The following is a 72,089-nucleotide window of genomic DNA, read 5'->3' as shown; positions in this document are numbered from 1 at the left end:
GAGCCACACTCAAGGGGCCAAAGAGCCGCACGTGGCTTGCGAGCCACAGTTTGCCGACCACGGTGCTAGACCAAATTAAAAAAGAGAAAAAAAATATTTGGGAGAGACAGATGTATATTGTAAATAAGGCTGGTATTTCATGGAAAGTTCTGGAAATAGAAAACCTGACTAGGAATCCTCCTTTTATGACTTACTGGATGTGTGATGGGATTAAAGATTTAAATGTTTACTTACAAAATGGAATTGTGTTGCACAACTTACAAGTATATTTAAGCTCAGATATAAACAACTTATGAGGAAAGTAATTTATGAAGTTACTGCTAATAGTGCTTTAGTGTGGGTATCAGCTACAGCATTGGAAAACTAGAGTAACATGTTTTCTTCTCATGTTCCCTCCACAATTTCAGACATAAACAAAAAGGAAGCAAAACCTTTAATAGATTTCAAGTCTAGCAAGGTGGCTTAGATTATTTGAAGCTCTAGAGAAATATGGATCTTTTTGAGAATCTGGTGTCTTTCAGTCTAGAATAAGAGGGAGTAGAGTGACAATTTTATCTTGATTCTTTTTATTTTTCTGCAATTCTGTTTACTCGTTCTGACTTGCTCTTGTTATTTTTCTACAACTCTAGCCCTTGCATATGGTCTTAGAAAAAAATACAGTGTGAAAATGGCTGCTAAGGCTTTCCAGTACAGAAGGAGAAAAAGAAAACAAAACTGTTCACATTTATTTTTGGTGTTGCAAAATCTTTTATTTGGCTAGAGGGTGGAATTAGGAAAACATAAAACCCCAGAAAATTGTCACACAGATGATAGATTATCTGATTATGTTTGTTTGCCCTGTGTAAAATAGCACTTAAATCTTCACCTATGAGGAAGTGAAGCAAGTCTACCTAAGCACCTTCCCACTGAACCTACTTTCCATGGAAAATGTATCAATTAAGCTAAACCCCTATGCATATTATATTTATATTCATTTTTAAAGCTCGTAAGGACAGTGGAATTACAAATTAGTTTGCATATTAGAGGTTTTCTTGATTTAAAAATTACAGTTTAGTTTGTGCAGCTAAAAAGCAAAAGGTGTCTCGACTCGACTTTATTGCATCAGAAGTAGACATTTCATTTTCAGTGAATTTGGAAAATATCTTTAGTGTCATCTTTGATAGATGCTGTGATTTCAAGGATGAATACTACACTTCTTTGTGCTCATAAAGTTGAAGTAAATGAAAAAAGACACAGAGCAGACTGTTGTTACATCATTTGTTGCACTGTGCAAGGTGCCTGGAGAACATGCCAGCCCTTGATTCACTCTGCAACTCTTACTCACCTGGCACATCTCTCTACTACAGCCTGTGTCTCATTACAAATGAGTGACATTGTTCTTACCCTCAGGACCTAACATTTCTTGCTCTGGATCTATTCTCTTCTGCTTCCTAAGATCTAGACCAAGCTACTTAGCCTCTCTGAGGATTATACTCTTTAATATGTAACATATAGATAATACTGGCCAACTGAAAGGTTCATTGAAGAAATCAATATGCTTCTAGTGACTGAATTAGGGCAGGTGTACATCATTTAGTGATGATAATTTGTTGACCTTTCATTTCAAGCTCTTCATCACATTCAGAATGTTATTCCTTCATTTATCCCCCTTCTACCATCTGTCTTGACTAATGGATTCCTCTTCCTTCATCATAAAAAAATATACAAACCCAAATTGGGGAGATAAATATTTGTTATATAATTAGCATTCTAATTCTCACTTCCTTTTATAACCAGAATTCTATATAATAAAGAAATAATATGCAAATTGACCATCACTCCAACACACAAGATGGCCACTCCCATGTGGACATAAGATGGCTGCCACAAGATGGCCAGCAGGGGAGAGCAGTTGGGGGGGGCAGGCCTGCAGGGGAGGGCAATTGGGGGGGACCCAGGCCTGCAGGGGAGGGCAGTTGATGGGGACTGAGGCCTGCAGGGGAGGGCAGTTAGGGGGAACCAGGCCTGCAGGGGAGGGCAGTTGGGGGTGACCAGGCCAGCAGGGGAGGGCAGTTGGTGGGGACCAAGGCCTGCAGGGGAGGGCAGTTAGGGGTGACTGGGCTGACAGAAGAGGGCAGTTGCCGGGAACCAGGCCTACAGAGGAGGGCAGTTGGGGGGGACCTAGGCCTGCAGGGGAGGGCAGTTGGGGGCAATCAGGTCTGCAGGGGAGGGCAGTTGGGGGGGATCAGGCCTGCAGGGAAGGGCAGTTAGGGGTGACCAGGCTGGCAGGGGAGGGCAGTTAGGGGCAACGAGGCCAGCAGGGGAGGACAGTTAGGGATGATCAGACTGGCAGGGGAGGGCAGTTAGGGACAATCAGGCTGGCAGGGGAGCAGTTAGAGGGTGGTTAGGCAGAAACGGTTAGGGGCAATCAGGCAGGCAGGCAGGCGAGCATTGGGAGCCAGCAGTCCAGGATTGTGAGAGGGATGTCCCAGATTGGAGAGTGTGCAGGCTGGGCTGAGGGACACACACACACACTCCCGCACCCCCCCCCCTCCCATGCACCAATTTTGTGCACCGAGCCCCTGGTTCTCAAATAATTGATGTCCACTTGTTGAGTTTATTTCCACAGTTTATTATCTGTTTTCCACTTTAACTCATCTATAGAAATTACACTCTTGAAGGTTGCTTGTGACTTTCTACTCATAAAATTCAGAGACTTTTATTCTACTTTAGTTCTTTAATTACAAATTAGCAATTTAGCTATCATTCAAACTCTCCACTCTATGATACTCTTCTGTCTTTATTTTCTTTGTCTGTACTCTTATATAATCATTTTAAATTTTAAATTATTTTGCTCCATTACTGTGAACATTTTCCAAGGTTCTGCTCTCAGAACTTGTACTTTTCTTTCTACTGCTTTTCCTTCAAGGACATAGCTCTATTGTAGAGATTATTATAAACTCTATATACCGTGTTTCCCTGAAAATAAGACATCCTCCGAAAATAAGACCTACTTACAGGTTTCCTTCTGAGTGAAATATAAGGCATCCCCCGAAAATAAGGCCCCCAGGCTCTGTCTCAGAATGAAAATTAATTTACCGTAAACTGGTCGCTAGGGCCGCCCCAACTGGCGTCTAGCAACCAGTGAAATTACGCGGAGTCCTGACGTCACTGCTGTGTGGAGGCAGAGCGGAGGTCGGAGTGAGCCGTGAGTGCAGGGCAGGAGAGAGGAGGAGACTTTCGCAGATGCGTGTAGAAGAACAGGAGGATTAGAGCGGACGGGACGCGGCGAAGGTGGTGAGTGCTGGTCTGTCTCTGGTGACACTACCTGATGCTCGCGGCCGCCTTCATGATGACTGAAGGTTCTCAGTCAGTGGTAGACCCTGCTCCAGCCCAGATCCAGGCCCCAGCAAGCCCAGTGACAGTCCCCAGGCAGGCCCCAGGGGGTAAATGTCTGATAAAGGGGTAGGGGGGATACTGGTGAAGGTGTTCAGTGGCACAGGGGTGGGGGGAGGGGGATCACTTAAAATGACACAGGAGGATCAGAGGGGGCAATCAAAATGACACAGGAGGATCAGAGGGGACAATCAAAATGACACAGGAGGATCAGAGGGGACAATCAAAATGACACAGGAGGATCAAAAGGGGTTACTAAAATGGTAATCCCCCCTCTGATTCTCCTGTGCCATTTTGATTCCCCCCTCTGATCCCCCCTGTGTCATTTTGAGTGATCCCCCTCCCCCAACCTTGATACCCCAATTCCTTGTTTTTTACCCCTAGAAATGAGTGCAAAAAGAAAAAGCTACTCCGTGGAGTACAAGAAAGGAATCGTGGAAGACTCTTGGGGCCAAAATCTTACTGCTTTCTGCAAAGAGAAGATGTTGCGTATCCGATTGGTCCGAAAATGGCGAGCAGAGTATGGTAACCTCATTGAACAAGTGGACAAGGGAAATGCTAAAAAGCGCAAGTGTGGATCAGGTCGGCAACCATTATTTTCCAAGCTGGAAGACCTGATCTGTGAATGGGTTGTTGACAGGAGAGCAAAGGCTTTGGTTGTGAATAGGGCTCAGATTCAAGAATTTGCCCTTGCAGTGGCACCACAGTTTGACATAGCCCCCGAAGACTTCAAAGCATCACAACACTGGCTGGATAATTTCCTTCAGCGAAGTGAACTGTCTTTAAGAAGATCTACAACATTGTTTAGGTTGGCAGATACTCAAGTTATTAAGCGAGCACTTGCATTCAAGTCCTTTATTGATGATGCTGACTTCTCTAAATACAATCTTTCCAACATGATTGCTATGGATGAAACTGCAGTGTTTATGGGCCAATCATCTCAAACAACAATTGAACAGCGGGTTGCCTCCTTAGCATACATTCCCTCCACTGCTTATGAAAGTGCACGTGTTTCCTGTATTTTGGCAATTCATCTGGATGGCATTAAAATCCCACCTTTAATCATTTCTAAGGGCAAGAAGGAAAAGATTGAACGTGTTCTGGCGTTTTTATTCTTGAAACTGAAAAAGCCTGGGCCACACAAGCAGTTATAAGGAAGTGGGTCGATTTAATGCTGCCGCTTATTATGCGAGGGAGCCAAAGAGGTCTGCTAGTCTGGGATGCAGCCAGCACTCACCGCACTAAAGACATGAAGACATTTCTTCACGAAAGAAAAATAGATCAGATAATGATTCCCGCAGCAATGACAGCCTATCTCCAGACTCTTGACATTGCAATCAACAAGCCATTCAAAGACAAGTTGCACATGGAAATTAATGACTACATTGAAAATAGAATGGAGAGAAATCAGTGTGGAAACTTTGTGAAACCTAAACTGCAAGAAGTTGTGACTTGGGTGAAGAATTCATGGGAGAAAATCACTGACAGTTGCATTGCAAATGCACTGCGAGCAGGCTACCTTGACAAGAAGTACTCATTTGAAGACAGTGCTATTGCTAAACATGAGAGATTTGGTCCACTGATTCTGAAAGAAATGGAGTCACAAGAAATTCACCAGGAAATTCAGGAATTAGATTGTTATGATGATGTTCCAGAAGATGATGACATGATTGTCATTGAATAAATGAGTAAATTCTTGATACTGTAGGATTCACAGTTTGTCTGGTTTGTATTGACAACTACTGTATTACTGTACCATATACAGGTAATAAATTTCCTTTATTTTCATTTAACAATAAATGTGTACCGTATTCTTCTTCATGGAAAAATAAGACATCCCCTGAAAATAAGACCTAGCGTGTCTTTTGGGGCAAAAATTAATATAAGACACTGTCTTATTTTCGGGGAAACACGGTAGTTCACTCTCAATTCCACCTTTATCTCCTAGACTTCTCTCCATAAGTCCAGATGCTATCTTCAACAGCTTAATGAATGTTTCCTAAATACTTCACCATCAACTCAACTCATCTCTCCACAACTGAACTTTCTTCTGACTCCTTTATTTCTATCAAAAACTAAAATTCTGCCACTCTCCCAAGGCATCATGTTTAATTGTTCCCCTGTGTCAGTATTCCACAGAATAAATCATTGTCTTTCAGTGTTTTATTACAGATCTCCCACCTCTCCCTTAGTCTTTATTCACACTGCTAATATACTAACACATGCCTTATCTCACCTCCCATAATTTGCAGCAACTTCCTTTTGAATTTGAATAACTTCAAACCAGCCTATACTCTTCCACCAGACTAACTATTCTAAAATAAAAAAATTAATCATACCTCTTATATACACAAACATCTCTTGTAATGTCTAACTGCTTATAGAATTAAGTACATCCTGGACAGGAGAGTGTCCAAAGACTCATTAATTAAATCCTGCTTCTTGTCTTTTATTATATTGATTATAGCATTTATTGTCATGTGTGTGTCGTAGAGCAAAGTATTCTATTATAATGTCCTGCAAATACTTAAATACTACTCAGCCATTATAAAGAAGGAAATCTTACCCTTTGTGACAGCACGTATGGACCTGGAGAGAATTATGCTAAGTGAAATAAGCCAGTCAGAGAAAGACAAGCACCATATGATTTCATTCATATGTGGAATCTAATGAACAAAATAAACAAACAAACAAAATAGAAACAGACTCATAGAGAGCAGGCTGACAGCTGGAAGAGGGGAGTAATGGAGAAACAGATTGAGAAAAAAAGAAAAAAGAGAGAAAAAACTCATGGACACAGACAACAATATGGCGATTGTCAGGGGTGGTGGGAAGAGAGGTAAGGGGAAATATAAGGGGACTAAAAGGTAATGGATGGAGACTTGACTTGGGGTGGTGAGCACACAATACAATGTACAGAAGATGTGTTATCAAATTGTGCACCTGAAACCTGTATAACTTTATTATCCAATGTCACCCCAATAAATTCAATGAAAAGGAAAAAATACTTAAATACCTTTCACTGATATGTTAGCTAATTATTTTAACTCATCAAAGAGTGTACTTATAAAATTCACCACCCTGATTTTAAAATAATTTAAATTTATAGAATTGATATCCAAATATTTCTGCTTTGTACAATCACCGAGTCCGTTCTTGGGCACCTGGTAGATTAATAAAATAGAAATAGCATCTTAGTTTATTCCTTTTATGCTAAGATAGTCCACTTTATAAATTTTTAGAGTAATTATTCTAAAAGGGATTTTTATAATATAAAATACCTGTCCTTATTTTGACCTTGGAAATAAAGCATGTAAGAGTAGAAAAATGAAACCCTTACAAATGGGGGAGGGATGAGGAATGACCTTGAAATTATAAGGAAAACCAGGTATGAAGTATGAATAGCAAAACCAACTCTTCATTGTTAAAATATAACCTTTGGTGACTCTAGCTAAAAGCACCTCCATGTTCCTTCTCCCATTGTCCAGTTATTAATATTTACAGCAAGTAGAACCAAAATGACCTCTTTCCATGACAGAGAAATTGAAACAAAAAATGTTTTCATCTTCTTAATATAACACATTTTATATAACTCTATACAACTAACTTGAAAGTTCAACTTTAGTCAGTTATAATTTTTGGTTTAAATAAAGAAAATCTGTTCATTTAGCCTTAAACCTATTTGACCTTCTGTATTGGGGTCTTAACAGTTTTGGCTGGGACAAGTTCTGAATACAGAGGCAGAACACAGTCTGCAAATGTTTCTATCATGCTGGTCAGAACAACTCAGAGCCATGCATTTTTTTTCATTTTTAAATATATGTTTTATTGTTGATAGTATCACAGATACCTCCCATTTTCCCGTCTTACCCCCCTTCCCAGTCCCTACCACCACTCCCAGGTCTTCACTACCCTATTGCCCATGTCCATGGTCTAGGCATATAAGTATATAAGTTCTTTGATTTATCTTTTCTCATCCCCCCAACCCCTCTGCCTTTATGTCACAGAACTGTCCATGGAAATGGCACTGTCATGTAGAGAGAGATTTCTCTGACCTGTAACTGAAGAGTGGGTTGATGTAGACACTGAGTGCATCCATCATGAGCATCATCCTAATGTATGGAATAGACAACCCAGGCCCTTTGGGTGATATATCGAAGATGGATTTGACATCCTAAAAGATTAATTACTTTTTTCTCTTTGGGCCCAGGTTAATTTCTTCTAGCCTGATTTTGTTACCCGAATCTTCATTTCATTGAATCCAATTTTTTATACTCAGTTTCTCAAATTTGTGCAACTTAATAGTCACATATGGTGGCACGTTTTATTATGTGAATTCTCACCTTCTTTATATTTCTTGAACCTTATAAGCTGAGACTACAATATTCTTTTGGAGTAAAATTCCCTCAGTCTGGCAAGTGTCCACAGTGCAATTCCTACAGCCAGTTCTAGAGGAACCAACCCAGGGATGAGAGTTAGACCTACCCTAGCACCAGTTCACTCTCTGAGTGCCAAAGGTCTTTGAATAAGCCATTAATTGCCTTACATATTAATTTATCTGCTATTAAAAGGAAAATCATAATATTGTGAGGACCAAACCCTTCAGAAGTAATTGAGACAGGATGTTTTAAAGCAATTGCTAACTTATCGTTTCTTGTCTGGAAATGTAATCTTCTTACCTAATAAAAGAGAAACATGCAAATTAACCATCACTCCGCTACGCCCACAGCCAATCAGCATGAGTATGCAAATTAACCCAACAAAGATGGAGGTTAATTTGCATATGCAGGCACGGAGCAGCCGGGAGGGGCGTGATGCCTGCTATGAGGGGAACAGGGGCAGCAGAGGGAACTACTGGAGCCGTGCTCCGGACAGAAGTGAGGACTTGCCGGCTCCCCCGGACTTGCCGGCTCCGGGCGGGCTGGGAGCGGGGACATGCTGGCTCCTTGGCAGCCTGGGGAGCGGGGACTTGCTGGCTCCTGGGCGGCCGGGGAGCTGGGACTTGCCGGATCCCGGGCGGTGCCGGGAGCGGGGACATGCCAGCTCCCGGGTGGCTGGGAGTGAAGCCAGGGGAAAGAAGGCCTATTCTTGCACGAATATCATGCAATGGGCCTCTAGTATATTAATATTCCTGCCACCTGCCAGTCAATATAATATCTAACTAAAGATTATTATACTTCTGAGGTAGTGTCTTCTAAGAGTAGAAAACTATGTGTCAGTACTAAACATCAGAGAAGCTTGTTTAAAAAAAATTATATCCAAGCCTAAAACTTCTGCAAAGCAGAATTATTTTACTACATTTGCTACAATACTTAGAATGAGAATATTTCACAAATCATGTTCAGTATCCCTGATCCAAAGTCCCTAACAAGTCAAATCATTTCCATTTCTGTCCCTTCTAAAGCCACACTCTCACATACTGTTGATGCCTTTTAAATGCTAATCTGCTTCAGTCTAAGAGTTATGTTACTCTAAAGGTGCTCCACTCCAGGAAAGTGATGGACCATATAGAATACTTATCCCAAATTCCTTGGGCTCCAAGGCTCATAGATCACCAGGGACTGATTGCAAATGTGAGGGACACTGCTGGGAGGAAGTTGACAAGAGTGCCAAAAATAGCTCACACACAGACCTAAGAAACTCTGGCAGCAGTTGCATTGGCAATATAGGACTGATAGTCTCCTAGGAGCCTCATGTGTTAACAATACTAATTACTGCAACCACTCCCAATTCACAAGGGCAGAGCCACCATGCTGTCCTTATTCTCCCAGTAGAAGGCTATTCTCCTCTGCCTCTAATATCTTCATTATAGCCTTAGGTCACCTATAAAGTCAGAGAAGCCAGCTTTCTAAAGTTTTTGGATGTTCTCCATTAGTCCAAACCAAACTTTAGCCTTCAATCACCCGATCTAGGGAGCTGTGACTGGGGCTGCTTCTAAATTTGGTCTAAAGACCATTCTGTCCTTTTGGCTCCACCTGCTTTACTTCTCCTTGTAGAGATGGGAGAGACACACTTTGGTGCCCCAACATATGTGCAAAGATTGTAACGGGATTCTGTGAGAAGTGCAAGTATGATGGTACATTTCTCAGTGTATAGTTAAGCTCCAAAAATAACAACATCACATGCTTTTGCTGCATCACAGAGACAGATGCAGCAAAAGCATTTGACAAAATCCATCATCCATTTATGAAAAAAAATATCAGCAAAGTGGAAATAGAGAGAACATACCTCAACATAAGATAGGCCATATATGACAAGCACACAACTAACATTATACTCAATGGGGAAAACTAATAGCATTTTTCTTAAAATCAGAAACAAAACCTTGGATATCCACTTTCACTCAACGTAGTATTAAAAGTTCTAGCCACAACAATCAAACAAGAAAAAGAAATAACAGGCATCCAAATTGGAAAGAAACAAGAAAAACTATGATTTTTTTTTAAGATGACATGATACTATATAGAGAGAACTTTGAAGATTCCACCAAAAAACTACTAGAACTGGCAAGTGAATTCAGTAAAGTTGCAGGATACAAAATAAATATTCAGAAACTAATTGTATTTTTACATGCCAATAATGAACTATCAGAAAAAATAAATTAAGAAAACAATCTCATTTATAATTACATCAACAAAAACAACAAAATACCTAAGAATAAATTTAACCAAGGAAGTAAAAGATCTGAACTTGGGAAGTTATAAGACATTGAGGAAAGAAATTGAAGAAGATAAAAATAAATGGAAGTATATTCCATGCTAATAGATAGAAAGAATTAATACTGTTATAATGTCCATACTACCCAAAGCAATATTGATGAAATCCTTATCAAAATACCAATGGCATTTTTTCATAGAACTAGAACAAATAATCCAACATTTACATAGAACTTCAAAAGACCCTGAATAGCCATAGCAATCTTAGGAAAGAAGAACAAAGTTGGAGGTATCATTCTATCTGATATCAAGCTATACTAAAGGTTATACTAATCAATACAGCATGGTACTGGCATAAAAACAGGCACATAGATCAATGGAACAGAATAGAGAGTCCAAAAATAAACCCATGCCTATATGGTCAATTAATCTATCCTATCTAATAAAGAGGAAATATGCTAATTGACTCTCACACCATCTCAAAGATGGTGGCACCCACAGCCAATAAGGAGGGATATGCTAATTGACTGCCCCATCCTCAAAGATGGCGGCACCCACAGCTAATAAGGAGGGAATATGCTAATTGACTGCCATGCCCTCAAGGATGGCAGTTCCCACAACCACAAGATGGCGCACCCAGTCCCCTCAGCCCCACCGGGGCAGCAGGCATGGGGCAAGGCCAGGCCCACCTCGCACACCTGCCTCCAGAATCCCCCAGTCCTCTCAGGCCCCCAGCCGCCCAGGGCCAGCCTGAGGTGCAGGCAAGCCTCGGATGGTGGCTGCCCAACCAATGCCCAAGGCACAGGCAAGCCTCAGATGTTGGCTTCCCAGCCCCCCAGGGCCGCCCGAGGCTCAGGTAACCAGGGCTGGCTGAGGCTTGCGCTGCCAGCAGTGGCAGCAGCAGAGGTGTGATGGGGGCATCGCCTTCCTCTGATCGCTGGGTCACCTCCCGCCCCTGAGGGCTCCCAGACTGTGAGAGGGGGCAGGCTGGGCTGAGGGACCCCCTCCTCTAGTCCATGAATTTTCATGCACCGGGCCTCTAGTCTACACTAATAAAAGAGTAAGATGCAAATTGACTGTACCTTCGCAACACCCACCAGCCAATCAGGAGTGAGTACGCAAATTAACCCAACAAAGATGGCGGGTTAATTTGCATACTCAGGCACCGAGCGGCCGGGGGCAGGGCAGGACGTTTGCATTCTGCACCGCCCCAGCCGCTCTGGGCCTCTGGGCAGCGTGGGAAGGCAGAAAGGCAGCTCCAGCCAGAGCGAAGGTGGTAGCGGCAGCCAGGGGAAGGAAGGCCCATTCTTGCATGAATCTTCGTGCATCAGGCCTCTAGTATATATATAAAAGCCTAAGCGACCAGATGACTGGCTGGTAGCTTTGACATGCACTGACCACCACCAGGGGGCAGATGCTCATGCAGGAGCTGCCCTTTGGTGATCAGTGCACTCCCACAGCAGGAGCACCGCTCAGCTGAACAGATGGGCACCAGACACTGGGCTGGTGAGCGCAACTGGGACGGCATGAGCCTCTCCTGGAGACACTCCCCCTGGGCGCCAGAGTGGTGGTGGCGGCAGGCGCAGCGGGGCCGGGATGAGCGGGAGTGGCGTGGACAGTGGGCTGGAGCCCGACGAGCTGGCGGGTAAGGCCGGGCTGCAGCAGTGCGGAAGTCCACTGATCCCCATGTGCCAGGCCGAGGGACCCCACCGGTGCACGAATCCGTGCATATATGATAAAGGAGGAAAAATCATATAGTGGGGTAAAGACAGTCTATTCAATAAATAGTATTAGGAAAATTAGACAAATAACGCAAAAAATGCAATTGGACTACCTTCTTACACTCTATACAAGAATTAACTCAAGATAGATTAAATACTTAAATTTAAGACTTTAAACCACACCCATGACTAGTTCTTTTCATTCCTAGAAGGCAGCTCCACTTTTTAGATTGTACTTTTTAAGGCAGCTCCACTTTTTAGATTGTACTTTTTAATTTATTGTAATGGGGAGAGGGGACATCCTACTTTTCCTTTATGCTTCTTTACCCAATAGCCCTTAGTGATCATTTTCAAGAACAAATAGAAACTGGCAACTTCCAGCTGTGCAGAATGTCTCTGATAGCACTTCAGTGAGAGAGAGAGAGAGAAAAAAAAAGCACATTTTAACAAAACTAAAAAAAAAAATTAAACAATTTTACAATTTCTTTTCACTCAACTCTATGAATTTCCCAAGCCTTTGAGCCCCACAAACTATATCTTAAATCTCATTGAATCAGCCTCCACAGCAACTCCAGTCCCTCAGGCCCTCCAGTGAAGCCCAAAAGGAAGAAAGATTTCTATGGACAATAATTCTCCTTTTCACTCTCTTTTCCTACTTTTTAAACTTCCAAACTTTATCTCCTCATCACTTCTCTAAAGAGAAATCTAAGCACATTCTGAGCTGAAATGGTAGCACAAACTAGGGAGTTTTACCTCTAAGACTTTCTGGAACATGGCATCAAGATGAGGGGGCAGATGGACAGACAGATCCTGGGGTGGGGTGGGGAGTGAAGCAATCATAAAGGTGCATGTAGTTGGAATGGCAGGTCTTTGTGAACGTGTGAAACAGGTGGGTATATGAGTTAGAGACTGGTCCCAAAGGTGGCAAAACTTTTCTTGGTGATCATCTGTTTCTGTTTTACTCCATTAATGTTACTCTCATGCCTTACTTCCCATCTCTGAATTTCACAGTCCTGATATATTCCTTTTTATTTTTCTGGATATCCACATGACACTAGGAATTAATGACAGAGCACAGGCAGAATTCCCCAAGTTTTCTGATACACAAGCCCAGGAGCTGAGCACACTCACCCACTGGTTATACAAGCGGGATGACAGGAGATGGGGACCTACCACCTAGCACTCATACACATGGCCCCCAGACCTGGGTGCAGGCTCCACTCAAGATGGCAGGCGTGGGCACACTTTTCCTCTCCTGTCTACCTTTGTTATCCCACCTACCCCCACTCTCCCATCAACTCCTGCTCCTCTTGAAAATTAAAATTTCATTTTATACTTAATTTCCCAACAACCTGACATATCAAATGAATAGTCCAATGAAAATTCCAAATGAATAACCCAGGGGGCTGTATTAGTCAAGGTTCTCCAGAGAAAAGAACCAATAAGGTAGTTAGATAGATGGATAGACAGATAGACATTTATTATAACAAATTGGCTCACACAATTATGGAAGCTGGCAAGTCTCAAACCCTGCAGGGTATGAAAATCAATAAAGAAAGCTTCATTTAAGATGGGTTCCGGAAGCTCTGAATGGGGAACTCTGGCGTTACTGCTCACCCACCTCACAGACTCCTCTGACAGGAAGAAGCTTACTTTACTACTCCAGCAACAGGAAGGAAGGTTTTTCTCCTTGCCCAGCAACAGGCCCAGACAATGAGAAACTGCCAATGGGAAGCCACTACACCTCTACCTCCTATTTTCCTCCAATACCCATTTTATTAATAACAGATCCTGATAACGCTCCCTTTTTTCTCTATAAAGTAACTTTCCAGTCCTCTGTTCTCTGGACTTGCCTATGGTTTGCCATAGCTTGCATGTCCTGAATTGCAATTCCTCTGTCATTCCCTAATAAACCCATTTTGCTGGTAAAATAACTAGCTGGTTTTTGTTTGTTTGTTTGTTTGTTTGTTTGTTTGTTTTTATGGCTGAAAAGGTGAGTTAGCAAGCTGGATACTCAGGAGAGCTGATGGTGTAAACCCATTCTGAAGGCCAACAGGCTAAAGACTGAGGAAGAACTGAGGGCAATGTCCCAGTTCAAAGAATGCTCTCTTACTGACCCAGAGGATCAGCTTTTTTGTTCACAGGCACAACCACTGCTCTTTCTCCCTTACCTCCTTTACTCTCAAAATCTGCAATGGTTTGTCCTTCACTTACTTCCCTGCCAAAGTCTAATCTCCCTCAGAACCCACCTGCAAGGCCTGGCCTGATATTGGAGGGCAGACATGGGGTGTATTTTTCAGAGATTTCTAGAAATGAGCAACCCAGCCTCCCAGGCACAGAGGGGTAGTTTCTGACTGCAATTCATTTGAGGGTGAAAGGCAAAGCCAGTATCTGGGCATGTTTGTGCAACTGAGTGGGGTATCTCAGGGAACCTGGGGAAACACATGGGGTTTTAGGGATTGCAGATTGAGTGTTCCTAAAAGTTTGGGGATCCTTGGCATTGAGCTTTTTCTCCTTCTCATTCTCTCTGCCAAAACAGCTGCTTTTCTCTCCCGCTATATTCCTCCTCCTCTCAGAAACTGACAGTGAGCAAGGACACATGCCTGCCTGCTCCCACTCTCTGCTAGACACACCCCCAGAGCCTACCATTTTTAGTTGGTGGTGTTTCTCTGCGTATTTGGTCACAGTTTAGAGCTAAAACATATCATCCAATCTCCTCCTTTATTTAAAAAAATGTATCTTGAAATGCAGGCAGCAGAAAGTGTTAGCACATGTAGTGATGAGCATGACCTTGACATTCAGAGGCCCACTTAAGGCTCCAGTGCTTTCAGTAAAAAATCCATGTGACCAAAATGCTGCTAGTCCTCTAGACTTTGCTGTGTGTGTGTGTGTGTGTGTGTGTGTGTGTGTGTGTGTGTGTGTTGGGGGCTGGAAGGAGACAGAGCCAATAAAGACTGCCACCTCCTCCACCCTGCAAGCTCACACAAACTACAGACCCCAGCCAGCAAATCACTGTGGATGGGGCCAGGCTGTTTTGCTCAGTGCTTCTTCCCCAGATGCTTCCTCTTACCCTAGGCCCCTCACCCCTCCTCCTCTGATGTCACTGACAGGCTCTTTGTGGACTGGCTCTGGAACTAGCCAAGAAAGTTTAGCCTGGGTGAGGGCCTAGAGAGGAAGGAGGAGAGAGTGAAGCCCACGCGGACTGGGAACTTAGTGCTGACAGCCTCTGAGAGTTTAGAATGTCTTTTCTCGCATATTGGTTCATGTATTTCAACAACTCTGAAAAGCATCTGCAGTAAGAGGACAACACAAGTGTTCTGTTGATCAGGTGTTCCACTCGCTACACTTTCTAGCTGTAAAGAACTAAATTATCTGGGGGATGAAGATGAACAATGCAGAAGACAGAAGATGGAACAGAAAGACCTAATGGAAATGAGGATAAAAGGGAAAGTGGGATTTAGAATTGAGGGAGGCCTATTGGATCCAGGACAAAAAGGTAACCAACAGGTCAAACTTGCTCAGAAATAACTGAAAGAGGAGAAGCAGAGAAAGAGACATGACAACAGAAGCAGAGGGACACGTGATGAGATTGCTGGCTTTGATGATTGATGAGATTGCTGGCCTGAAGCAAGGTCCCAAGACAAAGAATTTGGGCAGCCTTAAGCTGGAAAAGGCAAGGAAATCTATTCTTCCCTACAACCTTCAGAATGAACATAGCCCTGCCTACACCTTGATGCTAGCCAGTGAGATGCTGGCTGGACTTCTGACCTACAGAACTGTATGATAATAAAGATAATAAATGTGTTGTTTCAAGCCACTAAGTGTGTGGTCATTTGTTACCAGTCATAAGAAACACATGCACTGCCCAGCTGGTAAGTAAAGGATGTCACAGTGGCTTCAAAGTCCAAGCTTTTACCAGCCATACCTTTTCTCTCCCTCTTGTCCAATCTGTCACCTATTTATTGGTTAGTATAAATTTAACCCCTTCCTGTTTTATTTAATCCATAAAACAATACATATGATATCTTTAAAACAATTCAGTGGTTATGAAGTATCAATAGTCAATTCTTCACTCTTAGCCTTGCCCTTATATAAGCAATGCATGATCTTTTTATTAAGACTGTAATCATACGCTCCATTTTAATACAATTTGATTCTTTTCATTAAAAATCTATCTAGAACCCAGATTTTTAATTTGTCCTTGGCAATAATTGTGTATTATATAAATATAGTATTATTGTTATTGTTGTTGTTATTATTATTATTTAGCAACCGCTCACTTGTTCATAAATAGTCTCACGGATTTATTTGTCTTGCTGCACTTTCAGGGCAGGCGCAAGTGTCTTCATCCTGGATTTGGGGCCCCATCTTTGAGCTGAAATTGACACAAAGCCAGCCCTCTGCAGTCCGAAGGTATCCGGCCAGGCTCCGCCCCCGCCCTGGAGGCCGCCAATCAGTTCCCAGAACGACCCCCCTCCTCGCCCTCTTCCCCCCCACCCAACATTCCACCTCCCAGGCCTTGTCCGCTTGCTCAATCCTTTCTCTGCTGAGAAGTTCTTTTCCTTGGGAACTGCCGCTGCCCTCTCTTACCCAGTCTTCTCTACCCCCTACCCCGCGCTGCAGGGTTCAGCGGGACAAACGGTGAGTGGTGGTCAGAGATAAATTATGGACCAGGAGAGGCCTGGAGGTGTCACAGGCCACCCCGAGCGCAGGTGGTCGGCGGGAGAAGAGAGATGTGAAAGCCCTGGGAGGCTATCTGTGTGCTTGTGGGGGTCAGGGGAGTTAGTGGGGCCTCTGCATGTCCCAGATGGGAGGGTGGCAGAGGTGTTTCACGCAGGATTCCTTGCTGTTATCTCTGGGATCCTTCTCTGGTGTCTCCCTGTAGCTCGGCCTCTATTTCCTTCTTGCCACATCGTTATTCACCCTTGCTCATCTGGAGGCGTTGACCCACTATTTTCTTGTGATTTTTTTCTTGTGCTCCACAGGAGCCATTGTGATTTGAGCTAAAAAGTACCATGGATTGAGGCGATGTCACCTCCTGTGGCTTGTTCTTGAATTATTAAAGTATAGCGTGCCTCTTCATAATTCCCCTCCTCCCAAGGTTAAAGTCCTCACCTATTCAAGGACAGTATGTGGGGCCCCAGAGTGTTGTGGTGGGGGAGGGATGTGCAAGGTAAGGAGGGCTGGTGGTGAGAGTGGGTGCAGGGAATCCTGTGGAATATTTAGTCTGGAATGCATTTGGCCTTCAGGTAAGTGCTGAATTATACAGTTACCAGATAAACAGCCCTTGAGCTGCAATATGGGCCTCTGTATAAAAACTTGCTGAGTTGACTCAACCTGCAATGGAGGGAGAAGTCCTTAAAGGAGGGAGAAAATGATTTACCAATGGGACAGTCATGGAAAGTATTGGAAGAAATGAAGATTTAACTAGACACAAAGGACAGAATATCTGTCTAGCTGACCATCCATCCTTTTTTACTCCAAACTATTTACTTGTCAATTAATTTCATTTCAATACAGTAGTCCCTATCTTCCATTCTGTGGTTTCCATTACCTGTGGTTAAACCAGGATCTGAACAGAAAACCACGATCTATTAAATAGAAAATTCCAGAAATAAACAATTTTAAATTGCATACTGTTCTGAGTATCATGATGAAATTTGGCACTATCCCTAGCCTTCTCAACCGAGATGCCTTGACCAAAACATCACTGTCAGGTATCATGGTACTTGTGTTCAAGTAACCCTTATTTTACACATCAATTCTTTGCAATATGGGCCTCTGTATAAGAACTTGCTTCCCCCTGAGTAAAAGCAGAGAGAGAACATGAAAGCCAGATTTTTTTGTAACCTAATCTCAAAAGTGACATCCCATCAGTTTGCTATCTGTTCATTAGAAGTGAATCACTAGTTTCAGTTCACACTCAAGGGGAGAGGGTTATACAGGAGCATGAATACTCAGAGCAGGGTTTAATGGGGGCCATATTAAAGGCTGCCTACTACAGGGCATATTAATGGGTAATGTCTTCTAACATTCTCTTACATGACTTCTGGTTCACATGGGCAGGAGTTTCCACCAAGGCATTGAATTACTGAGTTATATAAGATTTGTGTATGTTCAACATTATTAGGTTACTAGAGGCCCGGTGCACGAAATTCATGCACGGGGGTGTGTCCCTCAGCCCAGCCTGAACCCTCTCCAATCTGGGACCCCTCGAGGAATGTCCGACTGCCCGTTTAGGCCCAATCCCGCTAGGATTGGGCCTAAACGGGCAGTCGGACATTCCTCTCACAATCCAGGACTGCTGGCTCCCAACCGCTCGCCTGCCTGCCTTCCTGATTGCCCCTAACCGCTTCTGCCTGCCAGCCTGATCACCCCCTAACCACTCCCCTGCCAGCCTGATTGATGCCTAACTGTTCCCCTGCCAGCCTGTTTGCCCCTAACTGCCCTCCCCTGCAGGCCCAGTCACCCCTAACTGCCCTCCCCTGCAGGCCTGGGTCCCCCACAACTGCCCTTCCCTGCAGGCCCAGTCGCCCCCAACTTCCCTCCTCTGCCGGCCTGGTCACCCCTAACTGCCCTCCCCTGCAGGCTTGATCGCCCCCAACTGCCCTCCTTTGTAGACCTGGTCCTTCCGAACTGCCCTCCCCTGCTGGCCATCTTGTGGTGGCCATCTTGTGTCCACATGGGGGCAGCCATCTTTGACCACATGGGGGCAGCCATCTTGTGTGTTGGAGTGATAGTCAATTTGCATATTACTCTTTTATTAGATAGGATTTCCAAACTATTTTCAAATGTTGAGCCGGTCTGCACCCCTTTCAACAATAGATGAGAGTCCCTGTTGTTCTACATACTTGTCATAACTTGGTATTATGAAATTTCATTTTTAGCCAGTCTGGCAGGAGTGAAATAGCATTCCCTTGTGATTTCCATTAGCATATCTCTGATAAGTAATGAAGTTGACCATCTTTCCATACATATGTTGATAAGCTGTGGTGCTTTCTCTCTGTGATAATTCTGGGCTTTGTGTGTGTGTATTTTCTCATTTTCATATTGGGTTGTTTGTCTTCTTCTTATTGAGTCATTGGAATATTTTCTTTTAGTATATGTGCTGCCCAAGCAAGCACTGGAATGCTTTCATTATATAAACTGAATGCTAATTAATCCATTGTAAGCAATATATGCTGGAAATATCTGCTTTAAATTTGGTGCTTAGCTTTTCTTTCTCTGTAAGTCTGTCTCTCTCAATGAACTAATTTTTGAATTTTTATTTTAAGTGACCAGTACTTTCTTTTATAATTTTTCTTGAGAAAAATGATTTCTCAAGGTAGTAAATTAATTTTACTATATTTTCCTCTAAAAGATTTTATAATTTTGCATTTGGCAATTAGTCTTATTCCACCTGGAAATTGATTTTTATATTTTCTATTCCATATGGGTAATTAATTATCCCATCACCAGTGAGTGATCGGCATGAATCAAGTTTTTCATATATGCATGAATTTGTTTCAAGCTCCTTACTCTCTTTCATTATTTGTTTAACTGCACCAACACTAATATTAGTTTTAACAACTATAGTTTTGTAATTCTTGAAAGATTTTCCCACCTCTTTCTGACGTTTTAACAATTCTTGGATCTTTGATCCTCCATATAAATATTTAAATAACAAAACAAGAAACAAGCAAACAGACAAACCTGCTAGAATTTTGATTGGTATTGAATTAATTCTATATATCAATTTGAGGAGAAATGGCCTCTTTAAGATGTTGAATGTTTCCACCTATGAACTTGGTATATACTGCTATTTATTTAGCTCACCTTTAATGTTTTTTAAGGCTTTGTAATATTTTTCATTGCTTTCCTTTTTCTCATTTTTGTTAAACTTATTTATACATACATTATTTTTATTGCTATTGTAAATTATTTATTTTATAAAAATTATATTTTGTACCTTATTATTGCTGGTGTGTAGAAATCTAATTGCTTTTTATATATTGACTAGTTCCCAGTGCACGGATTTGTGCACATTGAAAGGAAATTAATTAGAAGAAACATTTTAATATTGCTATTCACCCTTTCTCTATAATAGAAGTATAACCAAATTCATGATCGACAATGACAGATCAAAACACATACATACAATTGGCGCCAGCAAGAGCTTTATATGTATCGCACATGTGCTAGTCAACTTAGCCTTTTATATATAGAGAATAAAGTTGCTTAATTAGACCTGCTTTTTGATGTAGCTAAACTTTTTCCAGCCCAGTGAAGCACCCCAACTTCTCTTTCAGGTAATTGTCAGCAACAAAGCAGTAAATATCAACACAAAGCAGATCATTATTGTAGATCATGCAGGGAGAACAAAGGGTAAAATATTTAACTGTAGCAGTGTTTGACTCTATTCTGTGCAGTGAGAAAACCTGAAGTCATTTTCAATTTCCACCATTTCTTTCTTCTTTTCAGTTGAGTCAAGTTTCTAAACTTTCTAAATCTCCATTTTCTGGCTAATGAAAAGAAAATAGGATTCTACCGAATCTCCTATCTACTTACTCCAGGACTTCTGTGAGGATCAAATGAGATGAGGCACATGTAAACACTTCACAAACATTTGGTTAAATTGTAAAATGTTTGCACCTGGCTATAAAGCAAGTCAGGTTCTTAGGCTGAAGAAACTCCAAGGAGGCTAGTCGCTAGGGAGAGGAAGCCGGGCATTGCTACATGACATCATTACCCGGCACCCACAGCGACTGTTTCCAGGTTGGGCTGGCCTGTGTTGGCTGTGATTTGGTGGGATGTCGCTTCGGGGTGGTGGTGGGTCCTGTGTCCCACTTGGGGGAAGCTGAGTGTTGCTTGTTGGCACCAGGTCCATGGTGCCTTTTATTTTTAAATGGCCAATGTGTGACATGGCAGCTCCTGTGATAAGTGTCTGCCCCCTGGTGGTCAGTGCACATCATAGCTACCGGTTGGACGGATGGAGAGTTAGCCTTTTATATATATAGATTATATGTCAAACTTGATAAACTCCATTAATAATTCTAAAATTACCTATAGAGTTTTTTTAGATTTGCTACACAAGTGGTCATATCATCTAAAAGTAATAATAGTTTATTTCTTCCTTTCCAATCTTTATAACTTTAATTTTTTTTCTCTTATTGTCTTAGTGCATTGGCTAGTACATCCAATATAATGTTGAACAAAATAGGGACAGGCATCTTGTTTTATGCATAAGATAATAAAGATTTCACCCTATCAACTTTAAATATTGCATTCAATATGGTTATTTTGTAACTGGATCATGTCCAGAAATTTTATTGCCCAGACCAATGTCAAGAAATTTTTCCCTATATTTTCTTCTAGTAGGTTTACAGTTTCAGGTCAAATGTTTAAGTCTTTAATGAATTTGAGTTAATTTTCATATGGTGAAGTAAGAGTCCAATTTCATTTTTCTTCATGTGGGTATTGAAGAAACTATCCTTTCCCCAATGTGTGCTCTTTGCACCTTTGTTAAAGATCAGCTGAATATGAATATGTGGGTTTAGTTAGGGGCTCTCTTCTGTTCCACTGGTCTATAAAACTGGTTTTTATGCAAGTACCATACTGTTTTGATTACCATAGCTTTGTAATATTGAAATCAGGCTCTGTGATGCCTCAATTATTCTTACTTAAGTTTTCCTAGGCTATTTGAACTCTTTTGTGGTTCCATATGAATTTTAGGATTTTTTTTTAATTTCTGGGGACAATGCCATTGGAGTTTTGATAGGGTTTGCATTGATCTGCAGATAGTTTTGGCTAGCATAGACATTTTAACATTATTAATTCAAAAAAATCTATGAACATAGAATATTCTTTATTTATTTGTGTCTTCAGTTTCTTTCATCATTGTTTTATAGTTTTCAGTGTAAATCTTTTACCTCCTTGGTTAAATTGGTTTCTAACTATCCTATATAATAAAAGAGTAATATGCAAATTGCCCCTAATGGTGGAATGACCGGTCACTATGATGCGCACTGACCACAAGCCGGGCTGACAGCTGTGAGCACAGTGGTGGTAGTGGGAGCCTCTTTCACCTCCTTGGCAGCACTAAGGATGTCTGACTGTGGCTTGGGGAGTGGGCCTAAGCCACAGTTGGACAGCCCCTAAGGGCTCCTGGGCTGCCAGAGGGATGTCTGACTGCCAGCTTAGACTCTATCCCCTGGGGAGTGGGCCTAAGTCAGCAGGTGGACATCCCCCGAGGGGTGCCAGATGGCGAGAGGGTGCAGGCCGGCCTGAGGGACCCCCCCCCCACCCAAGTGCACGAATTTTCGTGCACTGGGCCTCTAGTTCCATTATAAATAGGATTATTTTCTTAATTTTCCTTTTAAATATTTTGTCTTTGATGTATGGAAATCCAACTGATTTTTTTATATTAATTTTGTATTCTGCAACCATATTGAATTTGCTCATTAGTTCTTACAGGTTTTTTGGTAGAGTCTTCAGTGTTTTCAATATACAAGATCATGTCATCTGCAAACAGAGATGATTTAACTTCTTCCTTTTCATATGGATGCTTTTTATTTCTTTTTCTTACCCAATTGCTCAGGGTAAAATTTCCATTACAATGTTGAAAAGTAGTAGTAAGAGTGGGACTTCTTGTTTTGTCCCTGATCTTTAAGGAAAAGGTTTCAGCTTTTCACCTTTGAGTATGACGTTAACTGTGGGCTTGTAATATATGGCCTTTATTATATTGAGGTACATTTCTTGTATATCCAATTTGTTTAGAGTTTTTGTCATAAACAGATGTTGTATTTTGTCAAATTCTTTTTCTGTATCTACTGAAATGATTACTATATGATTTTATCCTTCATTCTGTTGATGTAGTATGCACATTTGTTGATTTGCAGTTGTTGAAGCTTCCTTGCATTTCTGGAATAAATCCCACTTGATTGTGATCTATGGTTCTTTTAGTGTACTGTTGAATTCAGTTTGGTAATATTTGCGCAGGATTTTTACTTCTATGTTCATCGGGGATGTTGGCCTATAATTTTTATCTTGTAATGTCCTTTGTTTGTCTTTGGTATCAGGGTAAGAGTAAGGCTCAAACAATGCAATAACTTTAAAAACAGTTTATCTTTATTAACCCTCATCTTGCAGCTGTGCTGTTATATATTTATTTTATTTTTGTATGATTTTATATCTCACAAGCTATTATATTTATTTAAACTGTTAATTTTAACACATTTGCCCATGTATTTACTCTTTCCAGCATTCTCTATTCTTTCATATAGTTTTTGGCTCCTACCTGGGATAACTTTCCTTAATTCCAAGGAACTCCTTTTTGTAGTTCTTATACTGTATTGCCAACAAATTCTTTCAGCTTCTGTTTATCTAAATTGTCTTTATTGTGCCTTTATTTTTGCTGTGCATAGAATTTTAGATTGTTGGATTTTATCTTTCTTTTTTTTTTTTTTTAACAATTCCATTATGTTTTAGTTCCATCATTTCTTTTGAAATGCCCACTGTATTATTGTTCATTTGAAAGGAAAGTATCCTTTATGTCTGGCTGGTTTTCAATTTCCTCTCTGAATTTGGTTTTTAGCAGTCTGACTATGATGTAGCTATAGTTTTCTTTGTATTTATTCTACTTAGAGAATGTAGAGTTTTTTCCATTTGAGTTTTGATGGGTTTTTTTTTATCCCTTCTGGGACTCTAATTACACATAATTCATAACTTTTTACCATATCTCATACTTCTATTATGCCCTTTCTATATCATTCCATCTCTTTGTGCATCATCCTTTCTTTCTGTGTTATTTTTGGATAAATTTTATTAAACTTTGTTACTGTTCACCAATTCTCTGGTCATTTGTATCTAATATGCTATTAAAGCCAACTATAGAATTCCTGATTTCAATTATTATGTTTTTATTTTAAAGTTTCCATTTTACTCTTTTCTGAGTTTTAAATCTATACTGAAGTTCTCCAGCCTTTTTTCTGTTATATGTGAACATACTATTCACAGTTAATAGAAAGTCAGTTCCTGTCTAAGAACCACCTGTGAGTCTGTTTCTATTATCTGTTGTTTTCCTGAGTTCTTGGCAATTGATCCTAATTTTTAGTCTCCCTCTAAATTTTCAGTTGGATGTAGTATGTCATGAATAAAAATTATAAAGTTCTGGTTGATGTTATTTTTCAAACAGAATTTTTTCAGGGGTAGGGGCAAGATAAAGTACCAGTAGATTAATTTCACACTATCAAGGGCTAGTTTTACACTTTCGTAGAACTGGTCCACTTTAGTTTTTTCCTTTATCCAAGAGCATAGTCATTATTCCTAAGGTGTCATTCTTATTCATATGTTGTGGAAATTCTCATATCTCACTGAAAGCAGAGTGTGTTGATAAGTATCATTTACTTCGGTGGAAGTTGACCTCCACTGCTTTATTCCCAGAACAGTGCAACTACTGAAATGACTGTTCAATTGTTTTAGCATTTTAGCCACTCTTTTCTGCAATTGGGGTGAAGGATAGGGAAAGAGGTTGGGGGGAAAGCCTTCCTGTGCATGCCTAGCTTTGGAGTCAGCCAGTGATTTAAGAAGAATGTATATTAGATTTTTAGATTCACTTCTCTGAGATTTCTTCTTCTGTAAAGTTTTGTGCTTTGAGTTCCAGTGGTTTGGTAATCTGAAGCCAGTCAGACTGACACTTTCCACTTGGCCTCAGTTACCCTGCAGTGTGAACTGGAAAATGCCCGAAAGGAAAAAGCCATAGTGAATGTGGAGCTAATGTCCTATTTTCCTTCCCTCAAGATCAGAACTTTTCAAATCCTATTTGTTTTGTTGGCTCTTCAGAATCTTCCATTGTTTCCTATATTGTGTTCAACTTTCATTGCTATTTTCAGCAGGAGGGTTTTTCCAAACAAGGTATTCTCTCAGTGTCAGCATTGGAAGTCTCTCACTGTTTTATCTCACATCTCAGATTATCAAAGATTATTTTATTTCTTCTTGAGCTACATCCTTTAGAATTTCTTCAAAACAGACCTTTTATAATAACACTTCAGTATTTGTTGGTCTGAAAATAAAATTTTAAGAATCTTGCAATAGAAGACATGCCAGGGTGCCCTATCAGTGAGAAAGCAGGAAGGGTAGCACTTGGGTAGCTTCTGGTTTTAGACTATATGGCTGGTGCTACTTTGAACACTGTAGTACATGTCTTTTGGTGGCATGTGTGTGCATTTCTATTGGGTATATAAATAAGAGTGAATAGCCATGTTTGTTTGTTTTTCAAAATTATTTTTGTAACATTTTAAAAATATGAAATGTCTAAAGAAAAAAATTACTGGTCTATCCTCCCAACTTCCTAAAGTCACTAAATATGTCCTTATTTTTCTGTTAGGTAGACATAAACATAAAAAACAGAATCAGCTCTGGCCTGTGTGGCTCAGTTGGTTGGGCATTGTCCCATGCATCAAAAGGTTGCCAGTTTGATTCCCCATCAGGGCATATGCCGCGTGTAGCAGGCTCGATCCCCAGTAGGGGGAGTGGATTGATGTTTCACTCTCACATCCATTTTTCTCTCTCCCTCTCCCTCTCCCTCTCCCTCTCCCTCTCCCTCTCCCTCTCCCTCTCCCTCTCTCTCTCTCTCTCTCTCTCAAAAAAAAAATGAATTAAACAAATAAAATCATAGTTTTTCACTGAAAATATAGATTGAAAGAATTCCTCAAGCTCATCCTTTTTAAGAACCACATAATATTTTGTAGTATGATTTTTAATAAAGTGTTCATTCATTCCTATGTTGCTGAGTATTTATACAACTTAATATTTTAAAAGTTATTTCAATACTTTAAAGATTTCATGGTAGTCTCTATTACTCAGGGCAGAAACTGGAAAGGAAAACAGAAACTCTAGAGGAATTATAAACAGGGAATGATATAAGATTTAAAACTGAGTTATTAATGTTAAGTCTGAAACAGAGAAAGAGAGAAAAGAACCCACTGAAATTTGGGGAGCTATAGAAAGAAAAGGTTTAAAGGAGGAAATTAAAGGAGCACAAAGAAGAGGAGGAAACTTTCAATACAGGAAATTTGTAATTAATAAGTTTTCTACATCAAGTTGCTATTTGGTTTTTTTCTTTTTTTAAAATATATTTTTATTGATTTCAGAGAATAAGGGAGAGGGAGAGAGAGAAAAATAGAAACATCAATGATGAGAGAGAATTATTGATCAGCTACCTCCTGCATGCCCCCTCCTGAGGATCAAACCTGCATCCTGGGCATGTGCCCTAACTGGGAATGGAACTGTGACCTCCTGGTTCATAGGTCAATGCTCAACCACTAAGCCACACCATCCAGGTTGTTTGGTTGGGGTTTTTCATTTGTTTGTTTTTAGGAGTGATCCTAGGATTGCCTTCCTCAGCACATCCATCTATTTTGTCCATCATTCCATCAAGTGGACATTACACAGTACCTGTTCATGGCTACATTAAGTGGAGAATCAAAAGAAGGAAAAAACACAGTTCTTGGCTTACGCTTACTCTAGTTTGAGGATTGTAATGAAATCCTGAAGTAATTACAGGATGTGGTACTCTATCCCCTTTACCACTAAATCCACATTCCCGTGCAAGGTCCAGCCTGGACACTGTTTTGTGGTTGGGAGAAAGTTTTTTAATGATTTCTTCATATGGTCAGTTAGGAGCTCTGAGAACAGAGGCCAGAGAGATGATTGGTGAGGGGTAGGGAAACAGGAGAATTTCCAGAGTCCACACAAATCTTTCAGGGCTTTGGGACCAACCATAAAAAGGGACAAATGGTTTTTCCCCAGGATCTATACTTGAGCTCACAAAGCTAGATGGGGAGACACTGGTTCAAGGCAGGACCTGGTCAGGCATAAAGCCTGGTCCTGGCTCAAACATCAAGTGCTGGATTCAACTCTTACTTGATTAAAATGAGTCAGGACTAGGAACAAAGTTCAAGAAACCCACACAGAGGGAGAAATCATATTTATAATGAGTGGACACTACCAGCTGTTTGAGCAAGGATATTTTACCTATTTTTAGTTGATTAAATTTATCTATTTTTCTCACAAAATAATACATACTAATACTAAAACTTTAATGAGGTGTACAAAGAAAAATACTTATAAACTACTCTTTCCTGTCTGAATTACTGATTCTAATAGTTTGATGTAGGTTTTCATATAATTTCTATGTTTATGTAAGTATATAAAATATTTTTAAAGTTTTTTGTACAAAAATGCAAACTCTTCATTTTATTTATACGTTAAATGTTTATTTAAATTGAGTATAAATATAGCCCAACAGCTGGCAAATATATAGAGATATAACTCATCCTTGCAAATAGCTGTGTTTTATATAAAGATTTATCATAATTTATTACCCACTCCCTTGTTAGTAAATAGTCTCACAGATTTATTTTTCAACGAATTACCCTCCCACACTCCCGGTGCAGGCGCCAGTGTCTCCATTCTAGATTTGGGGCTGCATTTTGATGCAGAAACTTACACAAAGCGGGGCCACTGCAGTCTGGAGAGGTGGGGGCGACCAGGCTCCGCCCCCACCGCCAGAGCTGCCAATCAGTTCCCAGGAAGGCCCCCTCTTCGCCCCACTCTGCACCACAGACCACCTCCCCCCACAAGGCTCGCAGCGCCGCCGCCACCAATATTCTAATCCGCAGGCTGTCTGTCCCCTCCCTCGTCACATCTCTGCAGAGGAGTCCCTTCCCCCTCCTAAGAAGCCCGGTGTGGAAATTTCTGGACAACCGGTGAGTCTTGTTCAGTAATCGTTTCTGGAACCGGAGCAGGCCCGGGCGCACTGACCGAGTCCAGTGGTCCAGGGTGGAAGAGGGAGGGTCGGGCTGGGGCCTGGGGAGCACTTGGGAGCGGGTGCCTGACGGGCCGCGGAGGTGAGAGGGTTTGGGGCCTGAGACCGCTTGGGCCAAAGGAAGCAGATGTTTTTCAAAGAATACCTGCGTTTCCCCCTTGTCAGTTTCTGCGTTTTTCTACCGCGCTGCTTCTTAATTATTGCGTGCTGTATTCTCCTCCAGGAACCTAACTATCAGGAATCTGATATATCCCTGTATCAGAGGCTGACATTTTATCACCTTTGCTTCAGCTGTGGTGTGTGTGTGTGTGTGTGTGTGTGTGTGTGTGTGTGTGTGTGTTCCTTTCTAAGAAACAAAATCTAACAAGTAAGATCTTTCCCCCACCAAATCTCATGTCCCCTTCCTCAGAGGTAAGTCAGGTGCTATCCTTCCCATGTATATACGCGTTTTTTGTTGTGTTGTTTTTTTTTTCCTCTAAAACTCAGTATTTTGGGGTTCTACCTTGTGGTGCTATTAGTCCTAGCATTTCAGACCTGAAAGGGATTTAGCAAGCAAGTGGCCAGTCCGCCTTGTTTATCTGAGAACCCTTGGCCCTGGAGAATATCAAGGACCTGCTCACTGTCAATCAGATGGTCCTGGACTGATCGGGATCTTGAATTCGGGGTCTCTTGATTTCTCTTTCTGGTGTTTTCTCTATGTAAACCCTGCCACTGAGCTCACCTACCCACATTCCCCTTTGATTATTGTTTATATAAGTCAATTTGGGAAAAAGAGGTTGAAGGGAGATGGGGAAAGGCAATATGACTTTGATTGGAACCAAAACCCTCGTCAGGATTAAAAAGATATGCATTTTCCTGAACATGAAATATTGATTGTTAGGATGACCTGAAGAGTTGTTTTACTTAACAATCATACAGTCTTACTATCTGCCAGATAGTGATTGAAGAAATTTACAAATCCACTCACCTAATTTAAACCTTACAATAAATATGTAATATAGGTACTCATTTCATCCTCCCCATTTTATAGGTAATAACACTGAGGCATAAAGGAATTAAGTAAATTGCTCAAAGTCACTCAGCCCATAAAATGCAGCCCTGAGGTCTGAATCCTGGCCATCTGGTGACAGTCTGGGCTTCTTACCACTATACTACCCTGACTTCACAGGCTAGAAGTAGCACCTGAGCCAGGTGAAGTCACCACACTAAGTAGGAACTTGCAATTTATAGAAGGGAGGAGCATCTGTCAACGGATCATTAGAGAACGGGGAAAGAAATAGGGTTTGAAATGTACACTGAAGAATAAATTTTAGCTATCTGTTGTTTGAAATACATTATTTTTGATTTACAAAAGTAACATATAACAATGCAAACAATGTAGTGCTATATAAAAGTTGCCCTTCCCTGTTCCTCTGGTTAAATAGTATTATCACATAGAGACGTATCCTTCCCTTCTCCCACCATGATACAAATATGCACAGGGCTGTTTTTATTATAAAAATGAAAGCATACCAAATAATTTCTACAATTTTTATTTTTCTTTTGGCAATACTTCAAGTACATTCCTCCAAATGGATGGAGATCTGAGCTCTTCATAAGAATTGAATAATACCCATAGAATGTGCCCTATAGTTTGTTCAGCTTTTCCGTATCAGTGGCCAGAGAAGTTTATGTCTTGAATAAAACGGCCGGCCCCACTGCCACCCGAATGGGGGCCGCCGCCGCAGTGTCCAGCTGACAGGACCAGGACACAAAGAAGAGCTGTCCCCTGCCAAGCACCGCCCCTCGCTCGGTCCCGCCCTGGAGGAAGTGGGGAGGAGGAGACTGCTTGGGAACCCCTCCTCTGCTCCCGCTCCATCTCCTCCGCGCTCTGCGCTCCTCGCCTCGGCTCTGCTTGCAGAGAAGACCCCTCCCCGCCACACCGCGCGTGCCCTCTGCACCCAGCGCTGCCCTCCTTCTTCCCCCCACCCCGCCCCGCCCCGCCGCCCGGTTGTAAATTGCAGGGCGACCAGGTGAGTGGCCTCTTCGAATGCCAGCAGGCCCGAGGAGGGCCGGTAGCGGCGGATCGGCCTGGGTCTGGGGGAGGACGGTGCGGGCGGCCGAGGAGGCTGCTGGCGGACCTGCGTGAGCCCAAACCCGGGACAGATCTCTCACTGTTTGTGTCGCAGTCCTGTTCGCGATTGTTGTCTGCTCACGGGCTCTGCGTCGCGCCTGCCGCAGTGCTCCTCAGGGCGCTGATGTATGATGTTTATCTACCTGCTTTGTGTCGCTGAGTTATGCACAAGCCTGACGTAGAGGAACAGCATCTAATTCGAAGCTTTAGGGGATGAGAATACCGTGGCCCAGGAAGAAGGATGGGCTGGCTCAGAGTCACACAGGTGGCTGGTGACAGAGCATCACTCCTGCCCTACTGCCCTTTGATCTTTACCAACACCTTGCCTGGGACCAAGATCCCTCACCCACTAGCACAGGTCCCCTGGAGCCTGGAATGTGTGGTAGAGGGGCTACTGGTCCCTCCCAAACCTCAGCGCCAGCGGGCCTCCAGAATTCCCTGCCAACCCCAGCTTTTCCTCTCTGCGCCACTCCTCCCCTACCTAAGGCCCCCTCCACTCCTCTGACGTCACCGACTTGCTCTTTGTGGACTGGCTCTGGGCCTGGGAAGGACAATCTCGCCTGGGTGAGGGCCTGCAGAGGAAGTGAGGGAGAGGGATCACATACCAGAGCTTAGTAGTGACAGCCCCTGGGACTGTAGACCGCCTCTGTCCAGCACTGTGCATTTGGTAGGACACCCTCTGAGACAGTCTGATCGACAGCTAATAAGAGGCAGCACCAGAATTTTTAAAAATACAAAACAGGCCTTCTCCGCCTGGGCTAGTGGTCCTCCATTTTGCTGTTCGGCTGGGAGTCTGGCAGTGAGATAAGTGAGCAAATATGAGTGAGAAAGAGCCCCAGGGGAACTCGGGAATCCAGAAGGGAGTGTAGTAAGATCAAAACAAGGGAATAGAAAAAGTAAAGTTTTGAATGGTGCTTTTATGGGAATGGGGGAGGGAATGATTCCAGCGAGCTACAGGCAGACCTTCAGAGATAACAGGAATGGTCTGTTTTTTAAGCTGAGTAGTGGTATATGAGAGTCTGTTTAAGTTTTTAAATTATTTTATTATTATTTTACCATCTATATCCTTCCACATGTATTACATATTCTTTTACATTATGAATTAAACCATTTTTAAGTGAAAATCATTGAAATAAGATTGAGCTGGGAATATTTCAGACAGAATACAAAAGAGGTTGGACCCACCCTAATTCTGGCTTAAGAAAAATTCATGGACATTTTAAAACATATAAGGAAAAAGAAAAAGGTTTCATGGAAGAAAACGGCATGAAAAAGAGATCTATCAAATTGGATGTTTCTGACATGCATCATTTTTCAAGGCCAGGGTAGCTGTTTGCTAAAGAAGTCATCCTAGGTTGACCCTTATACCCACACCTTATATCCATCATTCATTCAATCCCATCTACAGAGTATCTATTCATTATCCTAAGAAATCCAAAGAATCTGACCTCACACTTGCCCTCCTTTTGGGATTTGAAATGAAATTATAATGTAGGATATGGTACAATAAGCAAGACAGGCCCACTGCCCTCCTTCCTATCTATACTTATGTACTTCCTTAAGGGAAACCCTATTTAGGTACCATGGGATCACTTTGTGGCAGGGGTAGGGGATCTGTGAAGCTCTCTCCTTGAGTTATAAGTTGTGCCTGGGGTACACTCTGTTTTAGAGGTGACTTGGGTTGCAGAAAGTTGGTGGGCCTGAAAGAGAGGATCCATGGAAGTAGAAGCAACGATGAAGAACTTCAGGGGAGAAGTAAAAGGGGTTTCTCCAGGCTGTGTCTATCTGAGCTCACCATGCTTGGAGGACAAACAATGACACAGACATAGAGAGGAGGCATTTGGTTCAAAAGTCAAGTATCAGAGTTACCCATAGCTGGTTAAAGTGGGAACAGAACCAGCTGCAAAGCTCAAGGAACCCCCACAGAGAAAAATCAAATTTATTGGTGGACAAAGGCACAACTTGTTGGGAAGTGAAGAAGATATTTTGGGACAAGTAAGATAGGATCAGTTGGTCAATCTAATTTATATAGTAAATTAGTGTGTATTTACTAGGTTCATTGAATTTATATTACCTGTGCTATTTTTAATTGTAACAGTAATACAGAAAACAATTGAAAGGATGCAGACTTGTATAAAGAGAAAGAATACTGTTTGCCTCTTCCCTTCCTAATGTTAGTATGTTGAAATGTAGCTTCATAGATTTTCTACCTATATAAGAAACAGGGACTTAACAGGCTTATCTGTTGCTGGTATGTAAAAATGTGGACTCCAGAACTAGATTTCCTGTGTTTGAAGGCTGGTTCCACCACCACCTGTGTTACTTAAGCAAGTAACAGATTCTCTGGAGGGCAGGTTTTCATTTTCTTTGTGGTTTTGCCCATATATAAATAGGGAAAGTGACAATACATACCTCATCAGGATTAAACAATTTATGTAAAGCACTTATAAGAATGCTGGGAACCTGGTTAGCACTGTCTTGTCATTACTACTACAAAAATTATTAGTTCTACTACTATTATTATTTACATCCATACCAAAATGGGTTTGTGTCCTCTATATTATGATGATTTGAAAATTTCACTTAAAATATACCTAGGGCATTCTTCTAGGTAGGTACAAAATAGATGTAACTCATTCTTTGTAATAGCTATACGATACTCTAACATGCATATTATCATGCTTGACTCAAGCATTCTCCCTCTCAAACGCTGTCTTGCCATGTACACAGCATTGGTGTCAGACTAGGGCTGACCCTGCAGCCTCACTCTCCGGGAAACAGGCAAAGAGAAAGGGAGCCCAGGCATACCCCACTCACCTTGGGTCAGCAGTCCAGCCCAGAATGGTAGAAGGAGGAGACCCATCAGGAAAAACCCTCCTCTTTTCCCTAGTCCCCTGCTTTTCAGATCTCCAAGCCACCTGCCTATCCCTTGTCACTTCACAGATATTTCTTCTGGGAACTAGCTCAGAGGACAATCAGACAAAAATGTGAGTTCCCTGTTCTGGATGTTTGCTGAATAGCAACACCAGAAACAACATAGTCCCAGAGAGAAGAGGTCTAAGAGTTGCTTTCCATGGGGAGTGTATGGGTGGCTGGTGGGGGCTATGCCCCAGGGTCGTATGTTGCAGCACAGTGGGCTATGGGGGCAGGATATGTGGATAATAAGGATATGTGGTTTTGGGTTAGAGATCCTGTCTATACCCACAGGAGTCAAAACTAGTTCCAAGAAACATTCCTTGTCATTTATCTATCTCCATTTTTAGGTCAGTTTTTGTGAAGACGAGCATCCTTGTATATATACTTTAATAGAGCTACTCTTATTTCTAAGAAAGGTTAGTAGAAGAGGGGTCACTGGTCTAAGGATAGGTACACCTTTGAAACTGATTGCCACTGTTAGATGGTTGTCAGTTTTTCAGCCCTTTCAGCAGATGTGACATCCCCAAAGCCTTTTGGACATTAGACATTATTAGCTGCCTTTGTCTTATTCACTTTCTTCTCTGTCTTCACCACCTCCTTTTTTGACAATATGGGTAACATACATTATATTTTCCTTTGCCTGACCAGTGACATTGAGTATATTTTCATAGATTAACTGGCCATATAAATTCCCTCTTCCGTGAATATCTTCTCTTAGAAGGATAAGATTTCAACAGGTAGAAAGACGTGGGAGAGGGAGCAGGATGAGACAGAATGGGAAGAGAATCTAAAGTGAAAGCGGGGCATGTCCAGGGATGCCCTGTGTTCTGGAAGCTGTGGAGAGACTGTGGCAGGAGATACAGCTGGAAAATTAAGGAGCAGCCAACCCTGGAAGCCTCACACCCCAGTACTGCTCAGATTTTCCCCTCTGGGCCAAGATGAGGTCTAAGGGTTCTCTTCTGAGAAATAATGGTGGCTTTAGAAGAACAGAGGTGACAACAGGTAACTGGTGACAGAGAAACTGGATCAGTTTAGTGAAGGAGTGAGTTACTGAGGACCTGAACTAGGTTAGTGGCAGCGTGATTGGGAATTGTGAATGAGGACGTTGACAGGATATGGAGCAGGGGCAGGAGGGACACAACTGTGACTCTGTGGCTTGCTGTCCTGGTTATTTGTGAACACCAGGAGGAGCAGGGAAGGGACAAGCTCTTATTAACGAATGCTGATTGTATCTTCTAAGTAGTTCTCTGGCGTAGAGGTTATCCTCTTTAACAACTAGGGACATCAAGCTTGGATAATTACCTAAGAGAAGCTAGTTTGGAGAGAAAAGAATATATGTAAGACTTCTTTAGTTTTAGAGACTGATGCCAATCAGAGAGTGGCTCTTGCACAGGGGCCTTGAGTTGGTTTATCTGTTCTTCACCAGTCACATCAGGACCAGGGCCTTTCCATTGTGGCCTGGGGAAGGCATGGTACCTGTGCCAAGGGCTTTTTCAAGGGCTCACAGGAATACTTGAGAACTCAATAGAGTACTAATTAGTATTAGCATTGGCTCCAAAATTATGAAAACTATAAAAATCAGAATCAATAAATGCTTAATTTACTGTTTGTAAAATCTAACATTAGGTTAGGTTTTTTGTTTATAAGAATTTTCTATTATGCACATATTCAGTTTACATTTAACCAAATAATCATAAGAAAGCATACATAGATATGTGTATTTCTACATTTGCATATACATATATAATAAATAATTGAATATTCATAAATATAATAAATAATTGAAAGACACTTAACCTATGCAATTTCCTTTAATCCTCAGGACAACCTTATGTGATAGATCCTATTATCCCTACTTAATGAGTGAGGAAACTAAGTCTGAGATGAGTTGCCTGATTTGACAGTTAGTAACAGCAAAGCTGAGATTCAGACCCAGACAGCCTAACTCCAGAGCTGAACTTGTAATACCTTGAGAATGAACTTGTTCTCTGACAAAGGAAATAGAAAAATGGTAAGTGCCAAAAGATAAAATCATAAGGAATACCTACATTTTCAGAAGAGGTAAGAGAAGGAAAGGAAGTAAATGGTTCAAGAGGTGGCAGATAATGTGGGCTTGGGTCATCAGGTTAGAGGTGGTGAGAGCCTCAGGAACCAAGAGAGCAGTACTGCCCAGGGCCACTGAGTAGGGTGATCAGTGAGGATGACAAGCCTTGGATGTTCACAGTATGGAAACACATCTGTCCTTGGGGAACTGTTTCAATAAAGTGGATACAGTGGAGATAAGAATGTAGAGTGTCCTTAGTGGGGTGCTCATGTGTAGAAGTCGAGGATTTTTGTGAGTACACATCCACAGACATACACACCTTCCTCCACCTGGACAGGTGCAAGTAAGCATCTGCCATAATTTCATAACTTGTTGCCTTCTGCTTATCTGGGAACTGGACTCCAGCCACAGAGGACTTCTGCTTTCCTCTTAGCCTGGCTGTGACTGTGGCCAAAGCATTGTCTCTGAGGACCCAGACTTTTCAGACTGAAATTCTGGGTTCCCCAAGCTAGGATTAATAGGATCAGTGTGGGAGCCGAGTCGGGGAGGGAGAGGGGTGGGGAAACAGCAAGCTGCATCACTGTATTAGTTTCTGGGGGCTGCTGGAACAAATTACCAAAAACGAGGTAGCTTAAACAACAGAACAATATTCTCTCACAGTTCTGGAGGCTTATGAGTTTTCAGTCCAGGAGTTGGGAAAGTTGTTCTTTCTGGAAGTTCTGAAGAAGAATCTGTCCCATGCCTCTTTCTAGTTCCTGGTGTTTGCCAGCAATCTTCGGCATCCCTTGGCTAGTAGATGTTTCATTCCAGTCCCCGTGTCCTCTTCTCATAGCATTCTCTCCTGTCTATTTGTGTCTCTGCCCAATTTTCCTCATCTTATGGGGACACCAGTCATTAGATTAGAGCCCCCTCAAATCCAGTATGACCTCATCTTAACTTGCTCATATCTGCAATGTGACCTATTTCCAAATAAGGTCACATTCACAGGTTCTGGGGCTTAATACCTAAACATACTGTATCTCTTTGGGGTCACAGTCTTTACTTCTGTTTGTTACCTTTGGTGACAAAAAAGCATTGAGCCCTTTTAATTTGACCCCAAGAGTTTAAGAGGACAGAGTGCTATGGGGTCTCCTAGATTGGAGACACTGCCACCCCTGGTGAGTGCCTGAGTCATTTCACGCTGTCAATCTTATCAGGGTGATCGAAGAATTGCCCTGGCTAGTGGAGGAATGACCTGATTTGTTTGTTTGTTTATCTGTTCTTCACCAAGCTGAATCTTTGCTTTCTCTCTGCAGAAGCCCATAGCCATGGCGACCCCCTCAGCTGCCTTTGAGGCCCTTATGAATGGAGTGACAAGCTGGGATGTCCCTGAAGATGCCGTCCCGTGTGAACTGCTTCTTATTGGAGAGGCTTCCTTCCCAGTGATGCTGAATGACATGGGCCAGGTCCTCATTGCTGCGTCCTCCTATGGCCGAGGCCGCCTGGTGGTGGTATCCCATGAGGACTACTTGGTGGAAGCCCAGCTCACTCCCTTTCTCCTCAATGCAGTGGGGTGGCTTTGTTCTTCCCCTGGGGCTCCCGTAGGTGTACACCCATCCCTGGCACCTCTGGCCAAAATCCTCGAGGGCTCTGGAGTGGAGGCAAAGCTTGAGCCGGAAGTGAAAGACTCCCTGGGGGTTTACTGTATTGACGCCTACAATGAAACCATGACTGAAAAGTTGGTCAAGTTTATGAAACATGGAGGAGGTTTGCTCATTGGAGGCCAAGCCTGGGATTGGGCCAACCAAGGCGATGATGAAAGGGTTCTGTTCACATTCCCTGGGAACCTCGTGACCAGCGTGGCAGGCATATACTTCACTGACAACAAAGGAGACACAAGTTTCTGTAAAGTGTCTAAGAAGATGCCCAAGATTCCAGTCTTAGTTAGGTGAGTACATTACCTCAGTGGGGATTGGTCCCAGTTAAAAAACAGACACTGTATTTGTGTTCAGGTTATTTCTAGACTATCAGAAGAGAATTTGGCGGATTCACCATAAATCAACCAGATTTTTAAAATATCCTTAGTCGCAGGAAGGGCAGGGTCTCCATTGCAGCTGCCTCCTCAGACCAGACCACTTATCTCTTTGAGGGGAGAAATTTCTTAGTGACCATTATGTCCCTCAGCATCTAGCTTAATAAAATATATTGCTGAATCCTAGAATTGTCATGACAGATCTGGAAAGGTTCACAGAAGAAGGTTGCTTGCAACTGAAATGTGAAGAAAAGAAAATGGACAAGAGGGACCCCATAGAACAGTCTAGAGCAGCGGTCGCTAACCGGTGGTCCTGGGACCACTGGTGGTCCGTGAGGTCTGAAAGGTTGGCGACTGCCGGTCTAGAGAGCTGTGGCAAAGATTTTCAAATGTCTACCCAGGTGGGATTAGGATCGCAGTGAGAAGCTGAGGTAGCAGAAAAGATAGCACCAGTAATATATGTTATATCTAGGAGTTAGGAGAGGATTTTATTTCTGAGGACAAAAGACCTGATGGTAGAAAATGAAGGAGGTACATGATGGGTACAGAGACAGCTACACTGAAAGTCTTTGAGAGCACTGACCAGCCTGTTCTGTTCACATTGTGCTCCCACCCCTCTGACAGTGCTGAACAGAGTAGGTTGGTTGGTGGTCGGTAAACTTGTATTGGAAGGATGATTGAAAGAGATTAGAAGCTGGAAGTCCCTAAGGAGTAGAAAAGGTGTGCCAGGCCACACCCTATATTGTACATTAAAACTCTCAGCAGAGGTATTTCTGACCGATAGGAACAGAGTAAGATGGAATTGGGTGAGGAGGGCATACCAGAGTTAGTAGAGAGACAGGGAATGAGTGTCCTGGCATAGAACTCCTAGAACACCCCCCAGCTCTGTTCTCACATGTGCAATGAGGAGAGACACAGTTATTCAGAGGCATAGTGACTGATCAAATTGATCAAACTTCAGCTTACCAATGATCTTGATCCGAAGGAATGGGAAGGTAAGACTTGACCATAGTTCTATTTCTTACCTGCTTAATCCCCCTTAGTTGCCTTAAAAGATGTATTTCTCTACCAAAACCATGCCTCTTTTTTCTTTAGCTGTGCCTAAATCATCTCTCATCATCAGTGATTCTAATTTGGGGCTGGTTGGGTTGTCTGTCTGTGTATGTGTGTGTATATGCACACATGTATTTGCGCATGGGTGAAATCAACTTGAAGTCTAACTCTTGAGGAAAAAATCTGACTTAATTAGGGAAGTATATAGAATCTATTGTGGAAATTATGGGTTATTATATTGGTTATTTACTAGGTAAGATTATATCACACCTTTTGACTCTGGTTATACAGGTAGGTATATCATAGCATCACTCATATGGTAGATGGGTAATTTTTTTATTTGTTTATGAATTGATAATGACAATAGTGATTTTCCTGAGTGAACGGGCTGAAATGAAGTAAACAGAAGAAAATAAAAGGTACAATGGGTGTGTGTGTGAGAGAGAGAGAGAGAGGGGGGGGTATGAAATAATAATTAATGCATAGTTGATATTAGTAGGGAAAATGAGAAAACAATCCTCTCTCCTTTTCCCCACAGTTTTCTTAATATTAGCTCTCAAGTGCCCAATGCTGAAATATAAGCATTGAGCTATCTTTCTCCCACCTGGTGCTGTGGGGAAAAAACTATGCATTTTTCAAAATTCATTAATTGTACACCTAAGTTGAGATAATTTTACTTTATGTAAATTAAACTGCAATAAACCTTTAAAAATAGGTTCTTTTAATAGGACTTTGAAAAATAAAAAATCAGGATGTAATCAGATTCATGTATAAAGACATGCAATTCAGCATTATTTGTAATAGGGAAGAGTGGAATGACTAAATAAATTACAAAATTATTAACCAACCACCAGAAATACATGTTTCCAAGAATAGTTAAGGACATGGAGAAAATCTTTTGGGGAACACTACTAAATGAAATAAAGTAGGATACTAAACTGTTGTTCAGTATGTTCCTAATTTTGCTCAAAAAATATAGCTATGTTTAGAAAATATTACATAAGAAAAAGGCAAAAATATCACTAGTGAGATCTTTCGAATCTACATACATAAAAGCCTAAGCGACCGTTCAACGATTAACTATGACATGCACTGACCACCAGGGGGCAGACGCTCAATGCACAGGCATGGAAACATGGAACAGACTGATGAATCACAGAGGGAAGCGGGGAGGAGGGAGGACAGGAAGAGATTAACCAAAGACCTTATATGCATACTAGAGGCTCAGTGCATGGATTCGTGCACCAGTGAGGTTCCTTAGCCTGGCCTGCGGGGATCAGGCCAAATCCATGCACCAGGCCTCTAACATACCCCAAGGGGTCTCAGATTGCAAGAGGGTGCAGGCCAGGCTGAGGGACCCCACTGGTGCATGAATCCATGCACCGGGCCTCTAGTATGAAATAACGGTAGATGATTTTTACTTTTAAACTTTTATTTTCCAAATTTTATTAATAAGGCATATATTTCATTACCTTGCTTCACATGTAAGAAGATTGAAAGACAAGAAAGGTAGTTTAGAAGTCACATTAAAGATCTTCCACATCTATATAACACACACTTTTTATTACCTAAACAGAAAATATAAAACAAAATTCTCTATTAGCTAATTGCTTTCCCCTTTTCTAATATCTCTCATATACATACATATATGTGTGTATGTGTGTGTGATGTTATATATATAATATTAGAGGCCCAGTGCACAAATTCATGCACGGGTGGGGTCCCTCAGCCTGGCCGGCGATCGAGGCCAATTTCTGGGGGCTGGCCTGCGAGGGGAATGGGCCATGGGAGATTGGCCAGCAAGCAATTGGGGGCTGGCCAGTGGGGGGAGGGACCGTGGGAGGTTGGCCCCAGCAACAAGCTCACCAACAGCCAATTCCACGAGAAATCGGGCCCCCTCCTCCCTCCTGTCTGGGTCCGGAGTGTGGGTGAACCAGACTTGGGGCTGTCAGGGCCTCAGCAGCAAGGTCTGGGTCAGTGCGCATCATAGCTACCAGCCGGTCATCCTGTCATTCGGTCGTAGTGGTCACTTAGGCTTTTATATAGAGAGATATGATATATATATATATTTGTGTGTGTATGGCATTATATATAATATATGTTGTATATGTGTATGATATTTGTATGTGATGTGTGTATATATATGATATTACCAATATTTTTGAATTATAATTCTTCTTCATGGGATACTCTTTTAAACTACTTTTTACTAGTAAATGTTGCTGGATTGCCCCAGCTGGTTTGGCTCAGTGGATAGAGTATCAGCCTGCAGACTGAAGGGTCCCAGGTTTGATTCCGGTCAAGGGCACATGCCCAGGTTGAGGGCTCAATCCTCAGTAGGAGGTGTGAAGGAAGCAGCCAATCAATGCTTCTCTCTCATCATTGATGTTTCTATTTCTTTCTTCCTTTCCCTTCTGCTCTGAAATCAGTAAAGATATATATATTTTTTAAAAGTATTACATTTTAAACACACAATACAACTCTTTTCATCTTTGCATATTATTTTCCCCTTTCATTCATAATTATACATTGTTGTCATCTTGGTATGCATGCTATTTTGAATTCTGCTCATAAGTATTTTTCATTCTATATAATCTTTAGAGTTGTATATGTGACCTATTTAATCATTGCCTATGGTTGAGCTCTTGGATCTTTCTCCACTCCTGTTGTGATAGGTAATACTATACAAAATATTTTCAAAGCATTTTAGAAATATTAGATAACACAAGACAGCAAGATGCTTCTCTCAGAATTCAAGAAGAAAGATTATTTCCATCACAAGCTGAGTAAGGTTACGATTAAAAGCCCCTGTGGATTTAGTTACTCTGCCAAAGTGTCCTGTTATTTATTTTTAAGCCCTCATTTGAACATGAGTGCACATTAACCTTTAACCTTTAATCTCATTACTTGCACATTTCTTACTCAGTTAAATTCTAAACAAGAACTTGGGATTCTCTCAACCTTCTAAAATTAGAGTCCATGGGTCTTATTAAGATGAATCAATTTTTAACAGAAGAAGCTCCTACTTTTATGATCAGAAAAAATAAACTATCCTATCTAATAAAGAGGGAATATGCTAATTGGCCCTCACACCATCACAAAGATGGCAGCGCCCACAGCCAATTAGAAGGGAATATGCTAATTGACTGCCCTGCCCTCAAAGATGGTGGTGCCTACAGCCACAAGATGGTGGCGCCCAGTTCCCTTAGGTCCCCAGCCGCCCAGTGCTGGCCCAAGGTGCAGGCAAGCCTCAGATGGCAGCTGCCTAGCTGCCGAAGGGCTGCCTGAGGCTCAGGTAACCAGGGCCAGCCGAGGCTTGCGCTGCTGGCAGTGGCAGCAGCAGAGGTGTGATGAGGCGTCACCTTCCCCTGATTGCCGGGTCACCTCCCGCCCCTGAGGGCTCCTGTACTGTGAAAGGGGGCATGCCGGGCTGAGGAACCCCCCTTCCAGTGCATGAATGTTCATGCACTGGGCCTCTAGTAAGTAATAAAACCATGTGGTCTACTTTTAGCCTAGTGAGAATAGCACAGATGCCAGGACATAAGCCTTATAGTCACTGCCCTATCTTCCTGCTTAAAAAGCATCATGATCTGCAGTTAGAATACTAGCCTCCACGTCCAAAGTTCCTCTAGTTCAGCCGTGGGCAAACTACGGCCCGCGGGCCGGATCCGGCCCGTTCGGCTGTTCTATCCGGCCCGTGGAGCCGAAAGAGCAGAGGGTTCTCTTGCTCTCCCCTCCGCTCCTTTACTTTGAATTTATATTAGTTCACACAAACACTCCATCCATGCTTTTGTTCCGGCCCTCCGGTCCAGTTTAAGAACCCATTGTGGCCCTCGAGTTAAAAGTTTGCCCACCCCTGCTCTAGTTGGTCCCCTGAGCACTTTCTCTGGGTACAGAACTAGTCCTACCTTCTTTCTATTAAGTATTCATGTGCACAAACACCAGGTCATTGTCATAATCTAGTCACAGCCCCATTGAAGGGCTCAGGATTCTAGTACTTTTACTTCTAAAATGCTTTGAAGATATTTCATATATCCTGGGAAAAGCACAGACTTTAGAGAAGGCAGACTTTAGTCTGTCTGGGGCTTTCTCTAAAACCTTGGGCCTGAGCTAACCTCTCTAAGCCTCATCTGTCAAGTAGGATGAATATAACTACCTTTCAGGGTGGTTGTGAGAATTGAATGAATTAAGAAACATGTTTAGAGTACCTAAACCATTTTAATTATTTTGACCACCCCATCTCCATGCTATGGTACATAAGCATATGATGTCATGAAGATCACTAATACCACTTTCAACCATTGAAAATTACCAGCATCCATCATTATGCTCTTTTGCCCCAAATCATATGTGTTGTCCCAGTTGTATTAGGTATTGAGATTTTAATTGATATTTTTACCTACTTCCTCTACTAAACTGAGACAACACCATCATGAATGACTGCCACATTTTACTCCCTTTTCACATTTAACAAAACAGGTACTAGACACCGATAAAACGTTTAATGCAGTTAAACATATCATTAGATAACCAATCTTGGGAAGATTTCAGGAAAATCAACCGAAATATTTAGTCTACTCTGTCTTTTTTTTTTTAATATATTTTATTGATATTTTACAGAGAGGAAGGGAGAGGGATAGAGAGTTAGAAACATCGATGAGAGAGAAACATCGATCAGCTGCCTCCTGCACACCTCCTACTGGGGATGTGCCCGCAACCAAGGTACATGCCCTTGACCGGAATCGAACCCGGGACCTTTCATTCCGCAGGCCGACACTCTATCCACTGAGCCAAACCAGTTTCGGCAGTCTACTTTGTCTTTTGGATAAAAAAGCCCTTGTCTCATTTTAACCCAAATCTCAGTCTTTTATTAAAGAGTTCTAACTCTGTTTGTTCAATTGTACATTTATTTAACCAGCATTTATTGAGTATATTCTATATCCCAGGCTATTTCTTCTTTCAGGAAAATTATTTCCAACAATCTCAGAACATCTTCAATAACCTGAGTCATAAGAAATGGCAAAAACCAAGTAAATGTTGTAGGAAGAAGTCTGTGATACCATGTGTCAGTAGAACATAGAACCGGGGTCTACTGACAGTCACTGCACAGTGTGACCTTGGCATCTTCCAACTCTCTTTTTCCCCTTAAGTGGAAGGTATTGGAGTAGAGCAGGGATGGGAACATCCAACCCAAGGGCCATATAAGGTCCACAAAATCATTTGGTCTGGCCCTACCAAGGCTTTAGGGTGAGCTAATTAAATGTTTGATCAAATATAGCAGGCTAATTTTTAAGTTTATAATTTTGTATGGCCCGAGAATGATGTTATAAATATCCAAATGGCCCTTGGCAGAATAAAGGTTCCCCACCTCTGAAGTGGAGGGTTTTTGTCCTCATTTTAGCTTTTACTCCGTTGAGACTGGTTTCAGTCTTCAGTAATGTCTCTGTATTCAAAGTCAATCAGAAATGCAGAGAAAAGACTAGTGTACAAATGTTCATGCTCTAAACTGTCCAAATGCTCCAAGTACTGTAGCTTGTAAAAACCCCTGTTAAACCTAATTGACAAACATGACTAGGGGCCCAGTGCATGAATTTGTGCACCTTGAAAGGAACTGTGGGCCGCAAGGCTGCAATGAGCACAGGAACGGGTCTCCAACCATCCTCCGTGCCCCTGCCCGGCCCCCGGCCCCTCTCTGCTGGCAGCCCCGCTCCCGCTGCCGCCACCCCCACACGCTGATGGCACCAGCCCCGCTCGCACCCACTGAAGGCACCAAGCGATTGGGGCTGGCGCCAGCAGCGGGTGCAAGCGGAAGCTGCTGCCCTGATCACCCTTCAGGAGCAGGGGGAGGTGGAGAAGCCCTGAGAGGTAATTGGGGCTGGCAGTGGGTGGATACGGGGCTGGTGTGGGCACCAGGTACAAGCACTGGGCAGGACCATGGCACTTGGGAGCAAAGAATTTTCAGTAACCACCAGAGGCTTGCCCCATGACAGTGACCAGTGCACCGCTTTGGTCTGGCAACCCCACTCACCTGCTCCACCATCCCACCGTGGCCGACACCCTCCATGTTCCACATGTGCCCCCTGGTGGTCAGCGCATGTCATAGCAACCGGCTGTTCGGTTGTTCTGCCATTCGATCTATTTGCATATTCGGGTTTTATATATAGATAGATAGATGCTATATATCACCTTCATGTTGAAAGATGAAGAGATACACAAAAGCATCTTTTTAAATTCCAAATCATTAAAATTTCAGAATTTTGAAAATGTAGTATCTACTTAAAATGAGCTCAAATAAAACAAGAAAACTGCTAGATTACTGAAGGTTACATGAATATGAATCCCCACATAGTTTGGAAAACAACAATAACTGAGCAGATATTAATAAGCTTATTTTTAACAAGGATCCACAAATCTTTGGAGGTCATTGCTAGTTAGTTCTATGTTAGGCATACTAGAGGCCTGGTACATGGATTCATGCATCAGTGGGGTCCCTCAGCCTGGCCTGCAGGGATTGGGCTGAAACCGACTCTCCAACATCCCCTGAGGGGTCCCGGACTGCGAGAGGGCGGTTCTCAGGTGACATTCCCCAGAATTGGGCTCCCTCCTCTCTGGTTCTGGGTGTGTCACTCGAAAACTGCAGCTGTCAAGTCACCGCAGCTCAGCAGCTCCTGCATTGAGTGTCTGCCCCCTGGTGATCAGTGCATGGCATAGCTACCAGTCGGAGCATCTGCCCCCTGCTGGTCTTTGCATGTCATAGCTACTGGTCAGACGGTTGAATGGTCAGAGGGTCACTTAGGCTTTTATATATATAGATATAGAATGCTGATTGTAGATTTTATGTCAAGATCATGGCCAGGCATGATAGGGTTATACTTTCCTAACTCATACTCTGTGTTTCTTACTACATCCTTAGCCATCCTATATGATAAAAGCCTAATATGCTAAGTGTCTGGTCGTTCAGTCCTCTGTTCAACCAATCAAAGCGTAATATGCTAATGATATGCTAACCCCTCACTATGACATGCACTGACCACCAGGGGGCAGACAGTTGACTGGTTGACCAGTTGCTATGATGTGCACTGACCACCAGGGGGCAGACGCTCTGACCAGTAGTTAGCTTGCTGCTGGTGTCCGGCCTATTGAAACTGAGCAAGACAGGCCAGAAATGCCCTGGAGCCCTCCCGCAGTTCCTCCCGGGTGGCCAACCTCCCGTGTCCCTACCCGGTAGCTTCCATTGCCTCTTTTTTTTAATGTATCTTTATTGATGAAAGATGCACCAGTGGGGTCCCTCGGCCTGGCCTGTGCCCTCTCACAATCTGGGACCCCTCGGGAGATGTCAGAGAGCCAGTTTTGGCCGGATCCCACAGGCATAAAAGGCCAATATGTAAATCGACCGTATGGTGGAATGACTGGTCACTGATGTGCACTGACCACCAAGGGGCAGATGCTCAACACAGGAACTGCCCCTGGTGGTCAGTGCGCTCCCACAAGGGGAGTGCTGTTCAGCCAGAAGCCAGGCTTACAGCGAGTGCAGCAGCAGTGGCGGGAGCCTCTCCCGCCTCCACAGCAGCGCTAAGTATGTCCGACTGCTAGCTTAGGTCTGCTCCCAGTAGGACCTAAGGCTCCCAGACATACCTGAGGGCTCCCAGACTGTGAGAGGGCACAGGCCAGGTTGAGCGACCCCCGGTGAATTTCATGCCTCTAGTGTGTAATAAAATTGAATTAACTGTTTCTCACAAAATAAAGTAGAAGTTTTTTTAGAGTAAATGCAAATGGGATGATACTGCACCATAGAAGAGAAATTGCTAAATCTCAATTCAGCTTTCTTTTCCTTTTTGTGAACATTCTCCTTTCTGCAGTTTCAAAATATATGCTTCTTGGTGGGAAATAATGAAATAATCCAGAAGTATACAAAGTAAAAAGTGGACGATCTTTGTCCTCCACCTCTCCCTCTGCCTCTTGCTAATTCTATTTTTCTCCCCAGAAGTGATCACTGCTAACAGCTTGGACTGTGTCTTTTCTGGATCTTTCCCACATTGCTGTGTATGCACTAGGGTTGGGGTGGGAGAGCTAGTGGGGAAAGAGAGACAGAGAAAGAGAGATCTGCACTTTGATTCTCACTTAATATATAACATTTTTTCCATATGCATGTATAAATAGGTGCATTATGCTTTGGAAATGCTATATAGCATTTCACAGTTGGATTGTTCCATAATTCATTTAGCATTAGTACACTTTAAGGTTATTTTCTCATTTTTTCCCTTATAAGCAATGATACAATGAATATTTTTTTCACTAAAACCCAGACTTGATATACACCTATTCATTTTAAATACTCGACAAGTTTCCTTTTAGAAACACCTTATTTTTAAAATCTTCATACATGTATAGCAACAGAAAATAGACTAATGAACACACATGTACTCATCCCCAGGGGCCACAATGATCAACTCCTGGCTGACTGGTATCCACTTATACCCCACCCACTCTCTCCCTTCCAGGCTGTTTTGATGAAAGTCCCAATCACTGCATCATTTCATCCATAAAATAGTGTATCTCTAAAAGATAGAGACTAATTTTTTTTGTTAATACTCACCTGAGGATATTTTTCCATTGATTTTTTTATTTGAATTTGGTTTTATTAATAAAATAAATTAAGATGGATTTATTGATATTCACATAGAACCATAGATAAATCTGTAAACAAAACTTATATTCTAATACTTTAATAAAAAATAAAAATTAAAAAAAAAACTTACATTCAAAATAAATTTCATCAAATACAAGGTCTTGGATCTATTGTCTACTTGCCAAGGATGTGTTCTATTATTTCACACTTAAAGTGAAAGTGAAAAGCCTCAAGTCAAGGTTTGGACATTTACCTTGGCTATCTGTAATAATCTTTTTTATTTTTCAGTGTACCTGGCAAGCTCTGCAGTGGGTGAGAGCTTCCATTGCCTCTTTTTTTTTAATGTATCTTTATTGTTGAAAATATTACAGATGTTTCATTTATTTATTTATTTATTTATTTATTTATTTATTAGAGAGAGTGGAAGGGAAGGATGGAGGGGGGAAAGAGAGAGAAAAACATTGATGTGAGAGAGACACATCGATTGGTTGTCTCCCACACACACCCTGATTGGGGCCAGGGATTGAACCTGCAACCCAAGTACATTCCCCTGACCTGGAATCAAACCCATGACCCTTCGGTGCACAGGCTAACACTATAACCACTGTGCACACATGCCAGGGCAAGACTAATTTTTAAATAACCACAATATTGTTAACACATTTTTAAATAGCATTTTTCTGACCTAACAAAATGTCAACAGTGTCGTTTTCTGAAAACATTCTGTAAATATCTCAGTATATTTTGTATATATCTCTGTACTTAGCCCTTGGATCATTTGGTTTATTCATATTTTTGTGCTTGCTTTGACAGCACATATACTAATAGGATTGTTCATATTTGATCTAAGTGAGTTCTAAAACAATTACTTCATACCCCCACTGTGATTTTGGAACTGAATTTGGCATTTAGTTTATATATTTCAAAGCTATATTTTGGGTTCTAAGAACATGATTTTTTTTATGGTTTGCACGTTTTTGTCAGTATAAAATATTATTTTTTCTTGCAACTAATATTTTTCACATTGAACTCTATTTTGTTTAACATTATATTTACTATTCCTATCCTTTTTTGTTGTTGATCCTTTTTAAAATATTTATTTTTTTAGTATCAGTTTGATTGTGTAATACAATCAGAGCCTTTGTCACTTACAAGGGGAAAACCCATTTATATAATTGAGAAAATTGATGTTTGTTCTAGTTGCTATCATCTTGCTCAGTGCTTTCTGTTATACTTTGTTGTTTTTAATTTTTTCTCTATTGGTTGAATTTCTTTTTCTCTTTTCACTATTGGGAAATTACAGTTTTTCTGTTCTTTCCAAGTCATCTTTAATTTTCTCCCCAGATCTTTATTTAAAATTTTTCACACTTATGGGAAAGTTGAAAGAATAACATAATGATAACCTTACTTTTCACCTAGATTCACCAGTGGTTAGATTTTGTCACATCTATATTATAAAGAGGTAATATGCAAATTAGGCCAGGACTCCATAACGGGTCACAACCTCTGCGAGGTTGCCCACGCAGGTGAGGCCCAGAGCAGAGATGGAGACAGAGGAGCAGACACAGGCAAGGGGACCAGGGGACGCTGTGAGTCAGGCACGGGTCCCGGCCCCCTGCGGTGCCAGTCCGGCCCCCCGCGGCGCTGTCCGGCCTGACTCCTGAGGCGGCCAGCGCTGTGTGAGTCAGGTGCAGGTCCCAGCCTCCCACGGGGTGCCTCCTCGCATGATTTCAATCGTGTGCTGGGCCTCTAGTATTCTATATAAACACACAGGGACAGATTATTTTGCCTAACCACTTGAGAGTAACCTCTGGACATCCTGACATTTCACACCTAAACACTTCAGCATATATCTTCTAAAGACAAGGGCATTGTCCCACATAAGCAAAACACAGCTGTCTCACTCAAAAGTCATATTGATACAATACTGTTACCTAATGTCCAATTGTCCTAACAATGTATTTTTTTAAAAATTAAGGATCCAACCAAAATAGTTCCCACCTTTTCTTATCTTTCAGGATATGAGCATTTTTGAGGCATCCAGCCTGGTTGTTGCATGGAATTACCCCTTGGCTTGGATTTGTCTAATTGCTTTCTCATGAGTACACTCAGTTCAACATTTTTGGCAAGAATACTACACAGGTGACATTGTGTTTATCACAATATATCAAACTGGGAAGACTTGTGGTCAATTTGTTATTGGCGATGTTTAAATTGGCCATTTAGTTAAACTAGAGTTTGCCAGATTTTCCTATTGTAATAGTGCCTTTCATGCCTTTCCCCCATTTAAATAATTTAAATAATGACAATTTGAGACTATTAATATCCTGTTCAACAGTCTTTCACCCTGTGGTTTTATCAACCATTGATGATCTGCGCCTTAGTCGATATTTATAAAAGTGTTTGCTTCTACCACTTGGGGAGCTCCTGTGTTCCTTAATGATTCATATGAAGTATCACCTCCTCCAGACACTGCCCCCTCCTCTCCTATTCTAATATACTAGTAGATGCCTCTCTTCCGGGAACCCATAGCAACATGATGCTCTAGGACTTACCACAGCTGAGTATAGGTTTACTTGTAGGTTTCTCCCAGAATTGATTGCATGCTTCTTTCCAGAGAAACGTTCCCTCCCCACCCTCACAACATTGTGTTGTTGGTTCTGTGGTTGTTTTTAAATTCTGTTTGCCTTGGTATCACTCTGTACTCATGGACCGCCTCCCTCCCCCCCCCTTTTTTTTTAAAAAAAAGAAAGCAAATGTATTATAATTTATTTATAGTTAGTATTCTTTGAAGGTCCAGTTGTCCCAATTTGGCAACTTAAAAGCCCCACTAAGATGAGTCCTGAGTCCTCTGACACACTCCATCAGTTTTTAATACTTAATTATTGACACAACAAGATGTTGCAGGTTTACCTGGACCTCTTCCTGTCCAAAACCTAGATTCAGCTGTTGCTTCAAGGAATCCTGATCCTTTTAGTGGTGAATAGTATTTAGAAACAAAGCTCATCTAGGTGTGCTCATTGCCATTGTGCTGTCATCATTTCTGGACCCCTAAAAAAACAGAGCCAAGAAATATATAGGTTTTAATCCTGAATCTATACCAATACCCCCAATTTTAATCCCAAACCACAGAATTCTTCTTCTCCTCCACCCACTCCATGTTTGTATCTTCCTCTATCATAGTGAGAACACTGGTTTCCAGCAATGTCATTATGTACTCATTTGCTCAGTCCTGTACTGCACATAAAATAACTTACTATTCCCCTACTATTACCAGCAGCAAACCCACTAAGTTAAGTTCAGGATTTTTTTTTTGTAGTTAGTTAGTTGTTGTTGTCCTCAGAATATTCTACACAGAGCATAGAAAATACTCTGTTCAAAAATTACTTGAATTGTTTTTTCATTTGGTCCTACTTTTGTTTAAAATGAGTTTTCCACCATATTTGTTGATTCAATTTTAATTTTTGAATATGTAAACTGTGAACAAGGTTACAACAGGAGAGTGTATATTCTTTTTAAGTGCATGTGAAATATTCAGGAAGCAAGACCATATGTTATGCTATAAAAATGTCTCAACAAGATTAAAAGGATTTAAATCAGGCATAGTATGTCCTGATCACAATGGAATTAAGTTAGAAATCAATAGCATAAACATATATGTAATACCTAAATATTTATAAGTTAAAAAACACAAATACTCTGTAAGTCAAAGAAGAAATTACAAAGGGTATTAGAGAATATTTTGAACTGAATAAAAATGAAAACACAACATGCCAGAATTTATGGAATGCAGTTAAAGCAGTGCTTAGAGAGAAATTTAAATGCTTTTATTAGAAAAGTGAAAAATTTAAACTCAGTGGTCTAAGTTTCCACACCAAAAGCTAAAAAAAAAAAATGAAATTAAACCCAAAATATGTGGAAGGAATAAGAGATAATCAAAATAAGAGCAAAAATCAATGAAATAGGAAATAGAAATACAATAGAGGAAACAATAAAACCAAAAGCTGATTGGTAGGGAAAAAAAGCATGATAAATTTCTAGGTATACTGATTAGAACAATAACAGAGATAACACAAATTATAAATTCTAGGGATAGAATAAAGGACATTAATACAGACATTAAAAGGATAATAAGGAAATATAACAACTTTATGCCAATAAATTTGACAACTTGGATGAAATGGGCAAATTTCCTAACAGACAAAAACTATTAAAATTGACAAAAAAGTTGAACTGTAATTAAAAACGTTTCAATACTAAATGCAATGTGGTAGCCTGGATTGGATCCTAGAAAACATTAGTGGCAAAACTGGTAAAATTTGTCTAAAGTCTAGACTTTAGGTAACAGTATTTTACCAACGTTAACTTCCTAACTTCCTAGTTTTGATAAATGTACTATCTATACTAATAAAAGCATAATATGCCAATTAGGACAACCTTCCAGACAAAGCCGTGGTGGCGGGTGCTGAGGCAGAGGCTGCTACCTTGTGGGAGGGGGTGGGGCCCAGGCAGCCACCACAGGGGAGGGGGCTGAGCCCCTTGCACGAATTTGGTGCAGCGGGCCTTTAGTGATTATATAACATGTTAACATCAGGGAAACTGAGTGAAGGGTATATAGGAACTCTACTATATTGTCAACTTTTATATTTATTGTTTTAAAATAAAAGTTTTACTTAAAATCAACAACAGTGCAAAAAAAAACAACCCAATTTAAAAGAACCTCTAGACCCAGATAGTGTCACTGATGAATTGTATTAAACATTCAAAGAACAAACAATACTAATCCTACATGAACTCTTCCAGAAAACAGGAGAGAAAGAAAATTTTGGGAACTTGATTTATTAAACCAGCATTTCTCTGGGACCAAAACCAGAGAAAGACATCCCAAGAGAAGAACACTACAGAACAATATCCCTCATGAACAAGATGCAAAAATTCTTTTTTAAAATATTGTGAATAGAATATAGCGATATAGAAAAAGGATAATACAGCATGATGAATTAGGGCTTAGGAATGTGTGGCTGGTTTTACATTCAAACATCAAATTAATTCACCATATTAACAGAACGAATAAGAAAACCATTTAATTCAGGACATGCACACACACACACACACACACACACACACACACACCACACATACACCACACACACACACACACACACACACACACACACACACACACACACAAAGCACTTGACAAACTTTAATACCCAATCATGATAAAATGTCAGCAAACTCAAAATAAAAAGGGACCCTAATGTGCAGGAGTCATCTCTGAAAATCCAAACCTAAGAATGTACTGAATGGTAATAAAATACCCTAAGATTGAGAACAAGGCAAGGAAGAATATCTGCTCCCACTGGTTTTAGTCAACACTGTACAGAAGGTCCTAGCCAATGCAATAAGGCAAGTAGAAGGCATAGAGATTAAAAATTAAGAAGTAAACCTGCCGAAACCGGTTTGGCTCAGTGGATAGAGCATCAGCCTGTGGACTGAAAGGTCCCAGGTTCAATTCCGGTCAAGGGCACGTACCTTGGTTGCGGGCACATCCCCAGTGGGAGGTGTGCAGGAGGCAGCTGATCGATGTTTCTCTCTCATCGATGTTTCTAACTCTCTATCCTTCTCCCTTCCTCTCTGTAAAATATCAATAAAATATATTAAAAAAAGAAGTAAACCCATGTTTATTTGCAGAAAGCATGATTATCTATGTAAAAAAAAAGTTCAATCTACAAAAAAAGCTACTGTAATAATTGAGCAAAGTTGTAAGATACAAGTTCAACATATAAAAATTAATTATATTTTATATACTAGCAGCCCAAAAAAGGTTATTGAAATTAAAAATACAGTATCAATGATGTTTCTCTCTCATCGATGTTTCTAACTCTCTATTCCTCTCCCTTCCTCTCTGTAAAAAAAAAATCAATAAAATATATTTAAAAAATACAGTATAAATTAAAACAGGACCCAAAATCATGAAATGCCAATCGATAAATTTAACAAAATATGTTACTGGACCTGTATGTTGAAAACTACTAAACATTATTGAGACAAATTTAATAAAACCTAAAGAAATGGAAAAATACACCGTGTTAATGTATCGGAACACTCAATATTTTAAACTATGGTGGTTTTGGCATAAGGATAAGACATACAGATGAATGAAACAGACTAGATAGTTAAAAAATAGACCCACAGTTTTATGCTCAATTATTTTTTGGCAAGGTGCTAAGAATCTTTTCAACAGATGGTTCTGAAACCCTTCTGAGGGGAAAAATAAATCTTGAAAATGTATCCCACTCCATACATAATAATTAATAATGGTTCTAGACTTAAATGCAGAAGCTAAAATTCACTGTTTTTCAATGTTTCCTTGCAACTTCCTTCACAGCCTTACCTATCACAAGTGATACAACCACCTCTGGGATCTCAGCTTATAGAAGTCACTCTGCCCCCATATTCCCTAATAATCCTACAGGCTCCATCTCCATTTTGGGCAGGAACAGATGGTGCTCTGAAAAAACATATAGCATAGATATGCAGCAGTCCTTTGGGCTAGCAATGAATGGGTGAAGAGCTGGAGTAGACAGTCTTCTTGGGTTCAGGTAACAGGAAGGTCTCACTAGAATTGAGGCCAGTCAGCTCCCCTGGCCCACATCTATATACTGTATATAAAAGGCTAATATGCAAAGTGTCCCCTCGGGAGTTCGACCAGGAGACTGGGAGTTTGATCCCTCATTATGATGTGCTGATCACCAGGGAGTGGTGCGGAATGAAGGAAGGCCCCAGCCGGCAGCCATAAGGCTCCAATTGGCCGTGATCACCAGCCAGGCCTAGGGACCCTACCCGTGCACAAATTTCATGCAGTGGGCCTCTGGTTTTGAGATAATAGTGATTCTAACAGTACCATGAACTCAGCTGTCCATTGAGGTTTTTTTTGCAGAAAATTAATAGCATGAAATTTATAAACAAGACTCCTTATAAAGATGAAAAGATGATTTTCCATTCAGTTCTTTTTTGTTTTTGTTTAATATATTTTTATTAACTTCAGAAAGGAAGGGAAAGGGAGAGAGAGAGATAGAAACATCAATAATGAGAGAGAATTATTGATCGGCTACCTCCTGCACATCACCCACCGGGATGGAACCTGAAACACGGACATGTGCCCTGACCAGGAATGGAACCCTGACCTCCTGGTTCATAGGTTGACACTCAACCACTGAGCCACACCAGCCAGGCCAATTCTTTATGTAATGCTTAAAGGGCACTTATAACACTTAAATCCAGAATATTTCACATATAGTGTTGGGTAAACACAGCAAGGCTTTCTTCAAGATTTCCTTTGGAGAATTTGTACACAGAGATTAAGCAGAGCAGAATTATTGCTGAGTCCCTCTGTCTTCCCACAAAGGAGTCTCCATACCCAGTGAGGTCAGATCTGCCCACTAGGTTCTCTCGCTCTCCTGGAAGAGCTACAAATGATAATATTAGTAAAGCTGACTCTTGCTATATGCCAGGCACTGTTCTAGAGCTATCTGCAGAGCCTCTCCTTTAAGAGAACATCTGTCTCTTTTGCAGTTGTGAAGACGATCTCTCCGAGGACAGAGAGGAGCTTCTGCACGGGATTTCTGAGCTGGACATCAGCAACTCGGATTGTTTCCCATCCCAGCTGCTAGTGCATGGAGCTTTAGCCTTTCCCCTGGGGTTAGATTCCTACCACGGCTGTGTTATAGCGGCTGCCCGCTATGGCCGGGGCCGGGTGGTAGTGATGGGCCACAAGGTATTATTCACTGTGGGTAAACTGGGCCCCTTTCTGCTCAATGCCGTGCGTTGGCTGGATGCAGGCCGCCGAGGCAAGATAGTGGTGCAGACGGAACTAAGGACAATGAGCGGCCTGCTTGCAGTGGGGGGCATAGACACCAGCATTGAGCCCAATCTGACCAGTGATGCAAGTGTCTATTGCTTTGAGCCCACGAGTGATGTGGGAGTCAAGGAGCTGCAGGAATTTGTAGCTGAGGGTGGGGGCCTGTTTGTTGCAGCCCAAGCCTGGTGGTGGGCCTTCAAGAACCCCGGAGTGTCCCCTCTGGCTCGGTTCCCAGGGAACCTCCTGCTCAACGCCCTTGGCATCAGTATCACAAGCCAAAGCCTCAATCCAGGGCCCTTTCGTACTCCGAAAGCAGGGATAAGGACCTATCACTTCCGCTCCACTCTGGCTGAGTTCCAGGTTATAATGGGCAGGAAGAGAGGGAATGTGGAAAAGGGGTGGTTGGCAAAGCTGGGGCCGGATGGCGCAGCTTTCCTGCAGATCCCCGCAGAAGAGATCCCTGCCTATATGTCTGTACATCGGCTCCTCAGGAAGCTGCTGAGTCGATACAGGCTCCCAGTGGCGACCCGAGAGAACCCAGTCATCAATGATTGCTGCAGGGGTGCTATGCTCTCCCTGGCCACTGGTCTGGCCCACTCTGGGAGTGACCTCTCTCTGTTAGTCCCAGAAATTGAAGACATGTACAGCAGCTCCTATCTGCGCCCCTCTGACTCTCCTATCACCGTTCAGGTCAACTGCAACAATCCAGGTATGGAATTAGGGGTGGGAGCTCAGGGTTGGGGGACTGAGACATGATGACTTAGCTCACTTCAGGGTCCTGATCACCTCCAGAAGGCCACATCCACCCTTTGCCATGTACTTTTAAGGAGATAGGGATTGGGGCATTAGGTGATGTTTGCAAGAGTTGAGTCAGGGCAGCATGGATAGGAAAGATGTACAGAGCTCATGAAGGGCCTGTGGAGATGCTGGGTAGAGATGGGATTATGGAGAGGCAGTAAAGTCCTTCCATGCTTTTGACAGGCACCCGATATTGCTGGATGAGCACTGGGCTGTACATACCTGGAAGGCAAATTATAGAGGTCTCACTGCCTGAAGCTGCTGCCTCTGCTGACCTGAAGGTAAGGCCACACCCCACCTCCCCAGGAAACATGGAGCCCAAATGTTCTTGCTTTCACAGTTGGCATCTTGATCCTCATAAAACTCTATTGGCAATATGGGGCATGTACTTCTACCCCCATTTTAAGGATGAGGCAACTAACATGCAGAACAGTTAAGTGATTGATTGAAATGTATAGATCGGATATATTTCAGAGCTAGGACTCAGACTTAATCACCTCCTCACCCTGAAGTTTTGTGCATTTCACTGATATCATAGAGTAGGGAATAGTAAAGGTGCTATGTGGAAGGCGCCCTAGCACGCAGTAGTATTCAGTAAACCTTAGTTCACTTCCGTCTCATATGCACCTCCCACTGTAGCACGAGGCCTTTCTGACTCCAGCTTCTTCCTGGGATGCCAAAGACTGTTCCTTGCTATCCCTGGATCCCCTCAGCTCTGTCACTTGCACATACACATACCCTAGTCACATATTAAGTTGTGGTACAGCTCTTTCTCCCTTGAGGGTCTCTGTGACAGGACTTACTCTGTATCTGCATTTATCCTAGAGTTTGATTAGCATAAACCCAAGAAAACAATTCTAAGACTCCACCAAGGACAAGGGTCACTCCATTGGCTCAGAAAGGGGGTCTTATAGATTGGAACTGAGTCAATCCTCTACCACATCAACCTGTCACACTAGCTGCCACTGGGCCTCCTCTGGAGTCAGCAAAAGGCTGTATCCCTTCCATCCCATTGCCAATACTAGAGTCCCCATTGTGGAACACCTGGTGCCCCTCACATCAGCATCTCAACATCACCTTAGTAGAGCTGTTTGACTCCCCTAGGAGGATATTTTCACACCATTCAGTCCACACCATCTAAAGAATGATGCAATTCCACAGGTTTAGCACACACGGTTCATAGACATGGGGTCATATAGCCTGGTGCCCGTCCTGTCCCCACCTCATGGGCATTATCCTCTTCCACCGCATGCACCTGAGGTGACTCTGTGGGGGGCGGTGGGATATCTCTGCTCCAGGTACAGATTGGCTGCCACACAGATGACCTGACCAGGGCCAGCAAGCTCTTCCGAGGCCCACTGGTAATCAACCGGTGCTGCTTGGACAAGCCCACAAAATCAATCACCTGCCTCTGGGGCGGCCTCCTCTACATCATCGTGCCTCAGAGCAGCAAACTGGGTTCTGTGCCCATCACTGTGAAGGGGGCTGTGCATGCTCCATTCTACAAGTTAGGTGAGTGTGGGCTATGGAGTGAACCCTGGGGACAGGAGAGTTGGGGGTGAGGAGGACATTGGGACTGTTTGGTGCAGGAAGAGAAAGGTTCAGAATGGAGGAAAGAAGGAAGGTAAGCCTCCTTAGATTCAGCTTTGGGGCCAAGGAGATAGACCAACCCACATCCATGGGGATGCCATAGAAGGAGGATGGAGATGGGAACATGGTTGTTCATGGCCTTGGTGTTCTCCTCCTGGGGTTCAAGTTAGGTGTTTTAACCTAAGGGATTTGGAAAAGGGCATTTCAACCCCATGGCTTCTCTTCTCAGGGGAGACATCCCTGGAGGAGTGGAAGAGGTGTCTCCAGGAGAATCCAGGTCCCTGGGGAGAGCTGGCTACAGACAACATCATCCTGACAGTGCCAACTGCCAACCTTCGCACACTGGATAATCCTGAGCCGGTGCTTCGCCTCTGGGATGAGGTGATGCAGGCTGTGGCACGGCTGGGGGCTGAGCCTTTCCCCTTGCGTCTGCCTCAGAGGATTGTTGCCGATGTGCAGATTTCAGTAGGTGGGTGCCCTGTTCCAAGTAGCCCTGTGGGACTTCTTTCTCCCAAAGGCCATGCATTGGACAGCCAGCAGGGTAAACACGCTTTTCTAGCAAGACAAATAAGATGTAATCCTTGCTATTTAAATGAAAAGGAAAAATCTGTATTTAAAAAAATATATAGGCTCAGTGACTTTCACAAAATTTGCAAACTACCTAAATGTACAACAGTTATGGAATGGATAATTAATATATTGTGTGTACCCTCCATAGACATTGAGGAAGACATTTAAAGTGACATTTTGATTGTGTTTTACCAGTGGGCCAGGAGGCCTAAAAAATTTGAGGTTGGAGGGGGGTCTATAGAAATTAAATAAGCATGGACATTGCTCTAGACCAGCCGTGGGCAAACTACGGCCCGTGGGCCGGATCCGGCCCGTTTGGCTGTTCTATCCGGCCCGCGGAGCCGAAAGAGCGGAGGGTTCTCTTGCTCTCCCCTCCGCTCCTTTACTTTGAATTTATATTAGTTCACACAAATACTCCATCCATGCTTTTGTTCCGGCCCTCCGGTCCAGTTTAAGAACCCATTGTGGCCCTCGAGTCAAAAAGTTTGCCCACCCCTGCTCTAGACTCTAGGTTTTTGGCTTACAATTACTATACAGTAATATTAATGTGGGCAACTCCACATCTAAATAACAAGAAGGGAACACCCTCAATGAATTCTTAATTTTGAGAAAAGAGTACAATGACACAGGTTCCCATGGACAGGGCACTCTCATAAACATAGAAATCTTGAGTAGTAACATGAACAGTGATTTGGGACCTGCATCACCTCCCATAAGCACATGCTCTCAGGTCAGAGTGAGGATGAGGGATTATTACAGAGTGAGAGGATAAGGAGGAAAGCCCAGGAGGATCTGGATTTGGACTGACTTTCTGAGCAGTACGGGGTTCTGGAAGTCATCGGGGTTACTAAGTATTTTGGGAGATTCAAAACAGAGAAGAACTTGGTAAGATATGTGGGGAGCACTCTAACCCTCCACCTCCCTCCTCTATTTTCAGGCTGGATGCATGCGGGGTACCCCATCATGTGCCACCTGGAGTCAGTGCAGGAGCTCATCAATGAGAAACTCATCAGAACCAAGGGGCTATGGGGCCCTGTCCATGAGCTCGGCCGCAACCAGCAGCGGCAGGAGTGGGAATTCCCACCACACACCACCGAGGCCACCTGCAACCTGTGGTGTGTTTATGTGCACGAAACTGTCTTGGGCATTCCTCGAGGCCGTGCCAATATTGCCCTGTGGCCCCCAGTACGGGAGAAAAGAGTAAGAATCTACCTGAGCAAGGGTCCCAATCTGAAAAACTGGAATGCATGGACAGCGCTGGAAACATACTTACAGGTATACTAGGCAAAAAGGAAGAGTGATGGGAACCCCCTATTCTGGGGATACCAGAGCATCATTGTTAGGTGATGTTCGTGTAACCCAGAAGACCTCCCACTACACCTGTCTCCCATGCTAGGCCTCAGGATACCCTGACAAAGCCCAATTGTGGCAGTCCTATTAGATGATGCCTCTCAGTATATCATTTTGCATGATCCTAAGTAGAGTTAACCGCCTTAGCCCCACCCTCCCCTATGAACTTGAAGAGATGCATGAGAATAGATAGGAAGCACTGAGAGAGGTGAAAACATGGTAGAGGCATGTGTATTGCTATAAATACAGTTACTATCACAGGCTTTAGACCCAGACATAACTGAGATTGACACCAAAATCTGCTATTTAATAGCTATCTAAAACCAAACAGCCTCCCAACACACACAAAAAATGTGAGATAGGACCTATTTTTTTTCCTCAGATGAGTATACCATCTTCTCAATATGACTTGGCTGTGCCTGTTTCCACCTTATAGGCAATCCAAGATTTCTCCCTGGCCTGGACATGGAGGTTGCCTTTGCCTTGAATTATCATTCAAACACCCCAGTTCTGCCCCTGAGTCCCTGGATTAGTTGCCAGTTCATTGTGGAGAGTTTCATCACCTTGGATTCTGGAACTTAATCCCAGACCAGTCACACTGTAGTCTGGTTTGTCCACCTGCTCCAGTTCCTCTGTGTTTATTCCAATGGCCTTGAGAATGACAGTGAAACTGCCTGAGGGACTCTACTTAAACTTGTTATTAGGGCCACTTCACCACAGGGACAGAAGTTCCTCATCTGTGAAATAAAGTTGAGGTTGTTCTAGGGAACTGCTAACATTTCTTTTCATGCTAAAGCTCTAACATGGGCTGTTTCCAATGGCCTCAGGATGGGTACCTTTCTGAAATGATACTCTTAATGCTAGCTACCTAGAATATATATAGTATTCTGCTTCTACCAGATTCACTTTTCTCCCCCAAAGGCCATTTTAGTTGCTTTGTAAATTGACAAAGACCTATAATTAATGAGGATTATGTCAGGACTAGAGGCCCAGTGCACGAAATTCGTGCACTGGAGGGGGGTGACCCTCAGCCCAGCCTGCACCCTTTCCAATCTGGGACATCCCTCTCACAACCTAGGACTGCTGGCTCCCAACCGCTCGCCTGCCTGCCTGCCAGATTTCCCCTAATAACTTCTGCCTGCCAGCCTGATCACCCCCTAACCACTCCCCTGCCAGCCTGGTCCCCCCCCCTCAACTGCCCTCCCCTGCTGGCCCGGTCACCCCCAACTGTCCTTCCCAACAGGCCTGGTTGTCTCAACTGTCCTCCCCTGCAGGTCCAGTCCCCTCCAACTGCTCTCCCCTGCAGGCCTAGTCGCCCCTAACTGCCCTCCCCTGCTGGCCTGGTTGCCCCTAACTGCCCTCCTCTGCTGGCCTGATCACCCACAACTGTCCTCCCCTGCCGGCCATCTTGTAACCACATGGGGGTGGCCATCTTATGCCAGGGCGTGATGGTCAATTTGTATATTACCTCTTTATTATATAGGAGTTCCCAAAATATTGGGTTTAACTTTGCAACTATGAAAGATATAAGGATTTTTTTTTCATGCCAGCCCATTTTAAAGCTTTGTGTGATATCCTAGTGAGATATTACATGATCTAGTGAGATATATGACTAATGATAGATTTAACTGCCTCAGCCCCACAAGCACACCACACAATAACTTACTGAGTATCTACTTTGTGCTGAGCACTGTGCTAGCTGAGAGGCCCTCTTTTTTAAAAATTGACTTTAGAGAGAAAGAGAGAGAGAGAGAGAGAAACATGGATTATTTGCTTCCTGCACACCCCCTACTGGGGATCAAGCCCGCAACCAGGGCATATGCCCTGATCAGGCATTGAACCGACCACCTTCTGCTGCTTGGGTCAACACTCAATCACTGAGCCACACTGGCTGGGCGAGAGGACCTTCTTAAGATTCGAATATGAGAGAGTAGGGCATGAGGCCATCAGGTAAAACAGGAAAGAGGGTCTGTCATAGCCATGCAATTAGTGTTGAAGGGGTTCAATGCAGTAAATTCATTTATCAGAGTGTTTATTAGGTCTTCTTGTTGTAGACTACCTGTTTCAACCTGCCTCATCCTTCTCTTTTCAGCTCCAGGAAGCCTTTGGTTGGGAGCCCTTCATCCGTCTCTTCACTGAGTATCGTAACCAGACCAACTTGCCCACCGACAATGTTGACAAGATGAATCTGTGGGTGAAGATGTTCTCCCACCAAGTGCAGAAGAATCTGGCTCCCTTCTTTGAGGCCTGGGCCTGGCCAATCCAGAAGGAAGTGGCTACCAGCCTGGCCTATCTGCCTGAATGGAAGGAAAATATTATGAAATTGTACCTCCTCACACAGATGTAAGGAGTGCCCAACAAGGTGGCAGATAGAGAGGTGTGGGGAGGTAGACAAGGATTCACTCCTCAACCTCTGTTTCTTAGGGCTCTAGCCTTGTCCTCTGGGCTCACTGCCCTGGTTCTGTCTCTAGAAAGTAGGTTAAGAACACAGTAAGAAAGTGGAATCAGAATTTCTCAGGAGCAAGGCCTTCTGTTTATGAGTCTTGTTCCATAGCTCTCTGCTATCAGATTCACTCCTGACCCTAATTGGGCCCATTCTGAGAGCTTTGGTCCCTATGTCTATGCTAGCCCTTGGTTCACCATCACGGCCCATAGCCCATAGAGAGTAGTTCTCACCCTGGCATCCTGAGGACTCACTGGATTTTATTTTTAATGAGTTATTCCAAAAACCCTGACCATAGAACCCAAATGAAATACAAATTTATCATGATTTTCATAGCTCCCTGAGGACTCGTATATTTTGTGTATTGGGTAGTTTTCAAAGAGTGTGAAAAGTTATCTGGTGAAATAGAACCCATAGCTAGGGTTAGCTCTTAGGAAAGTTGTTTTATTTTGGTATTCTTATTTCTTTGGGTATATGATGAGGATAAAAATTCCTACCCCATGGGTTGTCATAGAGACTCTAATTCTGAAAAGGTTTGTGAATACAGTGCATGCTGTCCAAGAGATTGCTTGATTTTAGGCTGGTTCACAGAGTAGTGAGCTGACTACTTCCCATAGCCTAGAGGTTAAGATCATCATCTCTCACAGTTGATTCCCCTGCCTCCAAATCCTGGTTCTTTCACCTCTTAGTTGTATAACTCTGGGCAAGTTCCTTAATTTCTCTGTCACTCAATTTCCTCATCTCTAAAATGGGATTGATTTCATAGGATTATTGTGAGGATTAAATATTAGTGCCTCTAAAAGTGATAAGAAGCTGGCCGTTAGTAGGTACAGAGAAAATGTCAACTGCCATTATTATTATCTAACTAGAGGCCCAGTGAATGAAATTTGTGCACTGGGGGGGAGGGAGGGTGTCCCTCAGCCCAGTCTGCACCCTCTCCAATCTGGGACCCCTTGAGGGATGTCCGACTGCCCGTATAGGTCTGATCCCGATCGGGCCTAAACCGGCAGTCGGACATCCCTCTCACAATCTGGGACTGCTGGCTCCTAACCACTCGCCTGCTTGCCTGCCCCTAACCACTTCTGCCTGCCAGCCTGATCACCCCCTAACCACTCCCCTGATAGCCTGATCGATGCCTAACTGCTCCCCTGCCAGCCCAATCGCCCCCAACTGCCCTCCCCTGCCAGCCCGGTTGCCCCCAACTCCCCTGCTGGCCTGGTCCCCCGCAACTGCCCTCCCCTGCCAGCCCGGTCCCTCCCAACTGCCTCCCCTGTCAGCCTGGTCAGCCCTAACTGCCCTCCCCTGCCAGCCTGGTCCCCCCCAACTGCCCTTCCTGCCGGCCTGGTCGCCTCTAACTGCCCTCCCCTGCTGGCCTGATCACCCACAATTGCCCTCCCCTGCTGGCCATCTTGTGGCAGCCATCTTGTATGAGGTTGTGATGGTCAATTTGCATATTACCTCTTTATTATATAGGATTAATTCACTATCATTGGAGAGCTAGACTTCACTTTTAGATGGCTTTTACAAATGCTGTGTAATTAATCCTATGCCCTCCTACACTTCCTACACCAACCTCTGAAAGGAGTCTGGTAGGTTGCTTTATGATCTAAAGGAAGGGCTCTAAATTTACAGGGTTTTACAAGCTACTTAGGGTTTTGGTCTCTTTACTCAGTTCCATTGTTTAGGTAGAATTCTATCTTTGGTTAAATAAAGAGTGGAAGTCACTTGAAAACTCAGGAAAATTCCAGCAGGATGCTTGTCTTTAGCAAACAATGGGCAACTGGCTCAGTGTTGGTGTTTGTATTTCCATAGTGACACAGATTTCTATCATTGTCAAGAGTTACTTACTAGTTGGGCAGATAAAGTTCACATAATATAGAAATATTTACTTTGGAACAAGAGAACTAGATATAACCAACTCGAATTTCACTTGATTACAACACATTAAAAGATTTTCTTAAATATTCTTCTAATCATATTCAGAAACTCCCATTTCTTTGTAGTTTCAACTAAAGTTGAGGATATAGGATTAACATTGTGTACATCCAGCCAGTTTTTTTTTAGCTCACTTCTTTTTATTTATTTTAATACACTATTTTATTTGCTTTATTGAAAACTGGGTGGATGCATAAATAATAAGATTTGACCTAGATGTTTTTCTTTGGATTTTTTAAAATATATTTTTATTGATTTCAGAGGGGAAGGGAGAGGGAGAGAGAGAGAGAGAAACATCAATGATGAGAGAGAATCATTGATCAGCTGCCTCCTGCACACCCCCTACTGGGGATCGAGCTGCAACCCAGGCATGTGCCCTTGACCAGAATTGAACCAGGGACCCTTCAGTCCGCAGGCCAATGCTCTATCCACTGAGCCAAACCGGCTAGGGCTGGATTTTTTATTATGTCATTTCTCAATCATAGAAGTATTTTCCCTTATTTCATGAATATCTTTCATCTAGGTGCTTTAAACATAGATGTTGAGTGTCCATTCAACCTTTAAAATAATTGCTATCAACCCCTGGCCAGTTTTGTTCAGTGGTTAGAGCATTGGCCTGCAGACCAATGGGTCAAATATTCAACTCCTGGTCAAGGGCACGTACCTCAGTTGCAGGCTCGATTCCTGGCCCTGGTCTGGGCATGCACAACCAATCGATGTGTCTCTCTCACATCAATGTTCCTCTCTCTCTCTCTTTCTCTCTCTCCCTCTCTGTGTCTCCCTCCTCCTTCCCCTTCACTCTCTCTCTAAAAAAAAAAAAAAAAAAAAAAAAAAAAAAAAGTCAATGGAAGAAATATCCTCAGGTGAGGATTACCAAAAATAATAATAATAATTGCTATTGATTAGTGGGGTATTGAGTACATGCCAGTTGTTGGCCTGGTTCCTTTATATATATAGTTTCATTAAATCCTCACAGTAATCTTATAAGTTGGAAATTTACCACTCCTTTTTTAGGAGTGAGCAAACTGAATTTTATGGAGGGCAAGTGAAGTACGTAAGGCTACACTGCCAACAAGTGATAGAGCTGAGATTTGAACCTGGGCATTCTGATTACAGTGGGTGTTAGTAACTACAGTGCTTTGAATAACAAAATAAATGTTTAAATAAAGAAACCAACCAGCAAATAGAGAGATCTTTATGTCCCTACTTGCCAGCACTTTGTCTGCTTGTACTTGCTCCTCATCTAATTTTATCAGAACAAAAAATACCTTTGTTTATCCCAAATTCCAGTTCAAAGGAAGGATTTGAGGTAGGCTCCTAGAGTGCTTCCCAACAGACAGAGCTGGGATGATCCCTTTAGTGTCATCCAACTCTTTTTAGGTTTCAGGTTATTCAGGTTTCAGTCTTTCCTTCTAGGGCACCATGAAAGCATCTACTAGCTTATTAGATTTTGAATAATGGATTATCTTGATAAAGTGCCTGACTCCCCAAAGTCCCAGACATTGCATGTTATCAGAAAGGGAATTAGATCCTCAGTTATTTAGAATAATATTTATATCTATTCTTGCCCTCTTTAATCCATTTTCATCAGTACAGCCCTGGGGATGTCTTAAAAATGTAGAACTATCCATACCACCTTATTTAAAAGCTTCCAGTGCTACTTTGAATTTAAGATGATGAAGTGAACATACAAGTTTACCTCTCCTCCCTCTACAGGCCCCACTGAAATTGAAGTGAAAGAAACTGGAAGGCATTTGGTTATGAATGAAGAAGACCTCAACACATTTCTGGAAGAGAGAAAGTGGATGAAGCATGAAAAAAATGAAAGAGTGAAGGTACCTTTCAGACAGAATATAAGCTGATCTGAATAACATAACCACAGAGAGGCTTGGGCACCTGAAAAGTCTATCGCATAAAGAATTATACCAGTTGTAAAATTGAACCCCATCACATTCTACCCTATCCCTTGTGCATAGAATACAGGCAGTCAACTATTGGTACCAGTGAGAACTCTGTTGTTGCTATTATTGTTGTTGTTGTTGTTTATATAAAGGAATTGAATAAATTGCCCGAGAGAGGTAGGAGTTGGTGCTTCAGAATGAAATTTCTCTCTTTGTGGAAATAAGTGATCCCTTAGCCTATCAGCTAATTCTTTACTGACAGTTGAAACCCCCCTACTCAAGTAACCAAGTGTTTCCAGTCACAGAAGAAGCTTACTGGAAAAACAGACCAAACCATACAATGGCAGAGGAAACCCATATCAACTCCTATAAAAGTCAACAGTTATATTGATGCTTAAATGCAAATCGTCAGCTAGGAATTCCCAGACATTGAGCATTGGGGGTGGGGGAGGGGTGGGGAAATGAGAGGGAGGGCCAAGGGAGACGAGACGTATGTAAGAAAAAATTACCAATTAGAATTAGGAGATTGGAAAACTGCACCCAATTTTGGAGGAAACAAAGTCAAAATTGAAAAAGAAACTTTAAAATCTAGTTATATCTTTAGAGAGATCTGAGGTATATTTGTAAGATGAAAACAGGATGCTACAAAGAAAGGAAAAACTCTGAGAATAAGGAAAGCCCTTTAAAAGTGAAATATTGTCAAAAATAACCCATAGACAAGCTAGAAATAAAGTTGATGGAATCTCCCTAGATATAGAGCAAAAATAAATAGCAGAAACTATGAAGAAAGGAAAGATCTAACCATTAGTGTGTTGTTGTTTTTTTAAGAGAAAACAGAAAATAGAGGCAAAGGAAAAAAATAATTGAAGAACAGAAAGAACTAAGTCTCTAGATTCAGGGGGATCCAATAAAACCTACATTGAGACACAATTATGTGAAATTTTGGAATATTAAGGATAGAGAGAAGACATTAAAACTGCCCAGAGAGAAAATAAAATTGGGTCATCATAATTAGCTTAGCCAAAAAGGAATGAGAAATAGACTGGGCAGCAGATTTTTCATCAGCAACACTAAAAGCTAGAAGCCGCCCTAACCAGTTTGGGTCAGTGGATAGAGCGCCGGCCTGTGGACTGAAGGGTTCCAGGTTCGATTTCGGTAAAGGGCATGTACCTTGGTTGTGGGCACATCCCCAGTAGGGAGTGTGCAAGAGGCAGCTGATCAATGATTCTCTCTCATTGATGTTTCTAACTCTCTATCCCTCTCCCTTCCTCTCTGTAAAAATCAATAAAATATATTAAAAAAAAAAAAAGCTAGAAGCCAATGGAACAATGTCTTCACATACCTTATGAAAAATTTTGTACCCAGAATTCCATAGCAAGCCAAGCTGTTTTGTCAATCAAAACAAATATATTTTCTGACATGCAAGTTTTCAGAAAGTCTACCTTCTCTGCACCCTTACTGATGAAATACCTTGAGGAAGTTCTCCAGCAAAATGAGGATGAGAACCAAGAAAGAAGAAGAAACAGAATCTAGGAAACGATGGACCTCACCCAGGTAGGATGTGTCACTCTAGAGTGACAGTTATCCAACAGGATGTCTCACTCTAGAGTAGGGGTAGAGAACCATTTTTCTGCCAAGGGCCATTTGGATATTTATAACATCATTCTTAGGCCATACAAAATTATCAACCTAAAAATTAGCTTGCTATATTTGGTCAAACATTTAATTAACTCATCCTAATGCCTTGGCAGGGCCAGACCAAATGATTTCTCGGGCCTTATGTGGCCCGAGGGCTGGATGTTCCCCCACCCCTGCTCTAGAGTGACTATTATCCAACAGGATGTCTCACTCTAGAGTGACAGTTAGTTATCCAGCACACAGACCCAGTTCAGATGAGAGTACACAGTCTCAGGCTCTCTGGGAAGAAAATTCATTTTGTGCCAAGGATAGTATCACTGAGAAGCTACAATGTTTGAGAGTATTGAGTACATACATTTTTTAGTCACCAAAAAAGAAAACAAAACAAAAATATGTCAAGAAATTTAAGTCCATTTCTGAAACAACAACAACAAAAATACTCATGGAATAATAAGAAGAGACTCGATTTGACATTGGTGGTGAGTATATTTCCTTTCAAATGGCACAGGCATGACATTGGATGTGTATGGAAGAAAATGTCCTAGCTTCTATATGGCTCTCAGTAAACAGTATTTATATAGCCAAAGTAATATAGATGCTATTTATTGGTACTTAGTGTTCTGATCAGCCTATACGCAAAACATGAAAGGCTTAATTTTTTATTCAGAAATGAAATTGAAATTAACCCTGACAAGCTAAAGAAAATGAGATCAGAAAGGTTGAAATTTGGCTGTGGGAAAAGAGGTGGAAGGAAGAGTAGGGCTACTCATATATTTAAAGTGGGGATGGAAAAAGAGTCTACAGTTAATGGAATAAAAACTGAAGAGTTGGTATGTTGTTCAAAACTATAAATTACACCAATAGAAGCATTAAAATGATAACTATCAAAAATTTGGGGAAAGATAAGCAAAGGAAAAGTGAGGATAGTGTAAGTTAAATCCTTATCTTTTGTAATGGTGTATTATTAAAGATTGTCTAAAGTTAATAAACCAAGAAATTACTGTTCACACATTATTTAATGTTAGGAAGTTAGAATATCTAAAAATAGAAATGCATTGCCTCTAGGGAATGGGACTAGGGTTAAAAAGGGTGGGGTGGGGTACTGTGCTTTTCATTTCAAGTCCTCTGTACTATTTAATTTTTTACCTTGTGCATGTATTACTTTGAAAATTTGTTAATAAACTCAAATAAAAATCCTTCAGTGGCTTCATATCGACTAAGCTATAATCCAACCAAAACCCTTAACATGGCTTATAAGGCCCTCAGGTGTGTTGATTCCTCCATGTGTCCTGGCTCATCAAAGCGCTCCCCATTACTCTCTAGTTGTAGCCACACTTAATGTCCTTCAACTATTCTAACACACTTCACCTTGTTTCTGCAGGTATTCCATGAAAACAAAACCTGCCCCTGATATCACCATGAGTCTGGTGATTAAGTTTACTGTCTAGCAGGTTTTCAGTATTTGTTGAGTGAATCAATGCACAATAGGGTGTTGCGTGAAGATTGCCAACTAGTGTTCTTTCCCAAGAAGGCACATAATATTTGTCCCTATTCCAATCCATATGGAGCTGTAGGCTATCCTGCACTCCCAATTCATTGGATAGTTTTATTAAGTTTTAATCTTATATGAGATCAACTGGTGTCAGAGGATTTCTATCCATCTGTCAGTCTCCTTGGTTGAACATAATCTTTGCCTGAACATAATCTATTTTCAGCTATTTTCCCCTGTATTTGGGAGAAACAGTCGACTATCTAGTGGATATCTTCAGGCTCCCAAGTTTCTTATGTCCTGCTATTCCTTGGCTATTTCTTCTCCATTAGTTTAATGTCTTCTATTGTCTAACTCCAAAGGCCAACTAGAGCTCTCTAGTGAGTATTAGCCTTACAGCCAATCTTCAACAATTGCATTTATTAGAATTCCTCATAAAAGTAATCTCTGATATATTTCATCTTTAAAGCAATGTCCCTACCAGGGGTCACAACCTCACCTAATGTATTTAACAGGTCAATAGCTAACCAGATATGACCTTAGATGTTGACTATTTTTGTTGATATCCTTCTTTCAAGACTACTTCATGCCTATGTGCTTTACCCCTTTAAAGCTTTTGGACCCTATTTGACTTCCACCTTGAAACGGATTTCTTTCTTTGACCCACATCATTGGAGTCAGTCTTCCAAGTGTGGTAGAGAAGGGTGAAGGTGAGCCTCAACTTTTCAGAAATATAACTACATGTACACACAAACAATTCCATATCTAATTCAAGAGAGCTATAGAAATGCTACTTATGCATTTGGATTCTTGTGCATTTAAATGCTATAAAGAAGAAACATTTCTTTCATAGGAAAGCTTGGGAAGTTTAAGTTATTACCAATGTCCTAGTCTCATGTCAGGTGGTGGATTTCATAGGTGTTTATTATATGAGAAATAAATAGAATAAATGAGTAAATTAAAATGAGCCATGCATTGACAAGTGATGACAGGAGCCACACGTTATCTTAATACAAATATGTGCACCTGAGGGCCATTAAAAAGTTACTTTTGTTCATCTGTATTATATAGGAACTCATATAATTATTTTTAAAAATGTATATACGTAAGTACTAAAAATTTCTGCACATAAACTACCTAAATTTTGACATAAAACTCATTTTCACAGATTGCCAAATCTATGCTGAAAGGGTGGGAGTGGGGAAGGCAAAATGATCCAATGTTCAATATAAAAACAAGTCTAGAGGCCCCACAGATATTGAGAGAAGATCCTCCCCCTTCAACACAACCTATAGTCCAAGACCTAAGTATATAAAGCAGCCTATACCTATGCTTATTCCTGTTTTCTGTGAAGTGTCTGTGCTTTATACAGGAGCTAAAGGCCTGGAAAAAGACCTTAAACTCCTTCCTCGCCCTCCATCAAAATAAACAGAGAGAGATGGGAGAAGCAACTCCAGCTCTATTTTTTGTTTTGTTTTGTTTTGTTTTTCACATAGAGTTTCTCATTTTGTTTTTGCTATCTGTGTGGTCACCTAAAAATTCATTCAGAAAACATTTATTAAACACCAACAATAATGCCAGTTACTGTTACAGGGTCTTGGCATATGAGATAAACATAATAGAGCTCCTGCCCTCATAACTTGTGTTAGCCTGGTCCCTCATAGTGCTTATGTTCCAGTTTGAACATAAACATGAACAAATAAACATATCAGGCATGATAAGTACTGAAGGAATATAAAACTAAGTAAGGGTGGGATAGGGGACTGCAAAATGGATGTTTCCTGTTTTATGTAGTGAAGTCCAAGAAAGCCTCTCTGATAATGTGTCATTTGAGCAGATTCTTGAAAGAAATGATGGAACAAGCCTTGCAGACAAAGAAAGGTAAAATTATACTTGACATATAGTTACTTTCTCAGATATAAGTCTTGATCTCAGATTTCTGACCTTAACATCATGATAGGAGCTGTTGACCTCAAAGAAACACAACTTTTGAGTATCTGTTCTCAAACTTCCAAATCAAGTCACACTTCACAGTATATTCTACAGCTTCTCTCTGAAATTTCTCTATGACTAAGGATAAAGAGGGGCTCATCTCAATGGTTGCTATTGCCTCTGCCAAAGATATTGAATGGAGACATGACTATATTTTTATATACTAAGTTCTGAGCCCCTGTCAATGGCCTGATGGATCTAGTAACAAGTGGAATTTGGAACCAAATTCATATGGGGAAAATTGATCTGGAAACAACTGAACAAATTTGAATAGCAATGAAAGTTTTAGTCTTACATTTTGATGTGTAGAGTAGTGGGAAACTTAGACACAGTTACTCTTGGCTTCTCATTTCATATCCTCCCTACTCTCCTCCCTCCCCAAGATGACTGATGTTCATGTGACCTCAGTTAAAATTTAAAAACTTTGGATCACAATTCTCGATGATAATGGAAAACCTTGAAAGGAAGACCTTAATGTCACAGAACCTTTAGAATAAATGAATTTGGAAAGAATTGTTTACATTTGCAGGGAAAAAAATAATGTTGGGGCCATAAAACTAGGAACTTTCACACATTCTTTCTCTGTAGGAATTTTGTCATAGAGATATTTGATCTTCCATGACTCACAATCCCCACAAACTAACATTTTAGCATCTTAATATCTGCAACCCTTATAGGATTATATGTGAAGACATATAAACCACACTGGTTTGGGTGCAATTATAGGAAATTGGAGCTGTTGTGTGCCTACTCAGTGAGTCTGATATTTCAGAACCAGAGGAAAAACATCCACTCTTAGCCTTGGGTTAAGTCAGTTCCACTGGCTTTCAGATGACTGAAATTTTCAGTGCAAAACTAAACTTCATGTTTAACCTGGTGATGGGAGGAGTTTAGAAATACGAGAAAACCCCTCCCTTATTCCTTACTGGAGGAAGAGAGTTTCAGCATGGCTATCTCTGGAGTGGCAGTGATAGGTTCTGGGACATCCTCTGTGATTGGAATATTATTGGCTCCCAGAATATATGTTCCACATACTTGTGACCCAAAAAGAAAATACAGGCCCAGGTTAATTTCACAAATACACCAAAGGAGAATGAAAATTTTTATAACTCTGAATTAGGGCTGCCCACCTGTCAAGAGAAGCAGCAAACTTCAGCTTCATTGCTTTAAATAGGCAGACAGGAGCTTGCCCTGAGATGGACCATGCTATAATTTGAATAAAGGTTATCATACACATATTAGAGAATGGAAATGTAGTGACTAAGTCTTTCATAAATATTCTCAAATTAATGTCTTTGCTCTTTATTCTTACTACAAGACTATTTTAATAAATATACTTGAGTATTTTAATTTGGGAGATATAATTATAACAGTACTTGTGTTAGCCTGGTCCTTTGGGAGTCAGAAGCCAAGATGAGATCAAATATGCTGGGAGAGCCATCAGACTGTGATATGTGATATGGGAGAGAGCAAAGGAAGGAAATGCTTACACTGCAGTGCAGGGTTCAAAGTTTGGTCAAGGCCAAGGGGGGGTGCTCGAGCCAAAGTTACCCATCAGAAGAGTCCCATATCTCCCTGGAATGGGCCTATGTTAGTACCCCCACCACACTTAATCACTTGCCCTTAGAGATGGACCATGCTATAATTTGAATAAAGGTTATCATCCTTGGCCTTGGTGCCCAGGATTCCAGAGCCACCAGCTGGGGCTGTCTGTCAATCCCCAAAGTTGGAGACCTGTGCAGACCATTTTCATGGCCACCACAGTATTTATTCTTAAAACAGTTGTAGACACCTGTTCTGGATCATCTTAAATAGTGACTTAGTCAGCCTCCCCAGTGACCCATGCCAGTAAATGCACACAGATGGACTCATCCATCTCTATTCCTAAATTAGAGCCTGGATAATCCTTTCCAGATTCTTGGGGGCCTTTGGGGAAAGAATATATGGGTCACATAACTTTAACGCATAACTAAAAATAATTGAAGAAGGCAGCCAGTAATTCTTCATGTTGGCCCATAATTGGAAAGCATATCTATTAAGTAATCCCTGCATTTGGCTTAGTGAGAATTCCTGAAGGGATTTTCTTCTAATTGACAAAAATGGACTGATTTACAACAACAATTGAGTTGTGTATGCCTTTTGCATATGCTGGACAATTAAGTATTATATTGCTTATGTATATTTATTGATAATAAC

The 72,089-nt window shown here is 41.9% G+C and overlaps 1 protein-coding gene across 4 annotated transcripts; it reads left to right on the top strand.

Annotated features, from left to right (window-relative positions):
• Nucleotides 1-16,261: 16,261 nt before the first annotated feature.
• On the top strand, nucleotides 16,262-64,957 carry TCAF1 (TRPM8 channel associated factor 1; the record flags this gene model as incomplete). 4 transcript variants are annotated; one of them, XM_080665413.1, is made up of 9 exons in its annotated part: nucleotides 16,262-16,393; nucleotides 35,926-36,557; nucleotides 53,902-54,896; nucleotides 55,169-55,266; nucleotides 56,284-56,497; nucleotides 56,805-57,044; nucleotides 58,083-58,420; nucleotides 60,588-60,838; nucleotides 64,590-64,957. In XM_080665413.1, exons 2-9 carry the CDS (start codon nucleotides 35,938-35,940, stop codon nucleotides 64,597-64,599), a joined length of 2,766 nt encoding a protein of 921 aa, XP_080521539.1. In that variant the 5' UTR covers nucleotides 16,262-16,393; nucleotides 35,926-35,937. The 4 variants fall into 4 exon arrangements, with proteins under 4 accessions (XP_080521539.1, XP_080521536.1, XP_080521537.1 ...); XM_080665410.1 differs by lacking the exon at nucleotides 16,262-16,393 and adding an exon at nucleotides 27,171-27,498; XM_080665412.1 differs by lacking the exon at nucleotides 16,262-16,393 and adding an exon at nucleotides 29,366-29,569.
• Between the last annotated feature and the right edge of the window lie 7,132 nt (nucleotides 64,958-72,089).

Source organism: Plecotus auritus (assembly GCF_963455305.1).
Source record: "Plecotus auritus genome assembly, chromosome: 4".
Classification (NCBI taxonomy): domain Eukaryota; kingdom Metazoa; phylum Chordata; class Mammalia; order Chiroptera; family Vespertilionidae; genus Plecotus; species Plecotus auritus.
This window is presented reverse-complemented; position numbering and strand designations above follow the sequence as displayed.